Source organism: Aegilops tauschii, chromosome 2 (genome assembly GCF_002575655.3).
Source record: "Aegilops tauschii subsp. strangulata cultivar AL8/78 chromosome 2, Aet v6.0, whole genome shotgun sequence".
Classification (NCBI taxonomy): Eukaryota; Viridiplantae; Streptophyta; class Magnoliopsida; order Poales; family Poaceae; genus Aegilops; species Aegilops tauschii.
The window spans coordinates 620,249,373-620,321,461 of NC_053036.3; the positions used below are offsets into that span (position 1 = coordinate 620,249,373).

The window sequence follows — 72,089 nt, forward strand, 5'->3', positions numbered from 1 at the left end:
TGATAAGCAATTCGTAGTGACATGGGCATTGGCCTGACTCTTAAAGAAAAGAAGGGAAAGAAAAAAGAAAAATAATCTTATGAATCTAAAAACCGAGATAACTTGTTCGTCTGAACGATGGGTGAATTATCACATAGTAGTAAAGTGTGGAAGCTTTCATAATCATCTAATTAAGATGAAAATATGATAGTGCACTGTAAGTTGCTCATACCAGATAGATTGTGGAATTGTGTGATGGACTCATTCATTTTCATTATCCGCTCCTCATAATAAAGATGACCTCTTTCTTACAAGCTACGGCATTTGCTCGGGGACAAGCAAACCTTTAAGATTAATTTGGGAGTTAATTAGTCCAATTTGTGTAATGATTTTGATATCTATTTCGTGCCTACACGGTAGGCTTTGTGGAATTTTACCGTGTTCGTGCACTACTTTTTGTCGGTATTCCTCAGGTAATGTCTTTTGAAGCAAATAAAATCTTATGGAAGGAATCCCATGAAAATGCTGGTGGAATCACGTTATTTAATTTTATTATCAACTACCATAAAAATAATATAGCAAAGGGGCGAAAGGAGGAGGTCCGGCGACGCCTCCAGAGCCAAAGACGACCTTTCATACGAGGGGCCGGCTCGTATGAGCGATGAGCTGTCAGCGCCGCCGCCTCATCCACTACTTTCACCTCGTGAAATCCGATCGGGGATCAGAGACACGGAGGTGGATGAAAACACATCCGGAAGGAAGAACCCTTGCCTCCCAAGGCTGCCAGAGGGAGGACCGACCCAAGCCTCCTCCACCGCTATTCTGCATCACGAAGGCTTTATCATCATCACCATCTCATCCCCATCCATTTGTAATACATTAGTTGGAGTGGATTCAATCTTGCTTTATATGTGTGGGATCATTGTGTTCATCATGATTCGTCTCCTTTCACTTGTGCCCTTGATGTGTGAGTAATTTCCCATTGTTCTCGGGGATATGGAGAAACACCAGTATGTAATAGATCGTTTGGTATTAGGATTTAATATCCCCTTTGCATGTTTATGTTAATCGTGTTCCTGATGCTGGGTGAAGTCGACCATCCAACATATGCCAGCTTTGAATGGAAGGTTATTACTGCTGGTGAACCGGCTGGTCATGGAGGTGGGTATGTGACAGGGCTATCTCCCTTCATCCCGGATCTTTGCAACAGGTAGTAAAACAGAAACAACTTTCAGGCTATGTCCACAGGGATCTTTTTCTCCTTAATCACCATTTGATAATCGAAGTGGGGAAGAATGGTGGTGGTATGTGTGATACGATGCTGCCGCGAGTATGCATGTATCTGTATCGACAATGCCCACAAATAGAAACATGCAAAGTGGCTTAGGAATCTGAAGTGGCATTATGTTTAGGCACCGCTATAGATGCACACTAGAGGGGAATCCGAACTCCCTGGAAATGCTTTAACCCTATTGATCTCAATGTTTTACGTTAAATTCTTTGTTACTTTTATTTTAGTATTTTACATTTACACTCGCTACACCGTATCCATCATATCACTATCGCTTTGGATTTCTTACAACTTGCAGGCATTGCTATTTAAACCTTTCAAGAGACAAAAGGTTAATTCATGTGCTCCATGTGGAATTGATACCCTTACTTCGAAAAGGCTACAACTAAACCATGTGCATTTGCAGGACATCAATCGAATGTGGTCAAGGGACATGTGAGCTCTCTGCTTGCGCTGCCAATGAGGTCAAATGGGCATGGAGTGGCCTACGCGAGCTCTTGCAGTCAACACAGCTAGCAGCTTGCGCCATGGGTAGTGGAGGAGGGATCGGAGGAAGTAGACGTGCTCAGAAGGTCTATGCGGTGCTCTAGGACCACTATGGCGTGGTGCTGAATGAAGCGAAACATCCGTGGTGGCTAGAGGAGCGGGAGGTGGCTATGGAGGGAGCATGCGCGTAACCTGTTTGAGAAAATGCTATAAAAGAAGAAGGTTTGGGCCATGTGGGCCCTCTGTCCAACTTAACATTCAACAAACGGTACGGTGTTGACTATTTTGTACCATGTCAACGCTTACAGGTGGATCCGGTATGCCAACAATCAGATTAATTCGGCCCAAAGCAGTCAAAGTGTTTATTGAAAAAATTAGTAAGGAAACTGGTAGTTTTTTGGGCCGAGCAAGAAATGTGGTGGCAATTCTGGAGCTGAACTTGAAATGTGGTGTTTCTTTGCAATTCAAAGTTGGAGGACGGGGGGCCAATTGTTGCCTGTTAGAATAAATAAATCTCAGTCGTCGCTCTCACTGCTAGTACCTTCATCTTAGTTTATTAGTCTCCTTCATATTTTGTGTTAAATTTTGGTTATAGATTTAACTATCATAATATAAATTATATGTCACAAAACTTGTATTGTTAGATTCTTATTTGAAAGAAGTTTCCAATGATATTAATTTTGCGGTATATAAGCTAATATTTTGTTAGTTAAATTGAAGGCCAAATTTTGGCGTGGAATACAAAGGGGACCAATAAATTCAAGACGGATGCCGTAGTACTTGTCTATTATCAAGTGCGATTCGTCACCTAGAGCCTTCTGGTATAAATACGTAGTGATGGCGGTAAGCATGCAACAGCTCATCACTAGGCCAACATCCAAAAGGTTCGAGGATGCTCACCTTTACCGCTGCAGGCTGGCATGTTCCAGTGCTCGACCGGACGACAGCCAAGCCATGGCGACGGCTTTCCCTGCACCTACGCTCTCAGCGTCGACGATCTGGTAATCATAATCTATCAATCTCCTGACGTGAATGCATGCTGGCTGCGTTTGAGAAATAACTTGAGCGCTGCCGTTAGATGTTTTTGGCTCATGTTCGCGGGAAAAAAAAAGTTTGGATTGAAGCTCTTGTTGCCTCTTAGAATCAATAAATTCCTTCTATGAATCTTGTTTCCTCTCCACCTAAACGTTTGGAGTGATATTGATCTAGAGGTTTGCCAGCCGGCCGGATAAATTTTCATACTACATCTAATAGTGATAATGTGCTTGAGCTCATAATTTGAAGTGTATAGTAATCTCACATGACTTGCATGACATCCCTAATATCTAGGGCTCGTGATAAGTAGCAAATCCCCATCATATCCGGAGGCAGAAGAGGGTGAATGGAAAGTTGATGAATACAAACGGCACACGGTGAGCATGTACACATACGAATTAACTCATTTTTGGCCGAACTATCACTGTTGCACACAATCTGACAAATGTACACATACTATAATGAACCCTGACCAAAACCCAACATGGATCTTCCTTAAGGATGAACCAAGCAAGAAGCAAGAGATGATCAATGCCATAAGGACAGCACTGGGTTCATTGGGTGATGATGAGACGGCGACGACTGCTTCAGCCTACGACACGGCATTGGTCGCCCTTGTCAAGAACCTTGACGGAGATGAGAAACCACAATTCCCCTCATGCATCGACTGGATTGTACAAAATCAACTACCAGATGGTTCATGGGGTGACCCCGCTTTCTTTATGGTCCAAGATCGGATGATCAGCACCCTGGCTTGTGTAGTAGCAGTGAAGTCCTGGAACATTGACTGTGACGACTTGTGTGACAGAGGTAAACCGATCACTGGTTTTTTTTTCGTTTTGGTCAATCTTGGTATCCTTACCTACAGGTTTTCTTCAAGTGTCTAATGTAGATAGAACCTTTTATGTTGTAGGTGTGTTATTTATCCAAGAAAATATGAGCAAGTTGGTAGAAGAGGAACAGGACTGGATGCCATGTGGCTTCGAGATTAACTTGCCAGCAATCCTAGAGAAGGCAAAGGACCTGGATTTGGACATCCCTTATAATCACCCTGTTCTTGAAGAGATATATGCCAAGAGAAATCTAAAGCTCTCTAAGTATGCATAGATACATAAACCTCGATTTATAGATCGAACTGAATAGTCTACATACAATTAAGCATCATCTAACTCGAGGACTTCTACAGTGCAATTTACTAGTCTATCGCCTAGTACTATTATTAAGTCCTCTTAATCATCAATTGTATGAGTATTCTGGACAATTCGCCTGTGGGTATTTTTCATAAGGATAATTTAGGCCAGGATTTGGATAATCTCTCCCACAAAAGATATTCCTCCGGCGAAAAAAGAGAGTAATCTCTTTTTCTTTCGAGAGAAAAAAGAGAGGAATCTCTCAACCTTCTCCATAGACAGGAAACACATCGTGTTTTTGTATAGCCTTAAAACACTTGTTGTTTTCTGTGGGTAAAGAAAATCCCCATGAAAATCAATTGTTTTCTTACAGAATTGTTAATTAGCAACAATCCTACTAATTATGTCATTGGACGATAGAATTAGCCTGCGAGAATCATGCGTTGCCCGACCCCGTTCGTACGCCACCCGCCCCTGGGCCACCTGAGTTCGTACCAAAATATGCAAGCATGCCAATTTCTCTTCATATCAAAATAGCTAGCCCCTACTAACCAATTTCTCTTAACATGCAAGCATGCCATCTCATCATTCAACACGTCTCGAAAAGGACCACCTCAACATGCAATCATTCATAAGAAAAAGCTACCTCAACATGTAAACATTCATGAAAATTTCCATCTATTTTGATATTTATAGTGTACAGCAATCAAACACTAAAATTATATGTATTTCCAGTTTTACATATTATTATTTCAAATATCTGTTTCCCATACACCCAATTCTTACTGAAATATATTGCAAACCATTCTTGCATCAACGTGTGGGTATCATCTAGTTCCATATAATTTTGCATGTGTGTTCTCCAATCTGCCAGCGATGCACTTAGTTTTTTTACAAGGCCATGAGGACGGCATCAGCATGTCCACAACTGTCCACAAACCCATAATTAAAACTAGTACTAGTAATTTTGGCTGCGTGGACGGATGCGGATCGCACAGACATGTCCGCCTGCATCCCTATGACGTACGAATCATAATTTGTACTATGGATATTGTTATTTGGGTATATGCTTAGATGAAGCTAAGCTGGACAAATATCAATCTGCTAAACAATCACTTTTTGTTTTTCATCTAGTATCAAATTTGCCCTTTGACTGAGAAATACTACTGCCTTGATTTCCTAACTAGTATTGATCAATCTAAACCATCTAATCTATTGGCTAGGCACAGCCGATATTTGCCTGTCCCTACCGTAAAAAGACTCTCTGACTCAAATTGTAGGATACCTCTGGATGTGCTACACGCCAGTCCAACGACCCTACTTTACAGCGTGGAAGGAATGGTAGACTTGCAGTTGGACTGGGAAAGGCTACTCAAGTTGCGGTGTCTGGACGGCTCCTTCCATTCCTCGCCTGCTGCAACAGCTGCTGCCCTCAGCTACACCGGCGACAAAGAATGCCTAGCGTTCCTAGACAGGCTCGTCAAAAAGTTCCGCGGGGGAGGTAATTCTGTTTTTTGGGTAGGATGTGAGAGTCCCTTGCATTGGTTAGTACAGTACATACTAACATTGCCAGTCAAATAAATTCCCCTTTTCAGTGCCCTGTATGTACTCGTTGGATATTTTTGAGCAGTTATGGGTGGTCGATCGGCTGATGCGTCTAGGGATATCAAGGCACTTCACAAGTGAAATTGAGCAGTGCCTAGATTGTATTTACAGGTAACACAAACTTAAGTGGAAATAGTTGATGTCCTAAAATACATTCACTCAAGAGCTTCAAACTTACCAATCACTCCGGCACATACAAAACAATTTTGTCAGATAAAACCATTAAAGAATCATCATATTCCATCATAAATATATATTCATATATAAATTCTGTTTGCGAACATATTCATATGGAAGTAGTAGTCAAAGTAGAATGACGTGGATTGCTACAACAGAAATAAAAATTTTATTTTTTGAACAAAGGGAACGTGTTTGAAACGCGCATTACCCCGAAGTTATGAGTTAGACTTTAACATTGTCTCACATATTCATGACCATTATTACTCGTACCTATATGTAGCACAATAATATTTGAAAACTTATATTATGAATATATTATTATTAATCCAGTTGTACTATTTTCACGAAACAACTAATCTAAATACTAGGAGTATGTTTTTAATAGAGAACTTTTGTTTTCACAAAGACTAACAGTGGACTAATTTGAGATGAGCGTTTGTTTAACACCTGTTTGAGAGGAGCTATATATATACACTTTAACAGGCGTTGGACTCGAAAGGGACTGGCTCATAACGTGCACTGCCCTACCCCGGATATTGATGACACGGCCATGGGTTTCCGTCTCCTCCGTCAACATGGCTACGACGTCACTCCATGTAAATACATAACTATTGCCGTGCATCCTAGTGTAGATCAACCACGATTTATAAGGTCAGCATGTATCCGGAGTAGCACTTACGCATGCATGACTACTATGTTGTGCTGCATCGATTTTGCCTAATGTGCATCTACAATGCAGGCGTGTTTAACCACTTTGAGGACAAAAAGGACGGCAAGTTCTTCTGCTTCCCATTGGAGACCAACGATGCATCTGTCACCCCAATGTACAACACTTACCGTGCTTCACAGTTCATGTTCCCAGGTGATGATGATGTCCTGGCACGGGCTGGGCGCTATTGTCGTGCATTTCTCCATGAAAGACAAGCCTCCAACAAACTGTATGACAAGTGGATCATCACCAAGGACCTGCCAGGCGAGGTAGTTTGTGCCAACATATTAAAGTTAATTATATATGCGTCTACTTCCCTTAGTTCACAAGACAGTAGTGATGAATTTTATGGTGCCTTGTACTTCCAAAAAACAGGTCGAGTACGCACTGAACTTCCCCTGGGAAGCAAGTTTGCCACGGATAGAAACAAGGATGTATCTGGATCAGTATGGAGGCAACACGGATGTTTGGATTGCTAACGTCCTCTACAGGTAATAATCATCCTATGTAACAGTAGTATTCAGCTAACATGCATGTGAAACTAGACCAATTCTTAATTGCCTCGCTTGAAAAAACAGAAACTTCTAGTAGCTATATATTTGTCACACCCTTGGTTCTGGCACTTCACTTTTCAGAATGAATCTTGTGAGCAACGACCTGTACCTTGAAATGGCAAAAGCTGACTTCAGAGAATATCAAAGACTCTTCCGACTTGAGTGGAATGGCCTCAGAAAGTAAGTCACAGACATTTTTGCAACCTCTCTATCCTCAGGTTTGATTAATCTGCGCTCCTAGCATATGACACCTACTCCCTTCGTTCCAAAATAATAACTGATACGATTTTTCTAAGTCAATCTTTTTAAAGTTTGACCAAGTCTATAGGAAAATCTGCGACTATCTACAATATGAAAATTTATTTCATAATGAATCTATTGAAGTAAATTTGGTCTGTAGACGTTCATATATTTTTATATAGACTTGGTCAACTTAATAAAATTTGACTTAGGACAATGCTAGAACTTCAATTATTTTGGAATGGAGTGAGTAGATTCTTACTTGAGAGTATGTGCAGGTGGTATTTGAGGAACCATCTGCAGAAGTATGGTGGAACACCAAAGAGCGCCCTGACGGCTTACTTCTTAGCTTCAGCAAACATCTTCGAATCTGGCCGAGCAGCAGAGCGTCTAGCATGGGCTCGCACGTGGGTGCTTGCCGAGGCGGTGACCTCTCACTTCAGACATACTGGGTATGAATGCAGCTTCGTAGTTTTCCCTCTCCGGGGTCTGGTTTTGTGATGATCAATGTGAAGTTTTCTTAGCAACGGAATATCATCTGATTTCCTTCAAGAAACCGAAGTAGAGTTTCATACCTGCCTGCCAGGATGATCAAAGTAACATTTGTGTGCACGCATTGCAGGGGCACAAAGGATTCAACAAAGAATCTTGAAGAGCTTATCGACATCGTTTCATTCGACGACGACTCTTCCGGCAGTCTTCGTGACGCTGTAAAATTCATCAATCCACTCCACTTAGATACAGCTGTCTATATGATGCTGAATTGTTTACCAGATATGAAACATCGAACCTTTTTTTTCTTTGGCAACTGCAGTGGAAGCAGTGGCTCATGGCATGGACTGCAAAGGAGAGCCATGGATCAATTGAAGGAGATACAGCTCTGTTGTTGGTCCGCACAGTCGAGATCACCTCAGGAAGGCATGTTTCAGCCGAGCAAAAACTGAACCTTTGGGAGTATTCCCAGCTCGAACAGCTCACCTCTTCCATCTGCCGCAAACTTGCCACAAGAGTTCTTGCTCAGGTGCGTATGTACATGCATTCTGTGTCATCCGTTTGAGTTGAATGTGATCTGTCAAACCATAACCAAATGTTGTTCAATGATTGAAAAGTAGAATGGGGAAAATATGGAGAATACAGAAGACTTGGACCAGCAAGTGGACATAGAGATGCAAGAGCTATCTTGGCGAATTCATCAGGGTTGCCATGGCATCAACATAGACACCAGGCAGACATTTCTCCACGTGGTGAAAAGCTTCTACTACTCGGCTCATTGCTCAGCTGAAACAGTTGATAGCCACATAGCAAAGGTCGTCTTCCAGGATGTCATTTAGGAAGATTCCCCTGCTGTCCTATTTATGTTCCTGTGCAAGAAATAAATTTGTGCATGTGAAAAGAAATGAGGCCCACTTGGAATTTCGATCAGAATAGGGCATTTCCATATTCTCTCTGCTGAACTTTGCTTTTTAGAGTTTGGCTTATAAGAGCATCTCTAGCAAATGACCTAAAAGTTAATTTTGTTTTGAGGGATTAAAGCCTAGCCAGAAGATCCCTCAAAACAATAATCCCTAAAAATAATAATGGCTTTTCGTCCCCCCAAAGCCACAGCTTCTCAATATAGTCGGCCACCCATGCATTCTTCTTCTTGGCGTGCCCCTGCCATAGCCCCCATCCAGACCCCTGCGCCGGAACTGTTCCACGCGACCATCCCGCAGCCCCGCCGCTCTCTCCCGCCTTCTCCTCGCTCACCGATGCCAAAATCATATTTTTCACAGCCGACGAGCCCGCCGTCCTGTAGCTCCGCCTGATGGCCGCCGAGGTCCATTTTTGCCTGGAATTGAGTCGGCTGACCTTGGAGATGGCACAGGAAGCTCCACCTCAACTGCTAGACAGCCGACGGCGCCGGAACCGGTGAAGAACACAACAACCGCCACCCGTCGCCGCCCCGACATCCTTGCCGCGTTTGTCGCGTCCACGCATGGGGAATCACCTCTGCGGACTGCTAGCAAGTGTCGTAGGTGCCCTGTGGGATCTGAAGGGGGCGTGGTGATGTGTCTGCTGTTAAAAGTATAAACGTGTTAGTTAGAGATAAGGAGAGATAGAGATATATTTGGTTCAACGAACAATGACTTGCCTTGTAGTCCCATCCTCTCCCCACTGTTAAGCTTCATGCACTAGCCAACACAACCAAAAGTCCGAACTGATGAAAAGGGCTAGGAAATCCACATACACACCCCCTCTAACGTGTGGCGCGGGAAGTCAACACGTGGATAGACTCAGAGGTATGGCTCAAGAGGCCTATACGTGGACACAAAGGAGGCAACAATAATTTTTGGATAAACTGCGAAAGCCAGGAGTTGAACTCAAGAGGTTAGCTATGAAAGTCCGAACTGATGGAAAGGGCTAGGCAATTCACATACACACTTCAATAATGTTGGAGTATAATGTCCGGCCCTCTCCGATAGCTTGAGCTTTTGGGTGAACTAGTTGGTGCGTGCAGTTCTACACCCACATTGTACTCTATATATACCCCTACAAGGGTTACAACACAATACAACAGAATTGTTTAGCCATCCTACAATTCTACATGGTATTAGAGCGGTTAGTCCAGCAAGGTTCATTCTAGTTTTCTCCACCATTCTGCAGCACGCCGCTCCAGGGGAGATTAATCTCTCTCCTCGGGGCACGACATCCGGTGGATCAAAGATTAGATCGATTCTAGATCAAATTCCATAGGCTTCTAGTTTTTGAGTTTTTCAGATCCATCCACTAGATTGGTCCAATTAGCCACCAAATAATTTTGATTGACCCCATTGTTTGGCGAGGGAAATCCAGCAAAAAATTTCAATGGTCAGCATCAACAACAGCTACGGAAGGGGAAGACGATGGATCTGCATGCGAAAAGGGGAAGCCCTGTCCCCAAGGATCCAGATGCTCCCAAGCTTGAAATGCTTCGTACTCATAGGCTGCCCGGAGCTAAGAGCTCGACCATGACAGCTTGGACATGAGGCAACTAGCTTGAAATCGCTCCATTTAAGTGGAGCAAGGTGCTTGAGCGTGTTGGAGGACCTTCCATTCCTCTCCCAGATGCTTGTAGTCGCTGGATGTGACGTCCTCGAGAGGGTCTCAACGTTCTTAAACTAAAAGAGCTCCGTGTATCAGGTTCTCCAAACTTAAACTTAAACTTGAAGTATGGTGAGGGGTTGCATTTGCAGCAGCTCTGGCTGGATGCAGGACATCTCTTCCCTGTGTGGATACCAGGGCTTCAAGTCCAAGAGCAGCACAGGACAAATCTACATGTAGCCTAGAGAGTTAGAAGACACCTAATTAGATGGCAACGGAGACAAAAGGTACGAGTATTGGATAGACATTTAATTTTCTTATTTGGTCTGCGTCCTGCCTTGTTCAATCGTGCATCTAGTGCTCTGCTCAGCCTATGTTCACCATTTTCTGACATAACTAGCATTTCATGTCCCTCAGGTTGATATTAAATTTGTCTACTTTCTATTACTAGCATAAGCATGTGGACTGCCTTTGATAAATTTGGCAGGGAACATGGAAATAAGGCCAAGGGTGAGACCTTACAGTTACACATCAGAATTAGATGGTTGCTCCATCAAGTAGACTGCAAGTAAAATCATTGTTCGCCAGCTCTATTTTGTCTGCCTTGACAATAGCACTTAGTTGAAGGGGTGCAAAGCTCCGATCAGGGCCATAGAAATGGATGTTTAAAAATCAATACCTTAGCAGTGTCAGCTTGTAGCAGGCATAGAACATTTTGCCCACGGAAATAATTCTTTAGCGCCATCTTCACCTACACCAAGTCAAGGAAGGATGAATGCATATGATTCATCTCTTCTGAAAAATGAAAAGACTCCAGATCAAGTCATACCAACGAAATAACAGGGAAGACATGCACAATATAAAATTTGATATAGTCTTCTGAAACAGGCATAACAGTGATTCAATTGAAGATGGTGCAGTAGAAGTCAGTGCTCAAGAAACAGATATTACAACAACTGAAGAAGTAAAAACGCCTCAAAACTAGTGTAGTAAGAGCATATTTCAGAGAACGTGCATAAATATGTCTGTCCCTTACTCCCTTTTCAGGAAAACACAGCCTAAGAACGCATCATTTTCAACTTTGATTTCTCGATAGAAGAAATTTGTTGAATTTGGTTTCCATTTGGTATAATATGTTGTAATATGAGTGTTGTTTTCGATGGCATTGATCTACATCTGGTTTCATGAATCATTCTTTAACAGCTTGCTAGTACAACTTACTCGTTAGTACCAACCTAAACAAACTGAAAGATTCAGTCAGAACAGCCATCTAGTACTATTGATTATTGGGCATAATCAGAGGAGCAACAAAATCCATGGCCATGCCCCAAGTCCAAATCAAGCAACACAGGGAGAAATCCACTGACAAATCAGACAGAGCCTATGCTAGAATCTGACAAACCGAGAGATCTGGAGGGAGGGCGGTACCTGAACCTGACCGAGGTCGCTGAGGTGGATGCAGCCGGTGGAGCGGTGCGCTGAAGCTCCGCCCACTCATCCCCCGTGTTGATCCGGTACACGAACGCTGGCGGCGGCGGCGGCGACGGCGTTGCCATCGCGGTGGCCCGCTAAAAACTATGCAATTTGAGGTTGGTAGACAAGTGGGCCGTAGGAGCATCTCCGCGCCGCCAACAGTTTCCCAGATGATTTTTTTTAAGCCGGTGATTAAAAATCGGCCGTCGCGTCTCAGGAGCCCAGACCGTTTTTCACCGGTTTGGGTCAAAACTGGCGTCGGCGGTCCCAGGCCGAACCCGGCGTGCTAGGGCACCCCGGGGCGCCGGGGCGAGCGATTTTGGCGCGAACGAGGATGGGCCCGCCGAGTCAGCGAGACGCCGCTTCGTCGTCCTCGTCGCCTCGGTTCCCGCGGGAATCAGTACGAAGGCTGCCGCGCCGGTCAGCCTCCATTGATGCCTTACGGGCGGCGCAGTGAAGGCACCGCGACACGCGTCCCGCCCTCTCCCGCCAAACGTCGCCTGGCATGCAGCCTCTCGCCGTCCCGCTGCGGCTATAAAAGACGGCCTCCCCGCCGGTGGACGCCACAGTTCACATCCCCTCCCCTCTCCGGCGCACAAAGCAACCCTCTTTCCCCCTTCCCGCCGACGAACAAATGGCCGAGAGGTTTCCAGGCGACGCCGCGGCGGCGAACGGCTTCGGCCGCCGCCATCTCCAAGAGCCGGAGGCGCGCCTCCTCTATGAGGCCGAGTATCCGGCGCCCCCGAACATGCGTGTGCCTGGGGCGTGGAGGCTGAGCGCCGCCGGCATCCCGGTGCTGCCTGTGCCCGAAGGGGCGGCTCAGCGGGCCGAGATCGCCCGCATCCGCTCGTCCCTGGCGAAGGAGCAGCGGAACGAGTCGAGGTACGCCGCCGACAGCGAAACGCTGTGGACGATGTACTTCGAGCGCCTCCGTCAACGACATCATCCCCTGCGGCCGCCTCAACGCCGACGGGTGGCGCGAGTGGTGGGGCGTGCCAGGCCGCACCCTCGAGGCCGTCCTCGACCACATCGAGACCGGCAACGTGCCGCGCCTCGAGTACCCGTCGCGGCCGTCCTTCTCTCTCTGCCGTGGCAGCTCCTGGACGCCGCGCCGAATGGAGCCGGGGTCGTCCTCCTCGTCGGGCTCCGGCTCGCCAGCTCTCCGCCCCGTCAAGCCAGAGCCGGAGGAGACGCCGCTCCGGCGCCGCACCCGCGGTGGATCCCTCGTCATCAACGAGTGTGCCCGGCCCTCCCCGCGCTCCTTCCGCATGGTCCGGCCGAAGCCCGAGCCGGGGCTGCTCCCCATGAAGCCGAAGCACGCGGACATGGTGGCCCCTGTCGGTGTCAAAACCGGCGAATCTCGGGTAGGGGTCTCGAACTGTGCGTCTAGAGTCGATGGTAACAGGAGACGGGGGACACGATATTTACCGAGGTTCGGGCCCTCTTGATGGAGGTAATACCCTACTTCCTGCTTGATTGATCTTGATGAATATAAGGATTACAAGAGTTGATCTACCATGAGATCTTAATGGCTAAACCCTAGATGTCTAGCATGTATGATTGTGATTGCCTCTACGGACTAAACCTTCTGGTTTATATAGACACCGGAGGGGCCTAGGGTTGTACAGAGTCGGTTTACAGAGGATGGAATCTTCCTATCCGAACGCCAAGCTTGCCAACGACGCAAAGGAGAGTCCCATCCGTACACGGGAGGAAGTCTTCTATCTTGTGTCTTCATGGCCCATCAGTCCGGCCCACGTCACATAGGCCGGACGCCCGAGGACCCCTTAATCCAGGACTCCCTCAGTAGCCCCTGAACCAGGCTTCAATGGCGATGTGTCCGGCGCGCAGATTGTCTTCGGCAGTGCAAGGCGGGTTCCTCCTCCGAATACTCCAAAGTAGTCCTCGAACACAGAGAACGTGTCTGGCTCTGCAAAACAAGCTCCACAAAGAGTACAATTTTTAACAAGTCCCATCTACTGACATCTTCTATAGTAAGACGCCATGTCTCCGCCCGGTTATTATTTCGAACCGTTTTTTAGCCTCCCGCTCCATGTTTCGAGATGCGGTTTTCATTGGCACGCCTTGTCAAAGCAGAGATCATGTCCCCTTATTGCGGTATTCTCATCAATACGGGCGTGGGTAATCCAACCGCGCCGTCCGCACGACCCTTGTGGAATAGGCGAGTTTTAAGGCGAATGGGGAGGCGCTTGACATTCGCTGCCTTTATAAAGAGATAAGGATTCACCCTTTCGCCCACACCTTCTTTCTCTCTGCCTACCCATTCTCGAGCTCCAACGCCCAAGCTTCCATCCTTTCCGCCTCAAGAAAAGCTCTCCAGCCATGTCCGGATCTGGAGCGCAGGGCAAGTGGATGGCCTCCTCCGTCACGGAGATGGACATTACGAAGCTCCGGGAGGCGGGGTACTTGGCCCAGGAAATCGCCCACCGGCTTCCGGCCAAGGGGCAGATCATCCCCACCCCGGAGCCTAATGAGAGGGTAGTGTTTATCCCCCACTTCTTTCGCGGGTTAGGGTTTCCACTCCACCCCTTCGTCCGTGGACTCATGTTCTACTATGGGCTAGATTTCAACGATCTATCTCCAAATTCTTTCCTCACTATTTCAGCATTCATTGTCGTGTGCGAGGCCTTCCTCCGCACCCCCACTTCGGACTGTGGCTAAATATCTTTAATATGAAGCCGAAGGTGGTGGGTGGTCAACACGCAGAGTGCGGAGGCGCTATGGTGAGCAAATTGTCCAACATCAAGTGGCCCAAAAGCACCTATGTGGAGACCGTCAAAGGGTGGCAGCAGCATTGGTTCTATGTCACAGAGCCTCGTGACACCACCTGGGCCGCGGCTCCCGAATTTAAGTCCAGGCCCCCAATGCGGCTCACCTTCTGGCTAGAGAAGGGCCTGGACTGGGGTTCATCGGACGAGCTGACAGCGCTGCAGAAGCGCATCAAGAGCATGGTGGACAAGAACATCAAGCTTGTCAATGTGATCCAGGTGATGCTTTTTCGCCGGATCCTTCCTTGTCAAAGCCGGACTTGCAATCTGTGGGAGTTCGATCCGGCCAAGCACTAGACCTTGCAACAGTTCTTTGGCTCTACGCATGAAGGCATCTGGAAGGTACTTTTTGAGGCCAATGAGACGTGGCCGATGACGACCGAGGACCGTGGGTACAACCTGACCCGTCCCGCCAGTCCGGTAAGTTTTTCGTATTTCAAGATGTATCCTTTACCTGTATATTCAAGGAAGATGCCTAAGCTTCCCTATCTATTTTTTCAGGGCTGGACAAACAAGGCGGAGCGGATCCTGTGTCCGGCTCCACTGCCCGAAAACCCAGCTATCCCACTTCTGACAAAGATGCTGGTTCCGGCGCCCTACTGTTGGAGAACGTAGCAGAAATTCAAAATTTTCTACGCATCACCAAGATCAATCTATGGAGTAATCTAGCAACGAGCGGAAGGGGAGTGAATCTACATACCCTTGTAGATCGCGATGCGGAAGCGTTGCAAGAACGCGGATGAGGGAGTCGTACTCGTAGCGATTCAGATCGCGGTTGATTCCGATCTAAGCACCGAAAGAACGGTGCCTCCGCGTTCAACACACTTGCAGCCCGGTGACGTCTCCCACGCCTTGATCCAGCAAGGAGAGAGGGAGAGGTTGGGGAAGACTCCATCCAGCAGCAACACGACGGCATGGTGGTGGAGGAGGAGCGTGGCAATCCCGCAGGGCTTCGCCAAGCACCGCGGGAGAGGAGGAGGAGGGAGAGGGGTAGGGCTGCACCAAAAGGAGACTTTCTCGTGTGTTGGGCAGCCCCAAAACCCCAATATATATAGGGGAGGGGGAGGGCTGCGCCCCCCATCTAGGGTTTCCCCCTCAAGGGGTGCGGCCAGCCCTAGATGGGGCTTGGGGGGCGGCCAACGGGGGGAGGAGTGCCTCCCAAGTCAAGTGGAGGCCCTCCCCCTTAGGGTTTCCCCTCTCCCATGCGCATGGGCCTTGGGGGGGCTGGTGCCCCTGGCCCATTAAGGCTAGGGCGCCCCCTTACAGCCCATGCTGCTGTATTGGACGTGGTGGAACATTTTCCGGACCTCCGGACCCCTCCGGAATCCTCCGGAACCTTCTGAAAGCTTCCCGGTACAATACCGAAAAAACCCGAACTTTTCCCGGAACCCGAACAACAACTTTCCATATATAAATCTTTACCTCCGGACCATTCCGGAACTCCTCGTGACGTCCGGGATCTCATCCGGGACTCCCAACAACATTCGGTAACCACGTACATGCTTTCCCTATAACCCTAGCGTCATCGAACCTTAAGCGTGTAGACCCTACGGGTTCGGGAACCATGCAGACATGACCGAGACGTTCTCCGGTCAATAACCAATAGCGGGATCTGGATACCCATGTTGGCTCCCACATGTTCCACGATGATCTCATCGGATGAACCACGATGTCGGGGATTCAATCAATCCCGTATTCAATTCCCTTTGTCCATCGGTATGTTACTTGCCCGAGATTCGATCGTCGATATCCCGATACCTTGTTCAATCTCGTTACCGGCAAGTCTCTTTACTCGTTCCGTAACTCACATCATCCCGTGATCAACTCCTTGGTCACACTGTGCACATTATGATGATGTCCTACCGAGTGGGCCCAGAGATACCTCTCCGTTTACACGGAGTGACAAATCCCAGTCTCGATTCGTGTCAACCCAACAGACACTTTCGGAGATACCCGTAGTGCACCTTTATAGCCACCCAGTTACGTTGTGACGTTTGGCACACCCAAAGCATTCCTACGGTATCCGGGAGTTGCACAATCTCATGGTCTAAGGAAATGATACTTGACATTAGAAAAGCTCTGAGCAAACGAACTACACGATCTTGTGCTAGGCTTAGGATTGGGTCTTGTCCATCACATCATTCTCCTAATGATGTGATCCCGTTATCAACGACATCCAATGTCCATGGTTAGGAAACCGTAACCATCTATTGATCAACGAGCTAGTTTCCTAGAGGCTTACTAGGGACATGGTGTTGTCTATGTATCCACACATGCATCTGAGTTTCCCATCAATACAATTTTAGCATGGATAATAAACGATTATCATGAACAAGGAAATATAATAATAACCTATTTATTATTTCCTCTAGGGCATATTTCCAATAGTCTCCCACTTGCACTAGAGTCAATAATCTAGTTCACATCACCATGTGATTAACACTGACAGGTCACATCACCATGTGACCAACACCCAAGAGTTTACTAGAGTCAACAATCTAGTTCACATCTCTATGTGATTAACACTCAATGAGTTCTGGTTTGATCATGTTATGCTTGTGAGAGAGGTTATTAGTCAACGGGTCTGAACCTTTCAGATTCGTGTGTGCTTTATGAATATCTATGTCATCTTTGTGGATGCTACCACGCGCTACTTGGAGCCATTTCAAGTAATTGTTCTACTATACGAATCCGGTTTACTACTCAGAGTCATCCGGATTAGTGTCAAAGTTCGCATCGACGTAACCCTGTAAGACGAACTCCTTTTCACCTCCATAATCGAGAAAATTCCTTAGTCCACTAGGTACTAAGGATAAGTTCGACCGCTGTCATGTGATGCATTCCCGGATCACTATTGTACCCTTTGACCAACTCATGGCAAGGCACACTTCATGTGCGGTACACAGCATAGCATACTGTAGAGCCTACGTCTAAAGCATAGGGGACGACTTTCGTCCTTTCTCTCTCTTTTGCTGTGGTCAGGTCTTGAGTCTTACTCAATACTCACATCTTGTAACACAGCCAAGAACTCCTTCTTTGCTGATCTATCATGTCAAGGTGTGCTGTCTTTTGAAAGTATCATCAGGCGTCTTGATCTATCTCTATGGATCTTGATGCCCAATATGTAAGTAGCTTTATCCAGGTCTTCCTTTGAAAAACTCCTTTCAAACAACCCTTTATGCTTTCCAGAAATTTTACATCATTTCGGATCAACAATATGTCATTCACATATACTTATCAGAAATGTTGTAGCGCTCCCACTCACTTTATTGTAAATACAAGTTTCTAACAAACTTTGTATAAACCCAAAAACTTTGATCACTCCATCAAAGCGTATATTCTGACTCCGAGATGCTTGCTCTAATCCATGGAAGGATCGTTGAAGCTAGCATACCTTTTAGCATCCTTAGGATCGACAAAACCTTTCTGATTGTATCACATACAACCTTTCCTTACGAAAACTGGTAAGGAAACTTGTTTTTGACATCCATCTGCCAGATTTCATAAATGCAGCTAATGCTAACATGATTCCGACGGACCTAAGCATCGCTACGGATGAGCAAATCTCATCGTAGTCAACTCCTTGAACTTGTGGAAATACTCTTTGCCACAAGTCGAGCTTCATAGACGGTAACATTACCGTCCATGTCCGTCTTCTTCTTAAAGATCCATTTACCTCAACAGCCTTACGACCATCAAGTAGTACTCTCAAAGTCTATACTTTGTTTTCATACATGGATCCTCTCGGATTTTATGGCTTCTAACCATTTGTCGGAATATGGGCCCACCATCGCTTCTCCATAGCTCGTAGGTTCAGTATTGTCCAACAACATGATATCTCAGACAGGATCACGTACCACTCTGAAGTAGCACGCATCCTCGTCGTCCTACGAGGTTTGGTAGTGACTTGATCCGAAGTTTCATGATCACTATCATAAGCTTCCACTTCAATTGGTGTAGGTGCCACAGGAACAACTTCCTGTGCCCTGCTACACACTAGTTGAAGTGACGGTTCAATAACCTTATCAAGTCTCCACCATCCTCCCACTCAATTCTTTCGAGAGAAACTTTTCCTCGAGAAAGGACCTGTTTCTAGAAGCAATTACTTTTGCTTCCAGATCTGAAATAGGAGGTATACCCAACTGTTTTGGGTTTTCTATGTATTTATCCGCTTTGGGTTCGAGCTTATCAGCTTGAAACTTTTTCACATAAGCATCGCAGCCCCAAACTTTTAAGAAAACAACAACTTAGGTTTCTCTAAACGGTGTCGTCTCAACGGAATTGCGTGGTGCCCCTTTTAAAGTGAATGCGGTTGTCTCTAATGCCTAACCCATAAACGATAGTGGTAATTTTATAAGAAACATCATGGTATGCACCATATCCAATAGGGTGCAGTTATGATGTTCGGACATACCATCACACTATGGTGTTCCAGGCGGTATTAATTGTGAAACACTTTCCACAATGTCTTAATTGTGTGCCAAACTCGTAACTCAGATATCTCTATGATCATATCATAGACATTTTATCCTCTTGTCACGACAATCTTCAACTTCACTCTGAAATTACTTGAACCTTTCAATAATTCAGACTTGTGTTTCATCAAGTAAATATTCTCAGCATCTACTCAAATCATCTGTGAAGTAAGAACATAATGATATCCACTGCATGCCTCAGCACTCATTGGACTGCATACATCAAAATGTATTACTTCCAATAAGTTGCTCTCTTGTTCCATCTTACTGAAAACGAGGACTTTCAGTCATCTCGCCCATGTGGTATGATTTGCATGTCTCAAGTGATTCGAAATCAAGTGAGTCCAAACGATCCATCTGCATGGAGTTTCTTCATGCATATATACCAATAGACATGGTTCGCATGTCTCAATCTTTTCAAAAACGATTGAGTCCAAAGATCCATCTACATGGAGCTTCTTCATGCGTTCTATACCAATATGACTCAAATTGCAGTGCCACAAGTATCTGGAACTATCATTACTATTTTACATCTTTTGGCACGAACATGTGTATCACTAGAATCGAGATTCAATTTAGGTGCAAGACCATTGAAAGTATTATTCAAATAAGCAGAGTAACCATTATTCTCCTTAAATGAATAACCGTATTGCGATAAACATAATCCAATCATGCTCAACGCAAACACCAAATCTCGATGGTAGAGGGAGCATGCGATGCTTGATCACATCAACCTTGGAAACATTTCCAACACATATCGTCATCTCACCTTTAGCTAGTCTCCGTTTATTCCGCAACTTTTATTTCGAGTTACTAACACTTAGCAACCGAACCGGTATCTAATACCCTGGTGCTGCTAGGAGTACTAGTAAAGTACACATTCATATAATGTATATCCAATATACTTCTGTCGACCTTGTCTGCCTTCTCATCTACCAAGTATCTAGGGTAGTTCCGCTTCAGTCACCGTTCCCCTTATTACAGAAGCACTTAGTCTCGGGTTTGGGTTCAACCTTGGGATTCTTCACTAGAGAAGCAAACGATTTGCTGTTTCATGAAGTGTCCCTTTTGCCCTTGCCCTTCTAGAAACTAGTGGTTTTATCAACCATCAACAATTGATGCTCCTTCTTGATTTCTACTCTCGCGGTGTCAAACATCGCGAATAGCTCAAGGATCATCATAACTATCCCTGATATGTTATAGTTCATCACGAAGCTCTACTAGCTTGGTGGCAGTGACTATGGAGAACCATCACTGTCTCATCTGGGAGATTAACTCCCACTCGATTCAAGCGATTGTGGTACTCAGACAATCTGAGCACATGCTCAACGATTGAGCTTTTCTCCCTTAGTTTGCAGGCTTAAGAAACTTGTCAAAGGTCTCATACTTCTTGACGTGGGCACTAGTCTGAAATCCCAATTTCAGTCTTCGGAACATCTCACATGTTCTGTGACGTTTCAAAAACGTCTTTGGTGCCACAATTCTAAACCGCACTGAACTATCACGTAGTCATCAAAACGTGTATGCCAGATGTTTCGTAACATCTACAGACGACGCTGAGGTTCAGCACACCGAGCGGTGCTTTAAGGACATAAGCCTTTTGTGCAGCAATGAGGACAATCCTCAGTTTGCGGACCCAGTCCGCATAATTGCTACTAGCAACTTTCAACTAAATTTTCTCTAGGAACATATCTTAACCAGTAGAACTAAAGCGCAATGACATAATTTGTAAAGACCTTTTGACTATGTTCATGATAATTGAGTTCATCTGATTAATGAACTCCCACTCAGATAAACATCCCTCTAGTCATCTAAGTGATTCATGATCCGAGTCAAACTAGGCCGTGTCCGATCATCACGTGAGACGGTCTAGTCATTATCGGTGAACATCTCCATGTTGATCGTATCTCCTATACGACTCATGTTCGACCTTTCGGTCTCTTGTGTTCCGAGGCCATGTCTGTACATGTTAGGCTCGTCAAGTCAACCTAAGTGTTTTTGCTTGTGTTCCGAGGCCATGTCTGTACATGCTAGGCTCGTCAACACCCGTTGTATTCGAACGTTAGAATCTATCACACCCGATCATCACGTGGTGCTTCGAAACAACGAACCTTCGCAACGGTGCACAGTTAGGGGGAACACTTCTCTTGAAATTTTAGTGAGGGATCATCTTATTTATGCTACCGTCGTTCTAAGCAAATAAGATGCATAACATGATAAACATCACATGCAATCAAATAGTGACATGATATGGCCAATATCATTTTGCTCCTTTGATCTCCATCTTCGGGGCACCATGATCATCTTTGTCACCGGCATGACACCATGATCTCCATCATCATGATCTCCATCATTGTGTCTTCATGAAGTTGTCACGCCAACGATTACTTCTACTTCTATGTCTAACGCGCTTAGCAATAAAGTAAAGTAATTTACATGGCGTTATTCAATGACACGCAGGTCATACAAAAAATAAAGACAACTCCTATGGCTCCTGCCGGTTGTCATATTCATCGACATGCAAGTCATGATTCCTATTACAAGAATATGATCAATCTCATACATCACATATATCATTCATCACATCTTCTGGCCATATCACATCACATAGCACATGCTGCAAAAACAAGTTAGACGTCCTCTAATTGTTGTTGCAAGTTTTACGTGGCTTGTATAGGTTTCTAGCAAGAACGTTTCTTACCTACGTAAAACCACAACGTGATTTGCCAATTTCTATTTACCCTTCATAAGGACCCTTTTCATCGAATCCGTTCCGACTAAAGTGGGAGAGACAGACACCCACTAGCCACCTTATGCAACTAGTGCATGTCAGTCGGTGGAACCTGTCTCACATAAGCGTACGTGTAAGGTCGGTCCGGGCCGCTTCATCCCACAATGCCGCCGAAACAAGATAAGACTAGTAGCGGCAAGAAGAATTGGCAACATCTACGCCCACAACTACTTTATGTTCTACTCGTGCATAGAAACTACGCATAGACCTAGCTCATGATGCCACTGTTGGAGAACGTAGCAGAAATTCAAAATTTTCTACGCATCACCAAGATCAATCTATGGAGTAATCTAGCAACGAGCGGAAGGGGAGTGAATCTACATACCCTTGTAGATCGCGATGCGGAAGCGTTGCAAGAACGCGGATGAGGGAGTCGTACTCGTAGCGATTCAGATCGCGGTTGATTCTGATCTAAGCACCGAAAGAACGGTGCCTCCGCGTTCAACACACGTGCAGCCCGGTGACGTCTCCCACGCCTTGATCCAGCAAGGAGAGAGGGAGAGGTTGGGGAAGACTCCATCCAGCAGCAACACGACGGCATGGTGGTGGTGGAGGAGCGTGGCAATCCCGCAGGGCTTCGCCAAGCACCGCGGGAGAGGAGGAGGAGGGAGAGGGGTAGGGCTGCACCAAAAGGAGACTTTCTCGTGTGTTGGGCAGCCCCAAAACCCCAATATATATAGGGGAGGGGGAGGGCTGCGCCCCCCATCTAGGGTTTCCCCCTCAAGGGGTGCGGCCAGCCCTAGATGGGGCTTGGGGGGCGGCCAAAGGGGGGAGGAGTGCCTCCCAAGTCAAGTGGAGGCCCTCCCCCTTAGGGTTTCCCCTCTCCCATGCGCATGGGCCTTGGGGGGGCTGGTGCCCCTGGCCCATTAAGGCTAGGGCGCCCCCTTACAGTCCATGCTGCTGTATTGGACGTGGTGGAACATTTTCCGGACCTCCGGACCCCTCCGGAATCCTCCGGAACCTTCTGAAAGCTTCCCGGTACAATACCGAAAAAACCCGAACTTTTCCCGGAACCCGAACAACAACTTTCCATATATAAATCTTTACCTCCGGACCATTCCGGAACTCCTCGTGACGTCCGGGATCTCATCCGGGACTCCCAACAACATTCGGTAACCACGTACATGCTTTCCCTATAACCCTAGCGTCATCGAACCTTAAGCGTGTAGACCCTACGGGTTCGGGAACCATGCAGACATGACCGAGACGTTCTCCGGTCAATAACCAATAGCGGGATCTGGATACCCATGTTGGCTCCCACATGTTCCACGATGATCTCATCGGATGAACCACGATGTCGGGGATTCAATCAATCCCGTATTCAATTCCCTTTGTCCATCGGTATGTTACTTGCCCGAGATTCGATCGTCGATATCCCGATACCTTGTTCAATCTCGTTACCGGCAAGTCTCTTTACTCGTTCCGTAACTCACATCATCCCGTGATCAACTCCTTGGTCACACTGTGCACATTATGATGATGTCCTACCGAGTGGGCCCAGAGATACCTCTCCGTTTACACGGAGTGACAAATCCCAGTCTCGATTCGTGTCAACCCAACAGACACTTTCGGAGATACCCGTAGTGCACCTTTATAGCCACCCAGTTACGTTGTGACGTTTGGCACACCCAAAGCATTCCTACGGTATCCGGGAGTTGCACAATCTCATGGTCTAAGGAAATGATACTTGACATTAGAAAAGCTCTGAGCAAACGAACTACACGATCTTGTGCTAGGCTTAGGATTGGGTCTTGTCCATCACATCATTCTCCTAATGATGTGATCCCGTTATCAACGACATCCAATGTCCATGGTTAGGAAACCGTAACCATCTATTGATCAACGAGCTAGTCTCCTAGAGGCTTACTAGGGACATGGTGTTGTCTATGTATCCACACATGCATCTGAGTTTCCCATCAATACAATTTTAGCATGGATAATAAACGATTATCATGAACAAGGAAATATAATAATAACCTATTTATTATTGCCTCTAGGGCATATTTCCAACACCTACTAGGCGCCAGAGAAGAAGGCCAAGGAGACCAGAAGTGGCCTCCGCCGTAAAGGCACTTCGGACATAACGTCCGAAGACGCCGAAACCCACTCCTCCCCCGCCACCGAAGACGGCGAGGAGGAGGAGGAGGAAAGCAACTCTCCCCCTGAGGGGGGAAGAAAGAAAAGGGCGGCCTCCATGGATCTGGAGGCAGGGGCGTCCAAGAAGGGGAAGGCCTCCCTCGCGGACTACTCCGCGTTGGACACTGATAGCAGCTCCGAGTGGCGTCCTAGGGAGAAGCCCCTGGCCGAATTGTAAGTATTCAAAGGCGCTTATACACACATATATCCAACTTCTTTACTGCGTGGTTTTAACATGTCGAATCATGCGCTGCAGTCCGGCCCACGCCCGCCCCCAGCGATCCTCATCTTCGGGGAATTCGCTGGATCCAAATGCGATGGACAGCGGGTCACTTCTAGCGGCCTCCTCTCCCAAGGACACGGACGACACCGAGGTATTGTCCCAAAGGACCTTCCTAGGTCAGGGAAAGGTACAGGAGGCCGTCAGGGTGGCGCCAGAGGGTGATACCTCGGCCGCCGGACGCATGGGGGAGCAAATCCCCCTAGAGACTGGCGATGGGGGCCATATCCAATTCGGCCCCCAGCCGAATACTATTCCGGAGGCCCATACGGCTCCGAAATTAGGCTAGCAGCCTCCTTCGAAAGAATGAGGTGCACCTATTCCGCCGGTGACCTCTGTCCATCCAGAGGCACCAGATACTCTTTTGGAAGCGTTGCAAAGTGCTTCCATTGTTGAGGAACACCGTACCCTCATGGGTACGGTGGTTGAGAGGGTTCGGTCCGCCAAGAGCGGACTGACCGAAGCCTGCACCAGCCTTCTAAGAGGCTTTGAGGTATGTGACATAATTGTGCAAAAGGAATGTCATAGTATAGACAGTAGCCCCTGAGACTCTGTCCGGTGTTTGAAAAGAAAAGTCGGACAAATGATCAAATAATTTTCGTAGGAGACTAACCATACATGTCTATGTGAATAAGCAGACGTCGATGCTGGCTGCGACCTCCCATTCTGCCGAAGTCTCCAAACTGAAGCAGAGTCTGAAGCGGGCCGAGGAAGAGCTCGACCATGTGAAAAAACAACTAGAGGACCAGCAAGGTATGCAATGGCCTATACAGATCTTAGAAAGATATGAATTGTTTGTGTTGACCATGTTATTATGATATTTCATAGGAGCTGCGACCAAGGTGGAGACCCTCAAGAATGCGCTAGCCGAGGCCCAGAAGAGAGCGGCAGAGGAACAAGCCGTCCGCGAAAAAGCGGAGGCAAGGGTCGGGGAGGTCCAGCAGGAGCTCCAGGACGCCGTAAAAAATGTGAGTCCTTGGAGCGCAAGATGGCGGACCAAGAGTCCGAACTTGCTAATGCCCGCCAAAGCGCACAAGAGGCCCGGGTTGAAACCCAGGGCGCCCTCCAGGAAATCCAGGAGGCCAGGAAAATCACGGTGGGTAAGGCCTTTATTATGCAGAGCAAATATGTGAAGAAACACTAGTAGAAAACATGGCTTTGGTTCGGCTAGAAAAGAGCATTAATCCCGGTTGCGTTATGAACCGGGACTAATGGAGCATTAGTCCCGGTTCGAGCAGCTAGGACGCCGTGCAGGCATTAGTCCCGGTTCAAATGGGACCTTTAGTCCCGGTTGGAGCCACAAACCGGGACTAAAGGGTGCGATGCCCTTTAGTCCCGGTTCATGGCTCCAACCGGCACTAAAGGTTAGACCTTCAGTCCCGGTTCGAGCCACCAACCGGGACTAAAGGGATTGAGGCATTAGTCCCGGTTCGCGCTCCAACCGGGACTAAAGGTTGTTCAAGCCACGAATCGGGACTAATGCCTCAATTTTCAAATTCTACCGCCCCCTATGTATCGCCATTTCAGTTTTGAAAAAAAAAGAAAATGATAAAAAATTCAAAAAAAATCTTCGAGATGTAGTGTTTTGCAAAAAAGTGTTATGAAAAAGTAAAACGGCTATAACTTTTGCATACGATATCGAAAAAAACCGTATAATATATCAAAATGTTCAGCACAAAAATCCGCATCCGATTTTGATTGCCTATGGTCTGTTTGCAAATTTTTAGAATCCTCAAATTCTAAAAGGAAAAAAAGTTATGCTCAAATTTTAGTTTTTTTGAGTTTTTGTTAAATCTGGTCAAACTATGGTCAAACTACTTATGCACGAAGTATTAGTGGTACTAATTATTTATTCAAGAATATTAGTGTTACTAAATAATTATTTTAGTTTTTTTGAATTTTGGTCAAATCTGGTCAAACTGTGGTCAAACCGTGGTCAAACTATGGTCAAACTACTTATTCAATAGAAACGTGTAACTTCATACTCAAGCTAAACTCCTGAATATTAGTGTTACTAAATAATTATTGTTTTTTAGAATAATGGTTTCAAACTCAAACAGTGAAACGTGTGACTTCATACTCAAGCTAAACTCCTGAGGGTTAATAGGATTGACATCTTACTATTGTTAGGAAAACAACAAGTGTAGACTTGGAAACGAGGGGGAATAGAACCCAGGAGTAGAGCGTGCTCAGGCTGGGGTAGTGAGAGGATGGGTGACCGGCCGGTAAGTTAGATGATTTGGAATGATGAGGGGTGATTAGAGATTAGAGGTTAAATTGAGCAGCGATGAGGGGTGATTAGAGATTAAATTGTAAAATAATTCAAAAATTAAAAAATCGGAAAAAAAATATAATTTTTTTTCTAAAATTTAAAAAAAAATCGAAAAAATTCCTTTAGTCCCGGCTGGTGTTACCAACCGGGACCAAAGCTGGAGCTCCAGGCAGCGGCCACGGGCATGGCCATTAGTCCCGATTCGTATAAGAACCGGGACTAAAGGGGGGGGGCTTTAGTACCGACCTTTTAGTCCCGTTGAAGAACCGGGACTAAAGGCCCTTATGAACCGGGACAAATGGCCCTTTTCTACTAGTGAAAAGGTACCTCTTACTGATGCTGCGGAGTTCTTCCGAGCCGAAGAGGGGAGCTCAATGGAGAAGTTGTTTTGGTCGCAATACCTTGCGCCAGAGCATCCGTCGCCCTTTAGCGATCAGCTGAAACAGTTGACCGAACTGCATAGGGTTGCCGAATTGGCCATGAAGGGTTTGATAATCCGTCTATGGCCCGCCGAAGCCATGCCCAGCAGCTACTTCGGGCTCGTGAAGCGGCTGGTCAATGCCTGCCCTCGGCTTGATGCCATCAAGCGGTCGGTCTGCATCGAAGGTGCGCGGATGGCCTTCGCCCGTGTCAAGGTGCAGTGGATGAAGATGGGCGCCGTCAAGCTCGCGACCGAGGGACCGCCCGCTGGCAAGGAGCACCGCATGCCCGAGCGATATTTTGATGATGTCCTGAAGGGATCACGTATTGTAGTGGGCCAATGTGCAAAAGATGTTATCTTCGAATGAATGCATTCATGTTATCCCATCATGTATTATGAAACAAAGCCGATATGTAATATAATGCTTGTTGTTTATTTAAATTTTTATGTAATATAATGCTTGTTGTTTATTTAAAATTTTGCCTCCTATGCGGCCGTTTTATTAAATCTGAGAGTTGGCCAGTCGTCGGCTTCAGCCCCCACGTAGGTAGTACGGGGGTGTTTGGGTTGTAACCTAAACACTCTTGATCCAAGAGATTGGTCCTTGAAGGAGGTGTTTAGCGCAACGAACCAGGCAATCAGATTACGTGGCTTTATCACCCTCACCTAGCCATAAGAGTTTGACAATAGGAATGTAGGCGCAGCCCCTAGTTAATCCGGACTAGCGTGCTGTAGACACCTGGCCGGGTGGAGGCCGATCTGTCGCATAATGCGAGAAAAAATCGCAAGAGATTTTAACCTTCGAATAGCTGACCAGCTCTCGCCGCATCATGACAGTCAGTTTTCAGCTTTCTCTACTGAGGTGTTTTATTCAGATAAACCAGAAATACAGTCGCAGTAGTTCTCCCTTTACTACCTTAGCCGGAAAAAGGAACGTAAGGTAGTAAGCACAGGATTCGGGCAACCCAAGTATTGATCAAAGACATGATTCGGAGCCAATGCATATAATGCTGAATTTGGGGTGCCGAACCATACTGTAAGTGTTGGAAATATGCCCTAGAGGCAATAATAAATAGGTTATTATTATATTTCCTTGTTCATGATAATCGTTTATTATCCATGCTAGAATTGTATTGATAGGAAACTCAGATGCATGTGTGGATACATAGACAACACCATGTCCCTAGTAAGCCTCTAGGAGACTAGCTCGTTGATCAATAGATGGTTACGGTTTCCTGACCATGGACATTGGATGTCGTTGATAACGGGATCACATCATTAGGAGAATGATGTGATGGACAAGACCCAATCCTAAGCCTAGCACAAGATCGTGTAGTTCGTTTGCTCAGAGCTTTTCTAATGTCAAGTATCACTTCCTTAGACCATGAGATTGTGCAACTCCCGGATACCGTAGGAATGCTTTGGGTGTACCAAACGTCACAACGTAACTGGGTGGCTATAAAGGCGCACTACAGGTATCTCCGAAAGTGTCTGTTGGGTTGGCACGAATCGAGACTGGGGTTTGTCACTCCGTATAAACGGAGAGGTATCTCTGGGCCCACTCGGTAGGACATCATCATAATGTGCACAGTGTGACCAAGGAGTTGATCACGGGATGATGTGAGTTACGGAACGAGTAAAGAGACTTGCCGGTAACGAGATTGAACAAGGTATAGGGATACCGACGATCGAATCTCGGGCAAGTAACATACCGATGGACAAAGGGAATTGTATACGGGATTGATTGAATCCCCGACATCGTGGTTCATCCGATGAGATCATCGTGGAACATGTGGGAGCCAACATGGGTATCCAGATCCCGCTGTTGGTTATTGACCGGAGAACGTCTCGGTCATGTCTGCATGGTTCCCGAACCCGTAGGGTCTACACGCTTAAGGTTCGATGACGCTAGGGTTATAGGGAAAGTATGTACGTGGTTACCGAATGTTGTTCGGAGTCCCGGATGAGATCCCGGACGTCACGAGGAGTTCCGGAATGGTCCGGAGGTAAAGATTTATATATGGGAAGTCCTGTTTTGGTCACCGGAAAAGTTTCGGGTGAAATCGGTAATGTACCGGGACCACCGGGAGGGTCCCGGGGGTCCACCAAGTGGGGCCACCAGCCCCAGAAGGCTGCGTGGGCCAAGTGTGGGAGGGGACCAGCCCCAGGTGGGCTGGTGCGCCCCCCCACCAAGGCCCAAGGCGCATGGGAGAGTGGGAGGGGGCAAACGCTAGGTCCAGATGGGCCTTAGGGCCCATCTAGTGGGGCGCCCCCCCCTCTCCTCCCCTTGGCCGCCCCCCTTGATGGGATCTAGGGCTGGCTGCCTCCTCTTGGGGGTGGAAACCCTAAGGGGGGCGCAGCCCCCTCCCCCCCTATATATAGTTGAGGTTTGGGCTGCCCAAGACACACGAGAACGTCTCTCTTTCGGCGCAGCCCTTCCCCTCTCCCTCCTCCTCCTCTCCCGCGGTGCTTGGCGAAGCCCTGCGGGATTTCCACGCTCCTCCACCACCACCACGCCGTCGTGCTGCTGCTGGATGGAGTCTTCCCCAACCTCTCCCTCTCACCTTGCTGGATCAAGGCATGGGAGACGTCACCGGGCTGCACGTGTGTTGAACGCGGAGGCACCGTTCTTCAGTGCTTAGATCGGAATCAACCGCGATCTGAATCGCTACGAGTACGACTCCCTCATCCGCGTTCTTGCAACGCTTCCGCATCGCGATCTATAAGGGTATGTAGATGCACTCCCCTTCCCCTCGTTGCTAGATTACTCCATAGATTGATCTTGGTGATGCGTAGAAAATTTGGAATTTCTGCTACGTTCCCCAACAGTGGCATCATGAGCTAGGTCTATGCGTAGTTTCTATGCACGAGTAGAACACAAAGTAGTTGTAGGCGTCGATGTTGCCAATTCTTCTTGCCGCTACTAGTCTTATCTTGTTTCGGCGGCATTGTGGGATGAAGCGGCCCGGACCGACCTTACACGTACGCTTACGTGAGACAGGTTCCACCGACTGACATGCACTAGTTGCATAAGGTGGCTAGCGGGTGTCTGTCTCTCCCACTTTAGTCGGAACGGATTCGATGAAAAGGGTCCTTATGAAGGGTAAATAGAAATTGGCATATCACGTTGTGGTTTTACGTAGGTAAGAAACGTTCTTGCTAGAAACCTATACAAGCCACGTAAAAACTTGCAAACAACAATTAGAGGACGTCTAACTTGTTTTTGCAGCATGTGCTATGTGATGTGATATGGCCAGAAGATGTGATGAATGATATATGTGATGTATGAGATTGATCATATTCTTGTAATAGGAATCACGACTTGCATGTCGATGAGTATGACAACCGGCAGGAGCCATAGGAGTTGTCTTTATTTTTTGTATGACCTGCGTGTCATTGAATAACGCCATGTAAGTTACTTTACTTTATTGCTAAGCGCGTTAGCCATAGAAGTAGAAGTAACCGTTGGCGTGACAACTTCAAGAAGACACAATGATGGAGATCATGATGATGGAGATCATGGTGTCATGCCAGTGACAAAGATGATCATGGTGCCCCGAAGATGGAGATCAAAGGAGCAAAATGATATTGGCCATATCATGTCACTATTTGATTGCATGTGATGTTTATCATGTTATGCATCTTATTTGCTTAGAACGACGGTAGTAAGTAAGATGATCCCTTATAAAATTTCAAGAGAAGTGTTCCCCCTAATTGTGCACCGTTGCGAAGGTTCGTTGTTTCGAAGCACCACGTGATGATCGGGTGTGATAGATTCTAACGTTCGAATACAACGGGTGTTGACAAGCCTAGCATGTACAGACATGGCCTCGGAACACATGCAAAACACTTAGGTTGACTTGACGAGCCTAGCATGTACAGACATGGCCTCGGAACACAAGAGACCGAAAGGTCGAACATGAGTCGTATAGGAGATACGATCAACATGGAGATGTTCACCGATGATGAATAGTCCGTCTCACGTGATGGTCGGACACGGCCTAGTTTGACTCGGATCATGTATCACTTAGATGACTAGAGGGATGTCTATCTGAGTGGGAGTTCATTAATCAGATGAACTTAATTATCATGAACATAGTCAAAAAGTCTTTGCAAATTATGTCATGTCTTGCGCTTTAGTTCTACTGTTTAAGATATGTTCCTAGAGAAAATTTAGTTGAAACTTGGTAGTAGCAATTATGCGGACTGGGTCCGTAAACTGAGGATTGTCCTCATTGTTGCACAGAAGGCTTATGTCCTTAATGCACCGCTCGGTGTGCTGAACCTCAGCGTCGTCTGTAGATGTTGCGAAACATCTGACATACACGTTTTGATGACTACGTGATAGTTCAGTGCGTAATGCTAACGGTTTAGAATTGTGGCACAAGAGACGTTTTTGAAACGTCGCAGAACATATGAGATGTTCCGAAGACTGAAATTGGGATTTCAGACTAGTGCCCACGTCAAGAGGTATGAGACCTCTGACAAGTTTCTAAAGCCAGCAGACTAAGGGAGAAAAGCTCAATCGTTGAGCATGTGCTCAGATTGTCTGAGTGCCACAATCGCTTGAATCGAGTGGGAGTTAATCTCCCAGATGAGACAGTGATAGTTCTCCATAGTCACTGCCACCAAGCTAGTAGAGCTTCGTGATGAACTATAACATATCAGGGATAGTTATGATGATCCTTGAGCTATTCGCGATGTTTGACACCGCGAGAGTAGAAATCAAGAAGGAGCATCAATTGTTGATGGTTAGTAAAACCACTAGTTTAAGAAGGGCAAGGGCAAAAGGGATACTTCATGAAACAGCAAGTCGTTTGCTGCTCTAGTGAAGAATCCCAAGGTTGAACCCAAACCCGAGACTAAGTGCTTCTGTAATGAGGGGAACGGTCACTGAAGTAGTACTACCCTAGATACTTGGTAGATGAGAAGGCAGGCAAGGTCGACAGAAGTATATTGGATATACGTTATATGAATGTGTACTTTACTAGTACTCCTAGCAGCACCAGGGTGTTAGATACCGGTTCGGTTGCTAAGTGTTAGTAAGACGAAATAAAAGCTGCGGAATAAATGGAGACTAGCTAAAGGTGAGATGACGATATGTGTTGGAAGTGTTTCCAAGGTTGATGTGATCAAGCATCGCATGCTCCCTCTACCATCGAGATTTGGTGTTTGCGTTGAGCATGATTGGATTATGTTTATCGCAATATGGTTATTCATTTAAGGAGAATAATGGTTACTCTGTTTATTTGAATAATACCTTCAATGGTCTTGCACCTAAAATGAATCTCGATCGTAGTGATACACATGTTCATGCCAGAAGTAATGATAGTACCACATACTTGTGGCACTGCTATTTGAGTCATATTGGGATAAAACGCATGAAGAAGCTCCATGTAGATGGATCTTTGGAGTCACTCGTTTTTTGAAAAGATTGAGACATGCGAACCATGTCTATTGGTATATATGCATGAAGAAACTCCATGCAGATGGATCGTTTGGACTCACTTGATTTTGAATCGCTTGAGACATGCAAATCATACCACATGGGCAAGATGACTGAAAGTCCTCGTTTTCAGTAAGATGGAACAAGAGAGCAACTTATTGGAAGTAATACATTTTGATGTATGCAGTCCAATGAGTGCTGAGGCATGCAGTGGATATCGTTATGTTCTTACTTCACAGATGATTTGAGTAGATGCTGAGTGTATTTACTTGATTAAACACAAGTTTGAATTATTCAAAGGTTCAAGTAATTTCAGAGTGAAGTTGAAGATCGTCGTGACAAGAGGATAAAATGTCTGTGATATGATCATAGAGATGAGTATCTGAGTTACGAGTTTGGCACACAATTAAGACATTGTGGAAAGTGTTTCACAATTAATACCGCCTGGAACACCATAGTGTGATGGTGTGTCCGAACATCATAACTGCACCCTATTGGATATGGTGCATACCATGATGTCTCTTATCGAATTACCACTATCGTTTATGGGTTAGGCATTAGAGATAACCGCATTCACTTTAAAAGGGGCACCACGCAATTCCGTTGAGACGACACCGTTTAGAGAAACCTAAGTTGTCGTTTCTTAAAAGTTTGGGGCTGCGATGCTTATGTGAAAAAGTTTCAAGCTGATAAGCTCGAACCCAAAGCGGATAAATACATCTTCATAGAAAACCCAAAACAGTTGGGTATACCTCCTATTTCAGATCTGGAAGCAAAAGTAATTGCTTCTAGAAACAGGTCCTTTCTCGAGGAAAAGTTTCTCTCGAAAGAATTGAGTGGGAGGATGGTGGAGACTTGATAAGGTTATTGAACCGCCACTTCAACTAGTGTGTAGCAGGGCACAGGAAGTTGTTCCTGTGGCACCTACACCAATTGAAGTGGAAGCTTATGATGGTGATCATGAAGCTTCGGATCAAGTCACTACCAAACCTCGTAGGACGACGAGGATGCGTAATACTTCAGAGTAGTACGTGATCCTGTCTTGGAAGTCATGTTGTTGGACAACGATGAACCTATGAGCTATGGAGAAGCAATGGTGGGCCCATATTCCGACAAATGGTTAGAAGCCATGAAATCCGAGATAAATGGATCTTTGAGAAGAAGACGGACGTGGACGGTAATGTTACCGTCTATGAAGCTCGACTTGTGGCAAAGAGTATTTCCACAAGTTCAAGGAGTTGACTACAATGAGATTTGCTCATCCGTAGCGATGCTTAGGTCCGTCGGAATCATGTTGGCATTAGCTGCATTTATGAAATCTGGCAGATGGATGTCAAAACAAGTTTCCTTACCAGTTTTCGTAAGGAAAGGTTGTATGTGATACAATCAGAAAGTTTTTGTCGATCCTAAGGATGCTAAAAGGTATGCTAGCTCCAGCGATCCTTCTAAGGACTGGAGTAAACATCTCGGAGTTGGATTGTACGCTTTGATGAGATGATCAAAGATTTTGGATTTATACAAAGTTTATGAGAAACTTGTATTTCCAATAAAGTGAGTGGGAGCGCTACAACATTTCTGATAAGTATATGTGAATGACATATTGTTGATCCGAAATGATGTAAAATTTCTGGAAAGCATAAAGGGTTGTTTGAAAGAGTTTTTCAAAGGAAGACCTGGATAAAAGCTGCTTACATATTGGGCATCAAGATCTATAGAGATAGATCAAGACGCCCGATGATACTTTCAAAGAACGCACACCTTGACATGATTTTGAAAGAGTTCAAAATGGATCAGCAAAGAAGGAGTTCTTGGCTGTGTTACAAGGTGTGAGTGTTGAGTAAGACTCAAGACCTGACCACAGCAGAAGAGAGAGAAAGGACGAAGGTCGTCCCCTATGCTTTAGACGTAGGCTCTACAGTATGCTATGCTGTGTACCGCACATGAAGTGTGCCTTGCCATGAGTTGGTCAAGGGGTACAATAGTGATCCGGGAATGGATCACATGACAGCGGTCGAACTTATCCTTAGTATCTAGTGGACTAAGGATTTTCTCGATTATGGAGGTGAAAAGGAGTTCGTCGTAAAGGGTTACGTCGATGCGAACTTTGACACTAATCCGGATGGCTCTGAGTAGTAAACCGGATTCGTATAGTAGAACAATTATTTGAAATGGCTCCAAATAGCGCGTGGTAGCATCCACAAGATGACATAGATATTCATAAAGCACACACAGATCTGAAAGGTTCAGACCCGTTGACTAATAACCTCTCTCACAAGCATAACATGATCAAACCAGAACTCATTGAGTGTTAATCACATAGTGATGTGAACTAGATTGTTGACTCTAGTAAACTCTTTTGATGTTGGTCACATGGTGATGTGACCTGTCAGTGTTAATCACATGGTGATGTGAACTAGATTATTGACTCTAGTGCAAGTGGGAGACTGTTGGAAATATGCCCTAGAGGCAATAATAAATAGGTTATTATTATATTTCCTTGTTCATGATAATCGTTTATTATCCATGCTAGAATTGTATTGATAGGAAACTCAGATGCATGTGTGGATACATAGACAACACCATGTCCCTAGTAACACCATGTCCACGCTCCTCCACCACCACCACGCCGTCGTGCTGCTGCTGGATGGAGTCTTCCCCAACCTCTCCCTCTCACCTTGCTGGATCAAGGCATGGGAGACGTCACCGGGCTGCACGTGTGTTGAACGCGGAGGCACCGTTCTTCGGTGCTTAGATCGGAATCAACCGCGATCTGAATCGCTACGAGTACTACTCCCTCATCTGCGTTCTTGCAACGCTTCCGCATCGCGATCTACAAGGGTATGTAGATGCACTCCCCTTCCCCTCGTTGCTAGATTACTCCATAGATTGATCTTGGTGATGCGTAGAAAATTTTGAATTTCTGCTACGTTCCCCAACAGTAAGGAGTGTTCGGACTTTGTTGCCGTAGTATGGAGCGCAATGAAGCCCCTGGCGAATTTAAGGCGTACCAAAGTGTACGGGTGCAATCGATAAGAATAGCAAAATAAAATGAAGTAGTAAGCTAGTGCCACATAAGTTGGGCCGCAAACTGTTTCCATTATAATTTGATTAGTACGTCAAGGCGTATTTGTACAAATAGTGCGATAAGCAACAGGGCTGTTTAACATGCCGAGACCAAAGGGGAGCTGCGTGCGGGTCCTGAAAACAGGAAGAGTGATCGTCAAGAAGACCACCTAGAGACTCCCCCACACGTCTATGCTATTTGTCGCCTTGGTATATCCATCTTTCGAAAGGATCGATGATCAGGCCGTCGTGAGGGGCCTGTGGAAAAGAAACCTGAAAAGGAAAAAAAGAAAAGGAAAAGTATGTGTGCCCAGGGAAGGTCGAGCCGTATTATGGACCACAATCGATTTATGCCTCCGTCTTTGCCCATGGTATTTTGAGTGCGTAGTTATGTACGTGCGGTACGTACGCCACAATTTGGTCAGAACTAAGACGGAGGCCGAATTGCTAGTCAAACTCCTGACGAGCTGGACTTTCATGCTGCGGAGTAGTCCGGGCTCGTTTGACAGTATCCGGGGGCTTGGCCGCTGAATTGATATTCTCCTTGGTAAGGCCGCTCTGTACTTCTGCTTCCAGGGCCGTGGTGCGCTCCTCGGTACGGAGGGAGCGTTCCGTGTTTCCATTGACTGTTATGACACCGCGTGGTCCGGGCATCTTGAGTTTGAGATAAGCGTAGTGTGGCACCGCATTGAATCGAGCAAATGTAGTTCGTCCGAGCAGTGCGTGGTAGCCACTACGGAAGGGGACGATATCGAAGATCAAGTCTTCGCTTCGGAAGTTGTCCGGGGATCCGAAGACGACTTCCAATGTGATTGAGCCTGTGCAGCGGGCCTCTACGCCTGGTATTACTCCTTTAAAGGTAGTTTTTGCGGGCTTGATCCTTGATGGATCGATGCCCATCTTGCGGACTGTATCCTGATAGAGCAGGTTGAGGCTGCTGCCGCCGTCCATGAGGACTCGCGTGAGGTGGAATCCATCAATGATTGGGTCGAGGACCAGTGCGGCTGAACCACCATGACGGATACTGGTCGGATGGTCCCTGCGATCGAAGGTGATCGGGCAGGACGGCCATGGGTTGAATTTTGGGGTGACCGGCTCTATCGCATAGACGTCCCTGAGCGCGCGTTTACGCTCCCTCTTGGGGATATGAGTAACGTATATCATGCTCACTGTTTTAACTTGGGGGCGAAACTTCTTCTGTCCCCCTGTGTTCGGCGGACGGGGCTCATCGTCGTCGTCCTCACTTTGCGACCCCTTCTCATTGTTCTCGACATTTAACTTCCTGGCATGTTTAAAGACCCAACAGCTTCTGTTGGTATGATTGGTTGGTTTATCGGGGGTGACGTGGATCTGACATGGACAATCGAGTGTGCGGTCCAAGCTGGATGAGCCCGTATTCTTTTAAATGGCTTCTTCCGCTGGCCGGACTTGGAGCCACTGAATCCGGCGTTGACCGCCGTGTCATCGGTATTGCTACCGTTGCTTCGACGCTTGTGCCTGTTGCGTCGGGTCTTGCCGTTGCTATTTCTGGCTTCAGAGGTGCCAGGTTCGCTTGCATTAATATTGCTACGGGCTAGCCAGCTATTTCGCCCGCGCAAAAGCGGGACATAAGTGCCGTGAGGGCCGCCATGGACTTCGACTTTTTCTTGGCCGAGGTGTCGGGCGAGCCATTCGTCGCGGATGCTATGCTTAAAGGCCGCTAGGGCTTCGGCATCCAAACAATCGACGATCTGGTTCTTTTTAGTTAGGAACCTAGTCCAGAATTTCCTGGCTGACTCTCCGGGATGTTGAACTATGTGACTTAAGTCATCGGCATCCGGAGGTCGGACGTATGTACATTGGAAGTTGTCGCGGAAGGCGTCTTCCAAGTCCTCCCAGCTGCCAATAGAGTTTTCGGGCAGGCTGTTTAACCAGTGCTGAGCTGGTCCCTTGAGTTTTAGCGGGAGGTATTTGATGGCATGAAGATCATCATCGCAGGCCATATGAATATGGAGAAGAAAGTCCTCAACCCATACCGCGGAATCTGTTGTTCCATCGTATGATTCAATATTCATGGGTTTAAACCCTTCTCGGAATTCGTGCTCCATTACCTCATCAGTGAAGCATAGGGGGTGTGCAGCGCCTCTATATCGGGCCAAGTCGCGACGTAGCTCGGATGGAGTCCGTCTGCGGTTTTCGGCCCGGACGTGGTTATGCTTGTCACGTCCGGTTAGATAGCCGTCGTCGCGCGCGGGGGCACCCTCCCATGATCCGTAGATCGATCTGGTCTGACCTGTTCTATTTTCCAGGTGCTGCCGCAGGTCATATGTATATCCCCGAGCTGTTGTATCTCTACCTTTACGGCGAGGTAGTATGGGTTGGTGTTTGGCTTGAGTTGCCATTTTGTCCCGACCACTTGGTGGTCGGTCAGCCGCGTTACGTGCTGATGGTATGGGCTCAAGTGCTTCGTCGTCGAATTGAGGTAGCAGTTTACGCTTCGGGTAACTTTTGGTTGGGCGCTCGAGGCCGTATTCCTCGGCTGCCAGGATGCTAGTCCATCTGTCGTTGAGTAGATCTTGATCAGCTTGAAGCTGCTGCTGCTTCTTTTTAGGCTCCTTGCAGTGGCTATTAGCCGGCGCTTAAAGCGCTCCTGCTCGAGGGGTTCCTCGGGTATGATAAAGTCTTCGTCGCCCAGGCTCACCTCATCCTTGGAGAGTGAAAGATAATTACTGTCCTTCGAGTCTTCGTTTACGGCCTGTTCGTCAGGGCTAACTTGCCCATCTTCCCGATCGTCCTGTTCGGAGGTTGGCTCTATGGAGTCTTCTTGGTCTTCGGCGTCGTCCGAAGTATTGTTGTCTCCCGTGCCGGTATTGCTGTCTTTTCCACGGCGTGATTTAGAGCGGCGCCGCTGATGTCGGCGCTTTGGCTGTATCTCAGGAGGTTTGTCCTCGACTGGATCTTTCTCACTATCGCCGTTACCCTCTTTGGGTGTATCCACCATGTACACGTCATACGAAGAGGTGGCCGTCCAGTGTCTGGTAAACGGTGGGTACTGGGCCTGCTCTTCTCCGACATCGTCGTCCATACCGTCGATGTCTTCAGAGCCGTAACCGAGCATGTAAGTTAAGTCCTCAACAGTGGCTATGAAGTGGGTGGTGGGTGGGACGTAAAATTCCCCGCTCTCAGTCCCTAGTCCGGGCCGGGCGTAGTTCGGACGTTGCTCCTCTGTAATGACGAGGGATCGCATCAAGTCCAGAGCCTCGCTTAAGGGCAAGATTTGGCCGGGGAGAAGAGAGTCCGTGCAGTACGGCGGGAAGGAGACTCCCTGGCCGAGCTCACGCGATGCCGACTCCAAGGGTTCGGAGCCCGTGTCTGAGGAGGTGTCCGGCTTCATGATGGTTGCGAGCGATACTATTTCCTCCGGCTCTCCCGTACCGGGTTAGTGGCCGCAGATAGTCCGGCGGGCTCAAGAATCCTTTCTTCGGACCTGGCAATGCGCTCCGGATCTAAGGCCAGAGCGAGGTTGGGGTTGTGAACCCTTGGAAGATCAAGTCTCCTCGGATATCAGCGACATAATCCAGATTTCCAAAACTAATCTGGTGACCTGGGGCGCTATCGATCTACTCTAGATGGCCAAGCGAGTTGGCCCGCAGTGCGAAGCCGCCGAACACAAAGATCTGGCTGGGGAGAAAGACCTCCCTCGGGGCAGTATTGTTGTAGATGATGGATGGAGCCATCGAACCTTCTGATGACGACACAGCGGAACTCTCAATGAAAGCACCAATGTCGGTGTCAAAACCGGCGGATCTCGGGTAGGGGGTCCCGAACTGTGCGTCTAGGGTCGATGGTAACAGGAGACGGGGGACACGATATTTACCGAGGTTCGGGCCCTCTTGATGGAGGTAATACCCTACTGCCTGCTTGATTGATCTTCATGAATATAAGGATTATAAGAGTTGATCTACCACGAGATCGTAATGGCTAAACCCTAGATGTCTAGCCTGTATGATTGTGATTGCCTCTACGGACTAAACCCTCCGGTTTATATAGACACCAGAGGGGCCTAGGGTTGTACAGAGTCGGTTAACAGAGGATGAAATTTTCATATCCGAACGTCAAGCTTACCAACCACGCAAAGGAGAGTTCCATCCGGACACGGGAGGAAGTCTTCTATCTTGTATCTTCATGGCCCATCAGTCCGGCCCACGTCACATAGGCCGGACGCCCGAGTACCCTTTAATCCAGGACTCCCTCAGCCCCCAATGACGAGTCCGCCCTTAAGTAGGCGAGGGAAGACTACGTCCGCGAGCAGGTGCTCCGCCAGCGCCGGCATACGCGAAGCTCCAGGTCCGGCGCCGCAGGCGCGAGGAGGGTGGCGTCATCGTCCTCGACGGCGACGAGAAGGACGAGGCCGGGCCGTCCAGCGCCCCACCGCATCGGCGACCCTGGCCAGGGGTGCACAGGGACGGCGGCGGCTCCGGCGGGGGCGCACGACGACGACGACGGCGGCTCCGGCGGGGGCGCACGACGACGACGGCGGCGGCGACGACTACACCCGCTTCTACAGGCTTCTCGGCATGTGGATGGCGGGCGCGGTGGACGCGGGCGCAGTGGTTAGGCGTAGTTTGGCGTAGTGTACGCGTAGTTTGCATGTTTTTATGTTTTATATACAAATTTCAATGAAATTTTGCCGAGTTCGTAAAAGATCGCCGAGTTTAAAAAAATTATATGAAATATCGCCGAGCCCGCGATGACCTGTGGGCCTACGACTGGGAACGAAATCGTCCCCACGTATCAATCTTGCGTCGGTTCCCCTTCACGCGGCTCTTTTTCGGTGCCCTGAGACGGAACGAGTGGAGATGCTCTAACGTGTGTGGCTCGTAAGATGAAGCAGAGGAATACTACCAAACTAACGAACGTCACCGGCGATGCCCACGGCTTCCTCCGCGGCCGCACCGTCGTGCTCCTGCTCAACTCCCAGCCTGCCCCCACCGCCCTCTCCTCCAACTCTTCCTCCTAATGCTCTGCTCCGCGCTCCGCCCCGACGACACTCTTCCTTTCCTCCTGCTCCTCCTCGCCGCAGCCCGGTGCCCAGCGTCCCACCTTCGCCGTCTCTGCGCACGCGCTCCTGCGCAAGTTGGGGCTGCAGAGCCACTACTACACCGGCCATTCCCTCATCACCATCTACTCCAACCTGGGTTGTCCCCGCGCCGATCGCAAGGTGTTCGACGGAATTCCCCAACGGGACGTTGTCTCTTGGAACTCCATCATAAAAGCGTAGTATGAGCGGGCGGGGATGACAAAGACGTGGCGCAGATGCTCTGTGCAATGGTTGCCGAGCGTGCGGTGGCACCCAACGCGATGACGGTGGCGGTCGTGCTTGCGGCCTGCAGGGATGCCGGAGCCTTGGTGCTTGGTAGGTGGATGGAGGACTAGGTGAAATGTGCGGGCATTGAGGTGGGATCGCTCGTCGGCTCAGCTCTCGTTGGGATGTACGAGAAGTGTGGAGAGATGGGGGATACCGTCGCTTGGAATGCTATGATAACCCGGCAAGTATCTCGATGGATCAACCTTGGTTCTCATTTCGAAATACCCTCTGATGAATGTAACTAATCTTATCTTATCTGGCCTGATCATTTGTGTATGGTGTGTATGATGATGCAGGCACCCGCAGAACGGCATGTCAAAGGAAGCCATTTCCTTGTTTCACAACATGCGACAAGCAGGGGCGCGTCCAGATAAGATAACCCTGGTTGGGGTGATCTCGGCCTACGCTGCAGTTGGAGCTCTGGAGGTAGGCACTGAACTCGACAGCTATATCTCGAAAAGAGGCTTCTACAGCAATGTCTACATTGGGACTGCTTTGGTGGATCTGCACTCGAAGTGTGGAAATCTCACCTGAGCCATACAAGTGTTTGGGAAATTGCCGTGCAAGAATGAAGCCTCATGGAACGCCTTGATTTCTGGTCTTGCCTTTAATGGGCGAGACCCTGGAGCTAGCTATTCGGCAGTTTGAATAACTGATGAGGAATGAGGAAGGTCTCCGGCCGGACGATATCACTTTCATAGGAGTGCTTTCTGCTTGTGTGCACGCAGGGTTGCTGAAAGACGGCCAGCGTTGGTTCAGTTACCTGATATCCGAGTTCCAAATCGTTCCCAAGGTCGAGCACTACTCCTGCATGGTTGATTTATTGGCACGTGCCGGACATTTAGAAGAAGCATGGGATTTCATCGAGGAGATGCAGATCAACTGCAGTATTGCAGTCTTACTGAAATCTGCTTTCAGGATTGGTATTCATGTCAAGGAGGCCGACAAATTTTCAGGACTCTAGTCTACAAGGAAAATGAATTGGCACCTGCCTAATGTTGGAATTTTCAGAAAAATAGCATCCCAGGTGGAGTGGAGATGGGATCCAAAGGAGCTACATCCCTATGTTTGGGTAAATTCTTATGGGTTACTGTTTTTTCCCCTCGTAATTATCTGCATAGAATGTAAACTTATCTTTTAAAGTTGTTGCAGAGGTCAGGAGCTGGGACATTCTTACAGCCAGTATCATCTTGAATCGGTGACTATGAACAATCAATTTTTTGAAGAATGGATAAGAAAAAACTCCTTAATCAAATACTTGGAGGGACAAACGAAAGAATGAAGTTATATTTTTGGGGTATATCCTACAGACCTACACTATATGTCCATTTCCCACTAACAATCCTGTACGAGTATCTTGTACTGCAAAACAGTACCATAGCATCTACCACTGTATGCCTGACGATTTCTAGAGATCTATACATCCATCCTACCGGCAAGCTCTGCGCTTGCTCAATCAGTTCCCGGCCTCGTTCGTGCCGCCGCTGGGGCCGGATGGCGTCACGGGGCCCCTCGGCAGCATGGCGAGCAGAAGCGGCGCGTACTTGTCGACGATGACCTGGTCCTTGGGCACCTCGCTAGGCATGTCAACGGCTGGCGGGAGCGGCCTCGCGGCCGAGGCTTCTCGGAGGCTGACGACCAGGAGAAGCAGCACGAGGCATGTGGCCACACGGCTGCTTCGGGCGCTGGAAGAAGAAGCCATGAATTGTTTCGTGAGCGGCGACGGGGAGATGATCGATGGAGGGAACTTGGCAGTGAGCAGCGAGAGATCTTTCTTGAAGAAGAAAGGGAGAAGGTCTGCCTTTTGTGTTTATCTGTGTTGGGTGTGGAGCTGCTCATATATAGCGATGGGCGGTGTCGAGTGTTGGGGTGGAAGGGGTCAAACGGGGAGGCTGAGTGAGGTGGAAGGGAAGGGGCTGCGAATCTTCTCATCAGTCCTCGTGTGTTGACTTGTTTCAAGAACAGAGGAGACTCTGCTTCTTCCGCTCTACTCAGGGGCTGGCTGCGTTCATTCGAGCCGACGCCAACGTGGAAAAGATGGGTTGTTCCACAGTCGGGTCCATATATAAACTTGTACTGCAAGTAGCTGTGTAACTTTTTGATGAAAGCAACTCATCCGGTCCACTAATTACTTGAACTTTGGTTAAGCATTCAGCGTACGTACCTAACTCGTTTGTCTCGTGCATAGCTAGATAGGCGTACATGAGGTGAAAATTGCTTTTGGAGGCCGAGCTACATGAAGGCCTCCGTTTGTAAAAAATTTAAACGAAATACGTTGAAACGAGGGATATGGAAAAAAAAACAAATATGAATGCCGTTGTGGCAGTGCCATGTGGGCCTGTTTTCCTATGGGCCCACCTATCAGTGGTCGAACGGCACCTTGCCGAACGGCAGAGGATCCTCGTCCCCTATGGAGCCTGGTCACCAAAACGTTCCACTCATCAGGAGGACGCTAGGTAGTTTAGACTCAAGACTAATTATGGCTAGTAGGCAGCGGTGGACACTGTGCAACAGGGAGAAAAATGTGGAAACAACCGGCTAGTGGAAGCGCCGGTCGTTGGTATGGGCATGGACTGGCAACCGCGACTTTTTTTTAGAGCAAAGCAAAGCTTTATTACTTAACTGAGCTTAGGCATATCGCCCAAGACAGAAACGCCCGCCCGGGCTGGTACATCCGACTCCCATTTCATGAAATGGTTAGGGTCACACACACAGCCAACATTGGCAAGTTCATGGGCTACAGAATTTGCATTACATCTACAAACAGTGATAGTAAACTTGGAAAACCATAGCTTTAGCTGGTACTTCATGTCCTCAATGACAGCTGCATACACCGAGGAGTCAACTCTTTGCATGTCCAAAGCTTCAGCCAGCAGCTGCGAGTCCGTCTCCAGCTCGACACGAACGATGCCCAGGTCTGATGCCGTGCTGATAGCATGCGACATAGCAATTGCCTCCGCGGCGAACGCGGCGGTGATATGCTCCTGTCTGCCGGCTCGAGCGCACACAAGTGATCCGTCCGCCGTCCTCACCGCGACACCCCAGCCTGCATGGTTTTGGCCTGGCACAAAGGATCCATCGACATTGATCTTGTAATCTACTCCCACCGGTGGCCGCCACTTGTCCGGTTGCGGTTTGGCTGCTGGCCGTCGGAAGATCTCACAATACTCCAGCACATTGGCCCTCGTCTGCCGAGCTACATCATGCGTCGACATCGGCAACTTCCCTTGCCTGAGCTTGTTTCTATTGGACCACCATAGCCACCAAAAAGTGAGGATGTGTAGGCGTTTTTTCTCATCTAGCCCCCAAAGATAGTCGAGCATTGCATTCACGGACCCAATCCTCTCCAGCTGCATGCGTTCCCCCTCGAGTGTAAGCTCCCTCCACACTTCTTTCACTGCCTTACACTTAATGAAGAGGTGAGCCCCGTCCTCATCAGCTCTCGCACAGAGGAGGCACTTCGTGTCAGTGATAGGAATGCCTTTCCTTGCAACGTTGATCCGCGGAGCAAGAGAATCATGCTTTAGTCTCCAAGCGAACATCTGGATATTGCGGGGGGACGACATTTTCCATAGTCTTCTCCATGAATGATCTTTAATCTCATTCAGGTTCCCTGGAGCGGTTGAGCTCCCTCCGGCACCTCCGTCCTTCCTCGTCCTCTCCAGCTGGACTTGTTGTTTGTATGCACTCTTGACTGAATGGATCCCTTTTGTATCATAGTGCCATGCAATGAAATCTTGGACACCATCTTCCAGGGGAATATGTAGAATGTGCGATGCGTCGTCGATCCAGAAAGTATCAGGTACGAGCTGTTCATCCCAATGGCCAGTAGTAGGATCAATAAGATCACTAACCCACTCCAATGGACTAGGCCCCCGAGGTGTAATGACTCCCCGAGACCACGGGCGGGGTAGCCACGGATCAGTCCAGATTTTCACCTTTGTGCCATCCCCGATCCTCCAAATATAGCCCTCCCGAAATAGATGTAGACCGTGAAGCAAGCTTCTCCATGAGTATGAAATCCCCTCCCTAGGGTTTGCATCAAGGAGAGAACCATCAGGATAATATCGGGCTTTCAGGATTCGTGCACACAAGGACTCCGGGGATTGGATGAGCCTCCATATCTGTCTCGACAGCATAGCAAGGTTGAACCGGAGCAGCAGGACGATGCACACTCCCGGTGATGGCGCAACAGCGCATTCGCCGTCTGTGCACATGTGTGTGTGCAGTGCACTTGAGGGAGCACTCCCCTGTTGCTATTATGCTCCTACGCCTCCCCATGGATCTTGTTCTCTTCTCTTCTTTTTGCTGTGATTTTGTAAATTGAAGATCATTCATAACAGGGGAAGAAAAAGTTTTAGAGAGTTTTTCATAAAAAGCCATAGATTTTATTCAGATTGTGATGGACTTTTCTCAAATGTTTATGCTAGTTCATGCTCGTTTTGTACTCTTTTTTGTTCTTACTCTGTTTCAGATTTTGGTTTGAAAAAGTATGCGCATGTTGACAGAGACAATCTATACAAAGAAGTTCAAATATTATTGCCCTGCAAGTTCATGTCTTCACAAGGTGTACCACTATTTTTCTTCTCTCTCTCTCAAAAAGTGTGTGTTTTCAGCACTACAAACAGATCCAATACCTCGAAGAAAGTTATGGGAAAAAATATAGAAATTCTAGAGAGGTTGGGGACAAAAGGGTTTATGTAGCGAACAATTTTTTATTCCTATGGGAAGTCGAGAGAGGTTGGTGAAGAGCATTTTATTCCCGTATACTCCATGTTTTTAAAGAAATGAAATTCAAAAACAAGTAAATGAGAAGTTCAGATTGTTTAACTTCTACAAAAAGACTAAGATATTTTTCCTTTTACTATAAGAACAAAATGAAGAAGTTCAAATTTAAATAAATAGAGTAGCTCAAAATTTATTGAGAAAATATATTTTCCCCGTTTCTACAAAAAAGGTTAGAGGTTCAAATTCTTTTTGAGAGAGGTTGAACAAAAATACGTGACAGAAGTTCAAGGTGAAAACAACGAGAAGTTCAACTACTGCAAGGAATGCATTTCAGGTGAGAATAAAAGTATAGAAAAATAAAAGCTTAAAATGTTTGTTGAAAGAAGTTCAAGTGCTCTGTCCGGGGAGGTTCAAAAATTCTTGCGAGAGAGGTTCACCTTGTATTTCCATGTTCAAAAACACAAAAAAGAATTATTATTTTTGCGTTTTAAAATAATTCTCTCAATCCACGAAGAAGGTCAGTTATTATTTGGGAGCAATTTGATTTCAAAAAAAATAAGAAGTCCAAATTGGAAAAATAGAGAAGTTCGATATTTATAGAAAAACACAGGTTTTCTTCCGTTACTAAAGAATAAAAGTAAAGAAGTTCAAATTAAAATAAAAGGAGTAGTTTTATGTTTACGGAAAACTCAAATTCTTTCCATTTCTATGAAAAATAAAAGAATGAGGTTCATTTTTTTAAAAAATGTTTGATGCTTATTTGAAAACATTTTTTCTAAGAATAAGACTAAGAAGTTCAATTTAAAATAACATAGAAGTTCGAATTATATAAAAAACTCAGATTTGTTGCAAAAAGTTCACGTGCACCTCCGTGCATGGTTTAGAATTTATATTGCGGGACGTCCGACATCCAATTACATGTTTTAAAATGGCAAAAAAATGACGTCCAACCTTCAATTGCGTGTAATTCGACGTATACACAAAAATGCGACAAAAGCTCATAGTGAAAACAACGAGAAGTTCAAGTACGGTAAGGAATGCATTTCAGGTGAGAATAAAAGTATAGAAAAATAAAAGCTTAAAATGTTTGTTGAAAGAAGTTCAAGTGCTCTGGCCGGGGAGGTTCAAAAATCCTTGCGAGAGAGGTTCACCTTATATTTCCATGCTTGATTTTTTTCATATAAAAATCGAATACAATTGTTTAATCAAAATATAAAAAGGTGAAGTTCAAATTGAAATAACACAAAAGTTCGGAGTTTATTAAAACCTAGGATTTACCTGTTCAAAAAATAAAAAACACAACGCCATTTTTTGCACTTTTAAAAACAACTCATAAACGGGAAAAATGGTTGCTAGAAGTTCAAGTGCTCGGCGAGGAAAAGTTCAAAAAATTCTTGTGAGAGAGGTTCACCATGTATTTAGATGTCCAAAATACATAAAAAATGTAGTTTTTTGTGTTTTAAAATAATTATCTCAAACAGAGAGAAGTTCAAAGTGATAACAACCGGAAGTTCACGTACTACACGGTGTGTATTTCATATAAGAAAAATACAATAAAGTGAAACAGAGTGCAGTTCAAACAGACATGCCCAGAAGTTCAACTACTTCACGCAGTGCAAAAAACAACACGTCAAAAAACAGCACGTCAAAAACAGAGTGAAGTTCAAACAGACATGCCCCAGAAGTTCAACTACTTCACCCAGTGCATTTCCGTTCGCGATGAACGCAGAAATCATGATCTCGCCATTTTCTAATTTACCTCAAAACGACAGGAATATCATTTGTGTAAGTTCAAGTCCTCGGTCGGAGAAAGTTAAAAAAATATTGTGAGAGACGTTTGTACAAAAAGAATATTATTTGTGTAACACTGACGAATGGATGAAAAATTACAAACAAAAATACGTCACAGAAGTTCAATGTGAAAACAGCAGGAAGTTCAACTACTATGTTGAATGAATTTTAGATGAAAAACTATTAAAATCGTCGCGAGTATGAAAAATTGATCAACACGGGAAAGTTGCGTGTTTACAGCAGCTTTCCATCGGTATATCACCTGCTCAATTCCGGTGAATGGATGGAGAGCTACTACCAGCGGATGGAGATCTATGAGCAAAAAAACACGTGAAAAACAGAGTGAAGTTCAGATAGACCTGCCGAGAAGTTCAAGTTCTTCACGCGCTGCATTTTCGAAGAATTCGTTTCGCGATAAAGGCAGAGTGCATGATCTCGCTGTTTTCGAAATTACTTAAAAACGGCTAGGAATCAGAGAAAACCATCAACATGAAAAAGTTTTGCATTTTCCGTAGCTTTTCAGAGGTATATTATTTGCCCCATTCCGATAAAGTTTGTACAAATTACGCCAAAATACGTTTTTAGCCATTTTCAAAATTGACTTAAAACAGTAAGGAATTAAGAGAAACAATATATAGAAAAAAGTTTCGCATTTCTTCATGCTTTCCAATGTCGTACCATTTGTTGCATTCGGACGTACGGTTAAAAAATTAACTTGAAAATACAAACTCGATGGAACTTGTACCGTTTTCTAAATTACTTTTAAACCGTTCAAAATTAGGAAAAACATTCAACATGAGAAAGTAGTGAATTTTCACAAGCTTTCCAACGCCATATCATTTGCCTCAATTGGATTAGCCGTTTAGAAATTACATAGAAAATACGAACTCGGCTGTTCGGTTTGCGAAATTTTACGATTTTCTAAATTACTCTTTATCCATAGGGAATTAGAGAAAACTTTAAACATGTTGAAGGAGCGGTTTTACAGCAGCTTTACAACGCCATATTATTTACCTCATTCTGATAAATGGTTTAGAAATGCGATCGAAAATACGATTCATGTTTTTTGTACGAAGAAAAAACGGTTTTCAAAACTGCTCTTAAACCGCTTACATTTTACCAAAAATTTAAGTTGGGTCATGATACTGGTGTCCATAGGTTTCCAACAGTATATTGCAAGCCCCATTTGGACACCTTTTAGCTGAAGTTCAACCTAATACTCGAGAAAGGTCAGGCGCGTTACTCGGAAAGTTCATATTGTGATCAAAATATTATTCTGATCCTGATATATCGCTATTCGTCACCCAAGGTGAGGAATAACTATTCCTCACCCCAGCCGAAGCACACGCCCCCATCAACACGGCAGACGGCACCAGCACCGTGGAGGCTTTGTGCAGTAATCTACAGTGGCTGCTAGGTAATATTACAACATTGAGCGCGAGGAGCCATAACCACCCCCGATTGGAACGTAGTTGACCGCGACGAGGAGGACGCAACATCAACGGGGGTCAGGCGCCGACGACCGTCGCCTTGACTGCGGCCAAGATGGGGGCGAGACGCCGGCCACTCGTTCGCTTCTCCTCCAAGCGGTGATCGAGGTGGATGATTCCAGGTGCGGGCAGCAAGATCTCTGCTGTTGGATCGAGGTGCGGGAGATTAAACTCAGTGTCTAACCTCCCGATCGAGACTCAAGACTCTGCTGTTGTATCATGTTGGATCTTGTTCGGGGATGAGACTGAGGTTCGAGTTCGATCCTGGGCGACGGGGTGAGACGCATGCTCTCTAGCCTCCCGCAGGTTCCACTCGTTCGATCCTGCTGTCGGCCATCCTCCAAGCGGCGTGGGCATCAAGTTCGGCTTCAACACCCGCACCAGCCAGGTCACCTCCTATGTCCCCTCTTGCTTCTTATTCTATTGGATGGATCCTTCCTATTAGTTGGTGGTTCCTTCCAGCATTACTTGGATCTCTACTGTTTACTAGTTCCAGGAGGGGGCCTGGTTAAATTATGCAAGTGACAGGGCTAATTGACTAGTTCAATTAAATCACCAGTATTTAATCCACTGAGGAAAGTAACTATTTCAAGTTCTAGGTTGGTTAAAATTCGGAAGTGATTGGTCCTAATTGGTAGTGGTCAATAAGACTAATTAAGTAGTTCGAGTGCACTAATGAACTAGTTAAGTTCAGGTCAGATTTTGAATTAACTACTACTGAATACATTACAATAGGGCTAGAGTTCAGTTCGTGTTTTGTTCAATAACCCTAATGACAATCCCGTGTTGTAAATGCATTTGTTATTGAAAAATCATATATATGCTCCATTGTGCTACACCAGTAGCATTTTGATAACCTTGGCCTGAATTGTCATGAACAGAACCAGATACACTATTGCGAGCCAACTGCCCCCATCAAATTCGTCCAAGGTCATCCTGTCTCCTCTCAGATCTCGTTGGTCTGTCCATTCTTGGTGCCTGATTAAGCACAAGGTATTGTTGTTCATTCCTTGTTGGATAGTCATTGATAAGTGTTGAGCTGAGTCCAAGTTAATGTAAAGCTCACGCTTTCTATATCGAGCTTTGTTGCCACCATCTTACAAAGTAGTTAAGCATTATGGTGTTTCTTTTGTGTATGCATGTGCAGATTATTAATAGACACCATCACTCTGCCGGGATATCTGGTATTGTTGCTTCGAGCGCGTCTCTCGGTCTCTGGTTCAATGTCATCTATGACACCATCGCTCGGCCGGGCTATCTGGTGCGAGGGAGCGCCATCGGAGAACCCAGCCCGCGCGAGTAGCCATGGAGGCGGCTGGCGGGAGAGATCGCCCGAGCAAGGTGGATCCAGCATCCCGGTGTAGAGGCGCCTCAGCGGAGCACCCTGACCCACGTAAGGTCACGGTGGAATCATCTCGTCTGGGGAAGCAACCATGGTTCTGATTGTTCATATTGATTTTGATAGCAGGGGAATTCACTTTGTACATGAGGGAAATTGAGAAGGCACTGAATCATCTTTACATGTTCAGTCACAATAAAACTCTATTCTGAATTGACTTCTGATTTCAAATGCCCTGCAGGATGCAGCAAAAGATGTCCTGCAAGAATACCAAAAAGGCTGCAGTCAAGAGACAAAGCTGGGAACATAGGATGTCCGGATGCTGACGTAGAGGCTTCTCACTCTGTCCATTTCTGTTGTCTAGTTCCTTCAGCTGTTTATGTCAGAAGTTGCATGTGAACTTCTGTGAGCATATGCCTTTTAATTGGTTAAGAAAATTGTACTAAGCATAAAACTAAGTTTGTTTCTGAATTGTGACTATTGATGAGCTCCATGATCTATGATGAAGTATTGCCAGAAGATGGTTGTAATCTTGGTAGAAAGAATGGTATCCTGATATCTGAAGTGCATCGGTGAGATGAGAAATTTTGTACATTTTGTATGACATTCACTGGTCCTATGTTTCTTATTAAGATGTAAATGTCTTCAGTACAGATGTGACTTGAACTTGGATAGCTAGCAATGAAACATTATGAGTACAAGTAACTTGGAACCTTGCAGTTCATGAAATACATCTCTAACTTAAATGTCAGAATTTGGTTAGTTACTACTCCCTCCGTCCCATAATATAAGAGCGTTTTTGACACTACACTAGTGTCAAAAATGCTCTTATATTATGGGACGGAGGGAGTATTTATGAAATCTATGTTATACATTGTATATGGAGCAGGAATCTTCTGTTTCCATGTAAGCTAATGTGTGTCCATGGCGGTCTGGGCATGACCAGGCGATGGACTGGTGTGCAACTCCTCGCCGTACCTCTCGTCCCGACAATGAGCGGCCCTTGTTGGTCAGTACTACTAAATGCAAATAACGAGACATATATAGGAGTGTTCTCTGGAGGCGGATAATGCATGTGTTGTGTTTGTTGATCTTTCTTTTATTTGCTGAAATTTTTATTAGCAACTGAGGTGTAACCAAGATGTAGGGCATGGTGAGGATGTGTATTCTACTACTATGTGATTTGTTCAAAATTATCTCAATGGAATGTTTGACAATGTGATTCATTTTGAAGTTCAGTAACTGAACTAGTCTCTTTCCTTTATTTTGACGGTGGGTTCATGTGAGAGGGGAGTATGAGTTGGGACTTGAAATCAGTACGCATGCTACAAGAGTCATTTTTGGTGCAATGAATTTTTTTAATTGGAATTGAACATCAATGGTACTGAGAGATCCATCCGTAACGGACTTTGCTAATTCAAGAAATGTATTCGCAAGAAACGATGACAAAGACATATAAACCAAAGATTTTTAAATTCAAATATCAGTTGAAAAAGAGAAAATACAATGTCATTGATGTAGCAAAGCCATAACAATTCTGACATGAACAAATGAATAAATTCAGTGGTAATTAAGCAGCAGCCATAACAAGATTTTTTTTCTTATTCTACTTAATCTTCTTGTAGTAGCAGTGGCAATGGATCTTTTCTTTTTGCTGGGCCGTAGTACACATGCTCTTCCCTAGCACCTCCAGGATTGATGTTTGTAGAGAGGAAGAAGATTGTGAGGACATGTCCTGGGCATTCAAGTTGATAGAAGCTAGGCCAAATCACACTACATTTTTAGCACTAGCTAATGCCCTGTATTCTGTGTTGGATTCAAATGCTGCAAATTCAATGAGTGGGCATAACAAGTTAGATATTCAATGAACAAGAAAATTATTTAGTTCCTGAGCAAATTTAAAAAAGAAATCAAGGTGAGATGCCAACAGATATAGGAAAGCATAAATGTGTTTTCATGTAGTAATGTTGTTGCAGTCTTACGCTAGAATCTAAATGCCTATGAGATGTGTGATTACAGTAACATTCCCTAATTAACCTGTAATTTGCCTTTCGATCAGTACAAGCCAAAAATGGTATGCCATGTTACTAGTATTATAGACAATTGGGCCAGAAACTTTCCCTACAAACCCGTAAAAGGTGCAGGTTTAAAAAATCAAAACAAAAAACCTCGCTCCTTGATATAAAAAGAGTGGGGCTCAGCTTCCTCTTCTCCATTTTGTGATTTGTTGAGTAGGCCTATATGGCCTTACCAGACCATTATGAGAACAATCATAGATTTATTTAGTAACATTCTGCACTGTAAAATTAGCATTGTACTTTCTCCAACTGAAGGAAGCGGTAAACCAAACATAGAAAAAAGTAACAGAAGTATGTAAATTATCAAAATGAGCAACTTGTACAAGATAAGGAACATTATACTTCTGATTTTCTATTCCTTGAATAAACATAAACCTCTAAGATTATGTGCATAAAAGCTTAACCTGATAATTTACATCTGTGACAAAATTTGTACAAAACGTCTTATATTTTGGTACCGAGGTAGTAATTTGTAGCTGAGAATTCAGTCAGTAATGAAGGTTATGCATGCCAACAATCAAGATTAGAACAAGCTAGTAGTAAACAGAAACAAACCATGACAAGAAGACACAAGTCAATAAAGATTCAAGCTGGGGGCGAAAACTCTAAATCTTTTCAGTCTCCTAATTGTTTTTTAAAGGCAGACTCATAATTGTAGAGCTTCAGATGGGAGCATGTGCGGCAGCTAACACGGAGCAGAAACAAATTCAGGTAAAGTGAAGAATATAGACAGCAAGAAAAGAAACAATTTTTTGTACCACCACACTAGTCAGTGTAATTTTAAGCTCGCTCGTCTGGCTACAAGAAACCAAACGTAACTAACTCTGTAACTTTAAAACATCAAAATTAAAGTGGCTAAAAACAGGAATCGACATCTCACAACCAAAATAAAAGGAAGCTATCTGAGGTTGGCATGACGAAAGGAAGCTAACTTCTAGCAACGCCCAAAAATTGCCATGATGACAGAACCCCAGGCAGATGGGTGTCGTCTTAAGTTACAAGCAATTCAGAATTTTAGAATTCAGAGGCAAGCGCAGTAAGTTACTGCAATTCAGCACTAGCCACTAGGCATATGCTACCTTCACATCAGTGTCGCTGAGGTTGGCGTGCGGCCACTCCACGGACACTGAGAGGTATGGTCTGTGTGACAGCGTGGACGCCCAAGGCAGCGGAGCAATACACCGATTCCGAACGGCGCGGCGGAGGCACCCATCAGCGCTGGCGACGCCCTGCACCCGAGCTCCGCCGCGACCACCAATCCTACCCTGTCGGCACCTTTGCAAAAACAAACACCGTTAGACTGGGGCGGATAGGGTCGGGGTTGCAGCTGCAGGACTTACAGTCGCGGGGAGCCTGAGCGGAGGAGAGGAAGGGGGTTTTCCATATCCTCCATCCTCCAATGACGACGGCCGGGACTGGGTTCGGTCCTCGCCGTCGCAGTATCACACCCACGGCTCACAACCAGGAGACGGTTTGAGTCGCCGGATCTGAACCAGCGAAATTTTGGCTCCGTCCACGGGGTGGAGGAAGTGGGGTAGCTTTTTTTCTTTTGAGGGTAGAAGTGGGGTAGCTTTGAGTCAACGTAGAAAGGTAATATTACTTCCAAATACCATCGTAATTTTACAGTGTGAACGGTGGCCTGGTTGGACGCAACCTAAGGCTTCGGCTAGGTCGTTTGGCCAGGGTGAAGAATTACTTATTCTTCGCCCTGGGTTACTAATAGACTTTCTATATATATATATATCAAATAATTACTTATTCTTCGGCTAGGTCGTTTGGCCAGTATGTATGTATCCATATATATGTATGTATCCATGCACTATATAATTTTTGGAATATCAAAAATATAACTCAAAGATAACTTTTGTTATATCAAATAATTAAGTTTAACAAAATTTCATATGTTACAATTGATAAAAAAACACTAGTTGATCATATTAACTAAATTATGTGGTTAATTACACCAACTAAATAATAAAAATATAATCCTTATTATTATTACAGTGTGATAAAATAAGGTGAAGTATGAATGTTTCGTATAAAAATATTTATTTTATTTCGACAAAGGTCGTAAGTTTATTTGGATTGCCAGCCTATGAGTAGAGAATTCAAATTAAGTAAACGAAACAATATCTCAACTGAACAAGCCACGTTTATCATAATTACCTTGTTTATACTATTTTTACAAAGGTTACTCATATAAGTGCGCAACTGCTCGACCATACGGATGAGTGCAATTGTAAATACTTAACAAGATAGGATGATTCCTAAGGACCAATATTAACTCCCTTGTAAAGTTAGGATGACTATCCATTATCCTATGAGGGCCTTGACTGGTCCCTCTCGCCCGGAAGAACTCAATTGGAACAAGGAACTCTCTGTCATGTAATATCAATTTCCTAAATTTGCAGATGCCGTACCAGAACAAGATCTCATGAGCATCATTTTCATTCAATTTTAATTGAAAATAAGATTTAATTTAGATTTTTGGATTAAAACCAAACCATAATTTATTTTGGCCATTTTACCATTAGGGATTAACTAAACAATTTTCTCTTATGATGGTCACCTGAGACCAACTGCGTACTTCACGCACTACTAGCCCCTCGGGCTAACGAGTACTGATGTTAATAAAGCAGTGCGTTCCTTGAAGAACTAACCATAGATGTGGAACCAGAATGATATATTTTACTTAAATAACTAACCATATATGTGTGTCTTTATTTTGAATGATTTTACTTAAAAAAACTGATTGTTCTGTGAAAGTAAACACTTTTCAAATTGGCGAATTCCTTTAAAAACTGATTTTTTTTAAAGCAGGAAATTGAACTTGCGACAAAATTTGAGGAAACACAATGAAATTTTGAAAATTCTGAATATATTTTAATTTTCAACAAAAATATGACGCATGTGATCAACTTTTTTGAATTGTTAACAAATTTTGAAACATGAAAAAATTTCAAATTCATGAATTTTTTTATAAAAACACGAATATTTTTCAAATCCGTGAACAAATTTTGAAACTGCGAACATTTTTGAAAATTGTGAACAAATTTTGAAACATGAAGAAATTTCAAAATCTTGAACAAAATTATAAAATTGTGAACATTTTTCGAATTCTGAACAAATTATGAAACCGTATTTTTTTTATATTGTGAGCAAATTTTAAAACATGAATAAATTTCAAATTCATGAACAAAATTATAAAATTGTGAACATTTTTCGAATCAGCGAACAAATTTTGAAAACCGTGAACATTTTTGAATTGTCAACAAATTTTGGAACATGAATAAATTTCAAATTCATGAACAAAAATATAAAAACACGAACATTTTTTGAATCTGTTAACAAATTTTGAAACTGCGAAATTTTTTAAAATTGTTAACAAATTTTGAAACATGGTCAAATTTCAAAATCGTGAACAAAATTATAAAATTGTGAACAGTTTTCGTTAAACCGCGAACATTTCTCGAATTCTGAACAAATTTTGAAACCGTATTTTTTTATATTTTGAACAAGTTTTAAAACACGAATAATTTTCAAATTTGTGAACAAAATTATAAAAATGTGAACATTTTTCGAATCAGTGAACAAAATTTAAAAACCGTGAACATTTTTGAATTGTGGAGAAATTTTGGAACATGAACAAATTTCAAATTCATGAACAAAATTATAAAATTGTGAACATTTTTCGTTAAACCGCGAACATTTTTTGAATTGTGAACAAATTTTCAATTATGATGCAATTTCTAAATTCATGAACAAAATTATGAAATTGTGAACATTTTTCAAATTGTGAACAAATATTAAAACCTAAATTTTTTTGAATTGTGAACAAATTTAAAAATCGTTAACATTTTTCGAATTATGCACAAACTTTGAATCCGTGATTTTTTTTAGTTGTGCACAAATTTTAAATTAATATAAAAACGAAATTGAAACAAAGAAAAAACAGAAAAAGGAAAATGGGAGAAAAGAAAAGAAAATAGAAAAAACAGAATAAAGAAAAAACAGAAAAAGGAAAATAAGAGAAAAGAAAAGAAAATAGAAAATAGAAAAAACGGAATAAAGAAAAACCGATTCAAGGAATCTTCTAGAAGGTTCCCAAAACAAAAAAAACAGCTGAGAACCTCTAGAAGGTTCCCAAAACCGGGGGCGTTTGAACGGTTAAACGGGCCGGCCCGCTGCGTCGCTGCTCGGTCGCTCGCCTGTGCGAAGCGCCGGCAGCTTGACGCAGCGAGCGGCAAATAGAATTTTCCGACACAGTTGGCCTTGGCCCATCCCTTCCGTCTCTAACTTACGGGGCCGAAAGCCTGTGATGTATGAAGCGAGAGCGGCCCATATCTAGCGCTCTTCCCAACCACGCCGTCGCTCCGATCCCAATCGGCCATGGCGTCCAGGCCCGGCACCGAGAGGAAGGCGACGGCGTCGTCCGCGGCACCGGCGGTCTCTGCTGTGTCCCGGCGCCATCATGAGGTCGCCGTCATGGGTGGAGGGGCCAGCGGGAGCTCGCTGCCGGGCCGTGAACCCCGACCGTTGCGCCACACCTCCGAGCCATGAGGTTTCCCCTGTCGCACTCCCAGTCAAAACTCCCTGTTGTAGGCTTGGAATCTGAACCCGTAGCAGCAAGTTTTCTCTGCGCCTGTAGCATCGTTGAGGACTCGAGGGTCGGAGGAACAAACTTTCGTTCTGCTAGCCCATCGAAGCTTCTTCAAACTAGTCCATGATGCTGTCTTCAACTAGTACTACTCTTCCATGGTTGAAATGCGGTGCTTGACTGCTTGTCCAATTTCAGTTTGGACTTTGTAGAACCATATTAGTCTCAAGAACCATTAGTCTGCTCTCTGCAACACCACTGTTCTGAAGAACCATATGCCCCTCAGCTGTTTCCTTCTTCACAGGAAGATGAAGCAGGCAGGTACGCCGCGTATACCAGTTTTAATCCTCTTATTCCTGATTTCATTCTGCAAATCTGATGATAAGTTGACACCTGCAAAACCGCTCTCCCCCGGCAACACGATCGTCTTGAAGGGCGGCCACTTTGCGCTCGGCTTCTTCCCCAACGGTGAGCCTGTACCTTGGCACCTGGTACCACAGCATTCCCAGCCACACCATTGTATGGACCGCCAACCGCAACGACCCGATTGCAACCACTTCACTCTCGTTGCTTGCCATCACCAACAGTTCCGACCTGGTGTTGTCGGACTTCCAAGGACACACTCGATGGACGACCAAGAACAACATCACCAGCTCGGGAGTTGCTGTGGTGCTTCACGACATGGGGAACTTGGTCCTCCGGCTTCCAAACGGCACAATCATATGGCAGAGTTTTGATCACCCCACAAACACCATCCTCCCAGGTATGACGATCTTGCTGAGTGAGAAGGCCCCAATGATCCATCCACCGGAGACTTTTCTTTGAGCCTTGGCCCCAGCTTGAACCTGATCATTTGGCGCGGAACCAGGCCCTACTGTCGCATCGCTATGCTCAATGGAGGAGGGTCGGTGGAGGGTGATATATACCAGAACTCCATCTGTTACGAAGCGATTGTTGGCACAGGGATGGGTTCTGTTATAAATTTACTGTCTCTGATGACTCACCATATGCACGTCTTATGCTCGACCACTTGGGTGTCCTGAGGACTCTTAGCTGGAACAACAGCTCTTCATGGACGACCGTCTCCAAGCGTCCTGCTAGCAGTTACGACCTCTACGCCTCGTGCGGGCATGTTCGGCCATTCCGACTCCATAGGGGCTGTTCCAACACGTCACTGCCTCATGGATTTGAGCCAGCTAGTCGGATGTAAAAGAACAAAGGCTAGTCTTAACTTTTTGAACCGTATGCTAATCACTTGGGCGTCCTGAGAACTCTTAGCTGGAACAACCGCTCTTCATGGACGGCCATTTCCAAGCGTCCTGCTAGCAGCAGTTACGACCTCTACGCCTTGTGCGGCATGTTCGGCTATTCCGACTCCACGGGGGTTGTTCCGATATGTCATTGCCTCGACGGATTTGAGCCAGGTGGTCTTGACTTTTCAAACGGATGTAAAAGAACAAAGACTCTCAAATGCGGAGATTGAAGTCTTTTCTTTTGACCTTACAGAGAATGAAGGCTCCTGACAAGTTTTTACATGTCCTCAACAGATGTTTTGACGAATGCGCCATGGAGTGCAGCAGCAATTGCTCGTGTACAGCCTACACCTATACCAACTGGAGTAGTAATGGTTCTATGGCCGACCAGTCAAGATGCTTGCTTTGGACAGCGGAGCTTGTCGATATGGGGAATTATAGCAGCAATGGCGAGAACCAGTACCTCCGGCTCGCCAACTCTCCCGGTATGCACCAGAATCACTCCATTCTAACACTTTGTTATCATGGTACTTTATTGTTATATAGGATCAACACCAACATTTAATCATGGTGTATCTACTCAATATATGAACTTAACAGTACAGAAGTAATCGCCAAATACATTTTTGCATTCAATTTTTTTTTTGCGGGGAATTTTTGCATTCAATTACTTTGGTGCAAATGTAATTATTAGATCTATAACTATTATGTACGAGCATATTGCAACATTAAACCTCAATTTACCATAAGTGTATCAGTAACTCTAGAAGGATTACCGGTAACACATTTATTCAGTACCGGATCACTCATGGTACATTAAAATACTTTTGTTCTAAAATAGTGTTGTACTCGATTTATATATGATTCATTTTTTAGTTCGAATGAATAGCAAATGCATAAGGATTGTACTCCCAACCATGGCATGTGTGTTGATACTTGCAAGCATAGCCCTTGCCATGGTATGCAAATACAAAGGTAGAATTGAAACTATCCCGGGTTTACAAAATTTCACATCAGCTTGTGAGTGTTAACAAGAAGTTTTTATCTTCAGCAAGAAAATGGCAGAAGAAGGAAATCCACAAGGAATCAATGCTAGGATACCTTAACCCATCCAATGAAATTGGTGGTGAACACATGGAATTTCCAATTGTTAGCTTTCACGATATTGCCACTGCAACGGATAATTTATCTACCTTAACAAATCAGAAGTGGAGGTTTTGGCAAAGTTATAAGGGAAGAGAGAGTTATCCATCCACAGTTATAGTACTATGTGCTCCTTTTTTTAACATAATTTTGTCTGCAAAATTTTCCTAATTTTGAAATGTTAATTAAATAAATAAGTAAGAAATATTATGTGGATTGCTTTGATTTTCGGATAGAATTAAAACTTTTGGGTACTTATTCAAATTTTCCAAACTATGTCATGCAAGTTGGATTAACATAACTATCCAACAAAAATGGTTATTGGTTTGGAAATCTATTTAAACTCAAAATGATTTAATATTCTTCCTTTGAATATTTTCAAACCATATTTAAATTATACTGCAAATAATATGACTTTCTCAAATATGGTATTTGGATTTTAACTTTGATCTTGGTCGTAATCAAAGAGATGAGATAAAATGACATGCCCAAATAGATTCTTGCAATTTGGAGTTTAATTTCATTTTGAGACCATTTACATATTTTCATGACTTATCTATAAAAATTGTTGGAAATATTTAATAGGTCTCATTTGAATATTTGGATGATGTAACAAAAATTATTTTGGGTATTATAAAACCCTAAAACCATACTAGTGAAATTATAATGACCTTACATAATAATTTATATAAAATAAGAAACTTATTTTTAAAATGTATATGAAGAGATAAATATATTTCCTAGATTCTCTATAATTCTTGAGACTATGTGCATTTTTGAGCATGGGGCAAACAGGGTTGAGAGGCGCTCCTCGGGGTCCATTTTATAGTGGCAGAGGGAGCCGGTACGAGTAGAACACACGAGGTTAGTGCGCCATTAAAATGAGCATGATGTGCGGCCATTTTTGGACAATCCAGGTATTAAAGTTCGGGTTTAATTCCCTGAATGGGTTCCTCTCAACGCTCTCTAAAACTTTCATGTAGAGTTTGGGGTGAAATGGGCAACGAATTGAGTGGGTGGAGGAGAAGAAGAGGTGGAGGCGCCACTGCTAGGTGTTCTGTTCCTGTGTTGTTTGAAATTAAGACGAACCCATGTGCCTGGGCTTGGTTAAGGAAAATGGGGATGGGCCTTAGTGGAAAAAACTGGACCAAGGAGAATATAGAAAGGTAGAGCACGGTTTAGGAAGTGGGAAGAGAGAGATTAGGCTGGTCTAGAAGTGTAGAGATGGCCCAATTCGAATTTATTTACTTTCTGATGATTTCGTATTTAAATAACTATAGGAAATTGATTATGGCCACTTATATTTGCCAAACATTTTCCAAATGCAATCCATAAAAATGCACATAGGCTCAAGAAATTATAGAGAATCTAGGAAAGATATTTCCTTCTCCATATACATTTTTAAAATAGTTTTTATTTTATTTTATATAAATCATTTAAGGTTATTATAAATTCCATACAATGATTTTAGGGTTTTGTAATACCCAAAATGATTTATGTTAGAGCATCCAAATATTCAAATGAGGCCTATTAAATATTTTCGAACAACTATTATGGAGAAGTCATATTATATCCTCTCATTTTGATTATATGGATAATTGGAAATAAACTCCAAATTGCAAGAGTCCATTTGGAGATGACATTTATCTCATCTCTTTGATTAGGACCAAGATCCAAATTAAAATCCAAATACCATATTTCATAAAGTTATATTATTCTCGGTCATTTAAATATGGTTTGAAAATATCCAAATGAAGAATATTAAATCCTTTTGAGTTTAAATAATTTATAAACCAATAATTATTTTTGTTGGATAGTTATGTTAATCCAACTTGCATGACATAGTTTGGAAAATTTGAATAAGTACTCAAAAGTTTTAATTATTTATGAAAATAAAAGCAGCACACACAATATTACTTATTTATTTAGTTAACATTCCAAAATTGGGAAAGTTTTGGGATGTTATAATTCAGAAATTAGGATGATACAATCATGCAGGGAATGCTGCAAGGTGGCAATGAAGTTGCTATCAAAAGGCTTAGCAGGGGTTCTGGGCAAGGGATAGAGGAGTGTAAAAAGGAGATAATCCTCATTGCCAAGTTGCAGCACAAGAACCTTGGTAGACTTCTTGGTTGTTGTACTTATGGAGATGAGTGGTTATATATAAAAATACTTACCGAACAAAAGCTTGGACACGTTCCTTTTTACTATGTTAAAACTTATAATACATCTACATGCTTTCATTAACCAAAAGATATGACTGATCACTAATGATATACTTTGTTTTTATTCATCTTTGGAGATGATACATGACAATATATGCTTGATTAGCCCACATGCTTCCATATAATTAAAGGGGTGGCGAGAGGTCTTCGTTACCTCCACCAAGATTCAAGATTAACTATAATTCACTAAGATCTCAAACCAACCAACATCTTGCTGGATTCCGAAATGACTCCCAAAATATCATATTTCAGTATGGCAAGGATATTTGGTTGAAAGAAACAAGAATCAAACACTACCAGGGTTGTTGGGATGTAGTAAGTAATTCAATGAACTAGCGACTTGTCAAGATTCTTTTTATTTTCTAGTTATACCAAATTATGTATTCTTGTTTGGTTGTCTTAACAGTCGTTACATGTCGCCTAAATATGTTATGGGAGGTGTATTTTCTGTAAAATTGGACACCTATAGCTACGGTGTTATACTCTTGGAGATTGCAAGTGGCTTAAAGATCACCTCACCGCAACTTGTAAAGAACTATATCGGCCTTACAGCTTATGTAAGTATACCAAAATACACATAATTTCAATTTCTTACACATAGTAGCTTGATTATTATTTGGTTCTGTTGGCTCAGGCGTCGAAACTATGGGAAGATGGTAAAGCAACGGAATTGGTACACTCCGATTTCTGGGAGTTGTTCACTTGATGAAGTTCTACGGTGTATTCATGTCGGTCTCTTGTGTGTTCAAGACCGTCTGGGTGATAGGCCACTCATGTCATCGGTTACTTTTACGTTAGAGAATGAAAGTGCATTGCTCCCAGCACCAAGGCACAACTTGCATACTCTGCTCTATGGAATTTCAAAACTGAAGAATGAAGGGTAAACGTGGAAAACTCGGTGAATGCGGTGAGTATCACAACACTAGAGGGGTGTTAGATGTCGAGGGTCTAACTGTAGTGTGTATGTGTGTGTAGGAAAATGATTATGTACTCCTGCTGTGCATATACTTTATTAATAATTATCACGTACTTCAGTACGTGCGTCATGGCTTGGTCCCATCTTAAATTATGGTTACTGTTGCATGTGCCATGTTCTTCATGCTATTTAGTACTTCAAGTATGTTCTGACACATGCATGCTAATTATTGCTTTTATCATGGTTTATATTTTGAAATTAAACATGAAATTGCCTAATTTCCCAACATAGTATAATGTGCCAACAATGCACTTCCATCACTAATTTCTCTTATGAATATCTACTTACATTGGGTTGGAAGTATTTATATTCAATCATTTGAGAATTTAAGACCTTGCTGAAGCCTCTCCCACAGATTAGGTGCCTCACTTGAGCTAGCTCTTTCCACCTCAACCATCAACATTTCCTCTAACAAACGACTAACCCTAACCATGGCGATGATCTCCCTTTGGATCGCCTCAAACATGATCCCACCACACCCTACTTCTTCCTTCCTCCTCATCACAAACCCCTCCTCGCGCCCAATCTCCTCAGCCTTATCCAGCACCGACGCAATGACCACACCTACTACAGCAAACCGAACCCGGTCCGGCAATGGCCCAAACAACCCGCTCAGATCGCATCCCGACGCGAACGCGATTATGTCGAACGCGTTCAGCTCCCTCACTTGCTCCATTTCCGCCTCCCATTTCATCACTTCCGGCCTAGGATCAGAGGAAGGAGCTCGTATGATGTCAAACGACGACGTCCCATCTTGTTGTAGCCAAGGGTGCTCCATGATTTCATCCATCTTGATGCGTGTGCCGGCGTCTGGGTCCAGCATCCTGCCGACGAGGCTCCGGAGCTCCGGCGAGAACCACCTGGGGCACCGGAATCTGCCGGAGAAGATCTTGCGGTACATGCCCATGAGGTTGCCGTCGTTGAACGGCAGGTAGCCGGCCGTGAGCGAGAAGAGCGCAACGCCCGAGGACCACACGTCCACTTTGCCGGCGTCGTACCGCTTCTTGTACAGGATCTCCGGCGCGACGTAGGCCGGGGACCCGCAGCGCGTGGCCGCGAGCCCATCGGCGCCGAGATGCCGGTCGGCGAGGGCGCACAGCCCGAAGTCCGTGAGCTTCAGGTCGCCGTGCTCGTCCAGCAGCAGGTTCTCCGGCTTCACGTCGCGGTGGAACACGCCGCGCGAGTGCACGTGCGCCAGCGCGGAGACGAGCTGGACGAACAGGCGGCGCGACGTGGGCTCGTCGAAACGGCCGCGTTCGTCCATCGCGGACAGGAGGGTGCCGCCGCGGGCGAGCTCGAGCACGAGGTAGACGGTGGAGCGGGATGCCAGGACGTCGAGGAGGCGCATGACGTGCGGGTGGCCCTGCACGCGGCGGAGCGCGGCGAGCTCCCGCTCCACGGACCGGCGCGCCGCGGCGGCCTTCTCGGGAGAGCACGGGTGGTGCGGCTTCCGGACGGCCTTGACGGCGACGGAGACGCCGGTTCGGATGTCGCGGGCGCGGTAGACTTTGGACGACCCACCCCGGCCGAGCACGCGGCCAAGCTCGTACCGGCCCTGCAGGACCTTCGAGTAGCTCTCCCCGGCGGCCGGTGAATCTTCCGGCCCCATGGCCGGCAAGATGCTAGGTGCGTGTCCTTTGTCTGTCTTCTTTCTTTAGAGTTTGTTGCCTCTGGTTTTGTGCAGGTAGGAGGCACGACTCTGGTTATGTCCCTTTTATGCAAGAGCTAGTTTCGCTGGACTTCCATCGTTTCGAGAAAAAGGTTTTAGGATAAATGAAGAAAAAATATCCCTGAATTTTTCTGTAAATACTCCCTCCTTTCACCAATACATTATGTTTTAACCTTTTTGTGAATCGGATGTATATAGACACGTTTTAGTGTTGTTCACTCGTTTCCATCTGTATGTAGTATAATTTGAAATATCCAAAACATCTTATATTTGTGAACAGAGGGGGTACTAGTAAATAGTCGATTTGATCGCAAAAAGGAATTTAGTTTGACTAACAATATAGAGAAGTAACAGAGTTCAATAACATTCACATTCATACTAATCATCTGGAAATGTTTTTTCCATATAGTGTATAATTATGTTAACTTTAACTAGTCTATTTTATAGAAGCAGCCAGAGTGTCACTTTGGATACTATCTCAACATTCAGACCAGTATGATGAGAGGGTGCCTATAATGATTGGAGTTAGTTCAGTAATAAGCTAAACTAAAAGGTTGGAGGCAAGATCATTCCCTCAAAAGAAAAATGTTGGAAGTATGATCACGAGAAGCTCACCATTGAAAAAATATAACAGACTTCGCTATTACACTAAAGTTTGTGCAAGAAATTGGCGACACCTGATTTCAGGTCAGATACGAGCAGTACAAGTTTTGCTCAGACTTGGTGGGCTTTCAACCAAATTCAAACGAACATTAACTCCAACTTCTTAGCTGAAGTGACAACTAAAATGAACTTTTGTTGTTGTTAATTTCTTACTAGCTTCCTTCTCAAGTAGATGCCATTTTAAAGCAGCAAATAAAAGAGAAAACGACGTAATATAAGAAGGTGTGAACCATTTGAACAACTGGCATAAGTTCACTGCCGTATCAGCTTTCTGTGAACAGCTTTCATTAAAGTACCGTCTAGAGCTCTACATCATATGATGTTGACTTCTTATCTTAATTACTAGACGAAGAAGAAGAAGATTAGGACCACAATTAATCTATTTGAGTGATTACCTCGTTGGAATCTGGACACGTTCTTCCCTATAGCTTTTGGTCAATGTTAGTGTGGTTTATTGGGTATTACCAAGCCATGCGTCACCTATCTTTTCAAACATGAATGAAGCCAAAGAACTCCCGAAAAAAAGAGAGAGAATGAAGCCAAAGAACAGCACCAGATAATAACTCCATACATGTTAAATAAATCGGTGGCTATCTATTTGAATCAAGTACTGTATTTTATGCGAATGATGGGTGAACAATAAGATCATTTGCACCTTGTTTGATCTGTTGATGGTGACGGAATAATTGTTAAGTATCATTATTGGTGTTTGGTCCACTAGCAGATTCCGTCGCAGATGCACAACAGATGCTTGAAGTGTCATCATGACAGCTAATATAACTTGGTTAAATAGCCTCAGTTGGACACGTTAGCTCGCCACTACAAGAGTTTTTCAAAAAAAGAAAAACCTTCCGAAAGCACGTGAAATTACTCTTGGTGCGCATGAACTGAGGTGACTTGTGTGGCTCAAATGAAATTGCCATCTAACATATATATTTTATTACTATATTATGAAGTGTGTCAGATGATTAAATCAACAATATTTTTTTGGAAATTCAGGTGGTAAATATAATTAAAATGGATCAAGCATAGTACTTCTATTTTGCACTACTTCCACATTTTGAGCCTTAGGCCATGTCTTAAACTCAAGCCGATGCTTGCATTTGAAGGGAAGAAAAGAATATATGATTATATAGTTCACTTTACTAAGTCTTTTTAGTGGAACAATCACATTTTAAATTTCTTTCCATATACATGATTGGCACTCTTTTTTTAGTTGATGATAGGTACTCTTGAGGCGGAAGTTCCCTCCAATTATCTTAAAAGACATATTCTGGAACAAGAGGAAACCCTTCCGATTTCTGTTATCAGGAACTAGTGGAGGTGGGCAATCCTTCCTAACAAGTGATAAGATATACAGTATATCATAAATCGGTCAGTACAATAATAACTTGTTGTTCTTATCATGAGGGGTCTGCCCGTGTGGGGCATTGCTGACTATCATACCAGCAGTTTGAAAGGACAGGTATGGCTGAAGCAAGCAACATTATTTGATGCGTGAAAAAGACTTCTGTCCATTTCCATCCAACCAAACATCAATATAATTGAGACAATTATTGGCGGGGTTTTGTAATTATATATTGTCAAATGGTGATACACATGTCACCTTTTCAAAACTTTCTCATTGGTCAAATCAAATTATAAAGAAAATAATTTGAGATATATTTATATAAGATGGCATGAGACTGCTTGTGAGCTCGTCTGCTCATATAGTTTGTAATTTAGCAAATTGTTGTCATGAATCTGGCGATATAAGAGTAAGACCAGAAGTACGAATATTAATAAGCCTCTAGCTGAGCACTGACCAATCTTATGATGGCAGTTTTAGAAGCTAGCATATATTGAAGCTATTTTTCTTGAGACGGGTGGTATGTCGATTTCAGAAGACTGTTTGGGCATGGGGATTTAAGTCTTTGTCAAAACGTGTTTTTGGAGGAACACAAAACATTGAAGTTTCGTATCAAAATATTTTCTCAATCATCATATCACTAACACGTATGCTAGGATTAATTTTTTTTCAGGCAATATCTAGGATTAACTGGGTTGTCCTGCAGGTCATTTGCCTCCCGGCCTGTCCTTCTTGGGGCACCATTACCTGGTCCGCTGATCCTTATGCGAGTTACACGCCGTCTGTGTAATCGGGGCATAGAGATCGAAGACCCACATGACCCAGTCGAATGTGCGCAACCTTCAGTCTAATTCTACGCTATCCATCCGTCACATGCATCCTGCTCGTTCCCATTATCTTTTGTCCGACCATATCTCTGAGATGAAAGCTAAGAGGAGGCAACACTTTTTTTAGTAACAGAGGAGGCAACACTTTTTTTAGTAACAGAGGAGGCAACACTTTGTGCAAGGGTGCGACACGTTTGTTGCAAGCCCATCCTAGTGCATGATCTGACCTGTCTATCATTTTGTTTCATGTTTATCTATCCCAAAAAATTACCCTCACCTAAAAATATCTAAAAATAATTTTTCCAAGATCTTTTTTCTAGGAAAATGTGTTTAAAAGTGTATTTAATGACCAAATTATGCAAGTAAATCATTCAATTTTCCTAAAATAGATGAAAAAATGCTTGCAAAGAGATAATTAAATGCAAAATTTGACGTGCCTAATATGCATGTTTTATGTTCAAAATTAACATACGTATTCAAAAGCAGCTCCATAATTGCATCGAAATATAGACGGGTGCGGTAATGAACCCTTACCTGGTCTAGTCTCTCTATACTTATGGGGCCAACATTGTGCGATCTGTATCACTCAGTAATATTGGGGTGAATCCCCTAAAAAGGGTAATATTGGGTTGACATATTTTTGGGTACATTTTATTACAAATGTTTTCTTTATAAAGGACAATATATCAACATCAAGGTGATATCGGTTACACCTGGTCTCAGCAGCAACAAAAATGTTAAGAACAAACCAAGACATCGAGAATGGACACAATCACATTATTAGAAAAACAAAGGGCATGACCCCGAAATATCATGATGCCGCTATCAACGGCCAGGCATAGGCGATGGGAGAACCACACCTTGCATGACCATTGACAACACATAGACTGCCTAGTTAAATTTCCAAAGCCGATTCTTGAAAGCTTAGATAGAAATCCGAGTGTTTGTTTGAGATTTTAATTTTGGATGTGCTAGAATCTGTGAATCTGTAGCTAAAGCCCAAACAAAGGCCACCGTAGTGCGATAGAGCCTCAAATTCCGAGGGGTTTTTCTTTTCTCTATTTTTCCAGGATCCTTTGATCAACACCTGGTTTTCCGTATGATTCCTTCTAAATCAATAAAAGCCAGCAGCGAGCTTCATTGTCTCAGTTTGTATTTTTGCGGTAAAAAAATGTTTGGAGAGAAAATTGTAAGGCCATGGTTGAACCTCTTCAAGATCTTCATTGTCTCAGTTTGTATTTTTGCAGTAAAAAAAAAGCATTTGTCTTTCTCGGGAATCAGTACTCTGTCGAAGGCAAATAGTATTAACCCAGCATTTTGCTAGAGTTGAATCTCTGAAAAAATATGCGTTCTTGCTAGTGACAACTAAAGCAAACACCCTTATTTCTCAACACCAAGGAATACAGTCCCAGAAAAAGGACCGCAATATCATCAGTGACATTAGTTTTACATCAAAGAAAAACAGAGAGAGAGGCCACAACGTTGCTCTAGAAGCAGATCAGGATACGCTCTGCTTTTTCTCAAAAACAAAAAAGATACGCTCTGCTTCAAGTTGATCATGGAGGACTGAAAAGATCAATTTTCTTCTTGGCTTGAAGCAGGGAGAGTGACACCAACAGAAAAATTGATCATGGAGGATGAAAAGATGATCAATCATGGACTTGTGGCCTCCATGTGGTGCGCCGGTGGAGTTGCAGCAGGAAGCGCGTGACGGCAGAGGGGGCAGACGCAGCTGACCTTGAGCCACTCAGAGATGCAACCCTGGTGGAAGTAGTGGTCACACGGCATCGTGGTGACCTTGTCGTCCACCTCGAAATCCTTGAGGCACACGGCGCACTCCGTCTGCTGGAGCCGGGCTCCGGCTGGCGCGCCGGCTGTCTCCGGCAGCTGCAGGACGGTGTCGAGCGAGGCCGGGACTGCCAAACTCGGCCAGAACGGTTCATCATCATCCTCATGGTAGATGTGCTGCCGAGCCTCTTGTTGTCTTTGCAGCATGTCGAGTTCTTGGTCGATCAACGGCAACCGGCCTTGCATCCAATCCCGTACACCTCGTTCCATGAATTCCTGCCCGTCGGCCGGCTCCCGATCTTGTATGACCTCCTAGATGATAGGAATTCTCGTGCGCACCCTCATGGGCTCCATCTGCCACAGCCCACAGCAGCAGGCTTAGAGAGAGAGAGACAGGCTCGGCGACAAGACGCAGCGGCTGGAGATGGAGGACGTGCGTACGCGTGAGATGGAAATTATCGAAGCAAAGACAAACTATATATAGCGAGCCAATGTTGCGATTGCCTTACGGATCGGACGAGAATCGGATTCCGAGTTCGACTGGTGGACGCGTCGGTTAGGGCCGACCGGCTAGTAATCGGGTCGAGTCCATCAGTCGATCGCGGCGCCCAGTACCGGCGATTCCGGTGAACCTTACCGGCGCGGCGACAGCGGCCGGCGCCAGAGGGTTAGCAGGAGAGAAGAGGGGATCTGCTGCCCAAAGCCTGGGAATGGGATGGTGGAACCAATTTATTTTGGGAAGCACTTTCCATGATATCGCCGGACTGCTCGTCTGCCGTCGATACGTCTTTCATCTCACCGCCGAGATATGTAGCCAAAAAAAATAGGACGCCGATAACGCCTACCCATGTGAGCGTTAAGGGGTCTGCCCATACGTTTTGTGTGGTGTTTAAGAGGATCAGCTCACACGCCTATGTGTGGGTAAAACAAGTAGTGCCCATACGTCTCTTTTTTTCCTCGCGGTTTCTCTCACATGCCTACGTGTGGGCAAAATAGATAACGCCCATACGTCAGGCCTCCTACCTCATGGTCCCGCACGCCCCGCGTGACAGTCACCACGCGCCCCGCAGTTGTCATGGTCCGGACCATCTTCCATGTTCGTTTAACTGCAGTTGTCATGTCGCTGAACTACAGTTGCCATGTCGGACAACTACAGTTGCCATGGTTGCTCAATTGCAGTTGCCATCTCAGGTCAAGTGCCAGATGTCATTTTTGGACAACTGCAGCTGTTGCCATGTATGGTCTGGTTTACTATAGTTGCCATCATTTGAAAACTTTAGGGGTTACCACCTAGTAACACTAGGCAGTTGCCGTGTAGCGCTACAAAAAGACATGGCAAAATATCATGTTCGGGCAAAGAGAGAGTTGCCATCTGCTTAAAAACACAATAGGGCAATTGCCATGTATCCTGCAAAACACATGGCAACTCACATGTTCGGGTAAAAGAGAGAATTGCCATCTAGTTACAAGCACACTAGGGCAGTTGCTAAAATCTGCTAAGACTTAAAATTGGGAAAAGGCTAGATTTTATTTAGTCAAGTAGTCTAATCACCCCCTCTAGACATACTTTCGATCCTACAAGTGGTATCAGAGCTTTGGTCTCCTTTGCCTTGATTTCCGTAGCTTTGGTGATCATAGCCTTGGTTTCATAACCTAGAAGAGTATGGCGTCTAGCGAGGGAAATTACCACCGTAGAGGTCCTTACTTTGATGGTACTAATTTTGCTAGTTGGAAGCATAACCTCGCCGTTTGGGCTATTGTGTGTATTGGCTTGCAAGGTGAATTCTTTGATGGGAGAGAACCGAATCATGAAGCATCCGCGGAAGAATTGAAGATGCTGCAATACAATGCTCAAGCTTGCGATATCCTCTTCAACGGACTGTGCCCCGAAGAATTCAACAAAATCAGCCGTCTTGAGAATGCAATGAAAATTTGGAATTCTTTGATTGATATGCACGAAGGTACCGACTCCGTCAAGGAATCCAAATTGGATGTGCTTCAAAGTCAGCTTGACAAGTTTAAAATGAAGGATGGTGAAGGTGTCGCTGAAATGTACTCTAGGCTTGCTCTCATCACAAATGAGATTGTCGGCTTAGGAAGTGAAGAGATGACCAACAGATTCATCATCAAGAAGATCCTAAGAGCCTTGGATGGAAAATATGATACCATGTGCACATTGATCCAAATGATTCCCAATTACAAAGATCTCAAGCCAACGGAAGTGATTGGAAGAATTGTTGCTCATGAGATGTCACTTAAGGATAAAGAAGAGCTTCACAACAAGTCAAGTGGTGTTTATAAAGCCTCATGTGATGCTCCTACATCATCAAGTGAGAAACATGCCTTCAATGAGGAATTGAGCCTAATGGTGAAGAACTTTAACAAGTTCTACAAGACTAGAAGCAAGGAAAGAAGTTCCAAGTCAAGGTCCTACAATGACAAAAGATTTTCTAGTCGTGAGCGTAATTGCTACAATTGTGGAGACCCGGACACTACTACAATGAGTGTACGGCTCCCTACAAAATAAGAGAAGATTCACCTAAAAGTAGAAGAGAAGAATCACCACCAAGAGAGAGGAGGAGTAGAGATGATCGCTATGAACGAAGAACCTCTCGCAGAAGCAAGGATTCGGAAAGAAAGTACAAGTCATCAAGGAGCTACACAAAACAAAGACATCAAGCTCATGTTGGTGAATGGGTATCCAGCTCTGACTCCGACCATCACTCCGAGAGAAGTTATCACTCCGACTCCGAATATACTCAAGATGAAGGTGTTGCCGGTCTAGCACTTGTGACAACCAACTCCTACGACATATTTGACTCACCAAATGAAGGAATTGGAAGTTGCTTCATGGCTAAAGGCCCAAAGGTATCACACCCCGAGTATGTTGATATCAATAGTGATGAAGATGATTTGCTAGGTGATGATGATTTACCTGTTGACAACTCTAGTGATGAAAACTATGATGAACTTGCTATTAATCATGCTAATCAAGATAAAACGAATGACGATGATAAGAAGGAGATTGAGCGTCTAACTAAAGAACTAATCACTCTTAAATTAGCTCATGAAACTACCTTGGAAGATCATCGAGAGCTTTTAAAGACTCATGAGAAGCTACACTTTGAAAAGCTCAACCTTGAGCAAGAGCATGGGTTCTTAAAAGCAATCAATGATGATCTTCGCAAGAAAATTTCTTCTTACATTGCCAAGTGTTTACTCTTGTCTACTTACATGAAACAAGTAAAATCTAGCAACAAGAGTAAAAAAGATTCTTCTTCTAGTAGTAACAATAATCATGCTAAATCCAATATTGTTGCTTCTAGTAGTTCTCTTGATTCCACTAATGATTCTCTTAGCCAAGTTACACTTGAGCAAGAAAATAGCTTATTGAAGGGAATTATAGAGAAAG

General features: G+C 44.8%; 2 protein-coding genes, 1 long non-coding RNA gene and 2 pseudogenes across 3 annotated transcripts; 3 read left to right on the forward strand and 2 right to left on the reverse strand.

The window, feature by feature from the left end:
• The first annotated feature begins 2,556 nt into the window (after positions 1-2,556).
• On the forward strand, positions 2,557-10,941 carry LOC109753582 (syn-copalyl diphosphate synthase, chloroplastic). Its single transcript, XM_020312505.4, has 14 exons — positions 2,557-2,757; positions 3,086-3,168; positions 3,292-3,601; positions 3,705-3,888; positions 5,202-5,422; positions 5,517-5,637; positions 6,190-6,302; positions 6,446-6,684; positions 6,791-6,906; positions 7,051-7,149; positions 7,488-7,661; positions 7,832-7,919; positions 8,024-8,230; positions 8,322-10,941. The coding sequence occupies exons 1-14, from the start codon at positions 2,649-2,651 to the stop codon at positions 8,538-8,540; spliced, it is 2,283 nt and encodes a 760-aa protein (XP_020168094.1). The 5' UTR covers positions 2,557-2,648; the 3' UTR covers positions 8,541-10,941.
• LOC109753604 (uncharacterized) lies at positions 7,598-11,865 on the reverse strand. Its single transcript, XR_006670804.1, has 6 exons — positions 11,698-11,865; positions 10,949-11,020; positions 8,188-8,278; positions 8,000-8,048; positions 7,785-7,917; positions 7,598-7,698 (listed from the first exon to the last, which is right to left on the reverse strand). It is a non-coding gene; the product is annotated as an uncharacterized lncRNA (long non-coding RNA).
• Positions 11,866-12,376: 511 nt separating this feature from the next.
• Positions 12,377-42,215, forward strand: LOC109753603 (pentatricopeptide repeat-containing protein At2g34400-like; annotated as a pseudogene).
• A 14,548-nt stretch (positions 42,216-56,763) lies between these two features.
• On the forward strand, positions 56,764-62,343 carry LOC141041361 (G-type lectin S-receptor-like serine/threonine-protein kinase B120; annotated as a pseudogene).
• Positions 62,344-62,610: 267 nt separating this feature from the next.
• Positions 62,611-64,226, reverse strand: LOC109753586 (CBL-interacting protein kinase 22-like). The gene has a single exon (XM_020312510.4). The coding sequence runs from the start codon at positions 63,989-63,991 to the stop codon at positions 62,693-62,695; it is 1,299 nt and encodes a 432-aa protein (XP_020168099.1). The 5' UTR covers positions 63,992-64,226; the 3' UTR covers positions 62,611-62,692.
• Between the last annotated feature and the right edge of the window lie 7,863 nt (positions 64,227-72,089).

Bases quoted from the DNA above. Each gene is read 5' to 3' on its own strand.
- LOC109753582 (XM_020312505.4), top strand. From the start codon at position 2,649: ATGCTCACCTTTACCGCTGCAGGCTGGCATGTTCCAGTGCTCGACCGG. The intron at 2,758-3,085 runs GTAATCATAATC...CCTAATATCTAG, and splicing joins CTCTCAGCGTCGACGATCTG to GGCTCGTGATAAGTAGCAAA. The intron at 8,231-8,321 runs GTGCGTATGTAC...ATTGAAAAGTAG, and splicing joins CCACAAGAGTTCTTGCTCAG to AATGGGGAAAATATGGAGAA.
- LOC109753586 (XM_020312510.4), bottom strand. From the start codon at position 63,991: ATGGGGCCGGAAGATTCACCGGCCGCCGGGGAGAGCTACTCGAAGGTC.